The 59,315-nt window shown below is 34.4% G+C and overlaps 1 protein-coding gene and 6 long non-coding RNA genes across 18 annotated transcripts; 3 read left to right on the top strand and 4 right to left on the bottom strand.

The window, feature by feature from the left end:
- The first annotated feature begins 13,004 nt into the window (after positions 1–13,004).
- LOC126928213 (uncharacterized) lies at positions 13,005–14,456 on the top strand. Its single transcript, XR_007716444.1, has 2 exons — positions 13,005–13,950; positions 14,060–14,456. It is a non-coding gene; the product is annotated as an uncharacterized LOC126928213 (long non-coding RNA).
- An 8,071-nt stretch (positions 14,457–22,527) lies between these two features.
- Positions 22,528–54,762, bottom strand: LOC126928212 (uncharacterized). Its single transcript, XR_007716443.1, has 2 exons — positions 54,573–54,762; positions 22,528–22,819 (listed from the first exon to the last, which is right to left on the bottom strand). It is a non-coding gene; the product is annotated as an uncharacterized LOC126928212 (long non-coding RNA).
- Positions 25,814–30,466, bottom strand: LOC126928209 (omega-amidase NIT2-like). Of its 12 annotated transcripts, none has more exons than XR_007716435.1 (7): positions 30,452–30,466; positions 30,079–30,337; positions 29,086–29,808; positions 28,425–28,998; positions 28,091–28,280; positions 27,480–27,648; positions 25,814–27,200 (listed from the first exon to the last, which is right to left on the bottom strand). XR_007716435.1 is itself a non-coding variant. In XM_050744036.1 (5 exons), exons 3-5 carry the CDS (start codon positions 27,565–27,567, stop codon positions 26,724–26,726), a joined length of 414 nt encoding a protein of 137 aa, XP_050599993.1. In that variant the 5' UTR covers positions 27,568–27,648; positions 28,091–28,280; positions 28,852–29,059; the 3' UTR covers positions 25,814–26,723. The 12 variants fall into 12 exon arrangements, 3 of the variants coding, with proteins under 3 accessions (XP_050599993.1, XP_050599995.1, XP_050599994.1); XR_007716434.1 differs by having other exon boundaries at positions 28,501–28,998; XR_007716433.1 differs by having other exon boundaries at positions 28,852–28,998.
- On the bottom strand, positions 32,310–33,157 carry LOC126928215 (uncharacterized). Its single transcript, XR_007716446.1, has 2 exons — positions 33,080–33,157; positions 32,310–32,969 (listed from the first exon to the last, which is right to left on the bottom strand). It is a non-coding gene; the product is annotated as an uncharacterized LOC126928215 (long non-coding RNA).
- Positions 33,195–34,150, top strand: LOC126928211 (uncharacterized). Its single transcript, XR_007716442.1, has 2 exons — positions 33,195–33,343; positions 33,460–34,150. It is a non-coding gene; the product is annotated as an uncharacterized LOC126928211 (long non-coding RNA).
- Positions 44,769–46,220, top strand: LOC126928214 (uncharacterized). The gene is made up of 2 exons (XR_007716445.1): positions 44,769–45,714; positions 45,824–46,220. It is a non-coding gene; the product is annotated as an uncharacterized LOC126928214 (long non-coding RNA).
- A 2,817-nt stretch (positions 54,763–57,579) lies between the features above and the next one.
- On the bottom strand, positions 57,580–59,315 carry LOC126928216 (uncharacterized). Its single transcript, XR_007716447.1, has 2 exons — positions 59,246–59,315; positions 57,580–58,966 (listed from the first exon to the last, which is right to left on the bottom strand). It is a non-coding gene; the product is annotated as an uncharacterized LOC126928216 (long non-coding RNA).

Genomic DNA, 59,315 nt, shown 5'->3' with positions numbered 1-59,315 from the left:
CCAATCATCAAAAAGTTTAGAAGGTGAAACAAATTTCTTTAATAACACCTAGATTAATTTTTATTTGTTAACAATCCCATATATAACCATAGCTTTCGCCCGGCGCATATACGCGCCCATACATGCGTTAATAAGATAAAAGGAAATAAAAGACAGATTAATCGATAAAATACACTAACACATATGTAATACGTGGAGATATTACCACTCAGATTACACATATTATATATTATAAGGGAAGATGTATACCACGTATACATATATGTAGAACGAACATTTCAAACTTGTTTATAACGCGTGCGCACACATACATGCACGCACACGAACAATTTTTCGAACGATAATTATATTAATAATTTATAACCATTTATATTTTTATATTTTTATATTTTTATATTTTTATATTTTTATATGATAAGCATTTATATTTTTTAAAATATGTTCTTATGGCATACATATTTATTCCACGCTTCATATCTATCCACATCCGTAACTGTAGGTGACATTGTTTTTTAACAATTTTGCTATTATTTCATAATTCTTTAATTCATATTTCAAAGTCGTAACAGATGTTTCTTTTTTTTTTTTTTTTTCAAGTTTTTCCCATATTGGACTTATTTCGAGCAGCCATGCTTGCTTACAAAGCAATTTTATATCCACGCAAGAATATTTTTCAGTAGATTTTATTATGTGGTTTACAATATCCATATTCTCTAATAACTGGTTGCTAAGGTATAATTTGAACATACCAAGTCGAGTAACTTCATTTGGTAATGATACGTATATTTTCTTTTCAAGGCATCTGCGTAAAGCTGCATCAATGTCCCTAATAATATATTTACAATAAATATTATTGTTCTGTTATATTAATAATAACAAAGGAATATTCCGCACAACACAATAATTAAGATTAAGATAATGAATAATTATGATATTAAGATATTTTCTACTTAGAAAACATTGAAATAGCGTGATATACATAGCAAGGGCAATTAGTTGCAGCCAAAAGAACTACATTAGAATTTTCGTTAGATACTAATCCATCCAATCTAGAAAGAAGTTCTGATCTGAATCTCTTTGCAGGTTCAGACAATGTACAGTTTACTCCTTTATTTGTGCCTATCCAGTCAATCTCGTCGATAAAAATAATTGTAGGCGAAAAATTATAGGCAAGTTCAAATAAAACCTGTTCAGTTTAACAAATGTATTAATGTAACTATTCTATTTATATATGATTATTATTATATATGATATATTCCAGAATCTCTTCTTCATAGACAAAGGAAATCAACTTACACGGATATACTTCTCGGAATCACCTCTCCATTTGCTCACCAATGAGCTGGCCGTTATGTTAAAAAAGGTGCATTGACATTCCAGGGAGAAAATGGGCCCTTTAAAAAAGATAAGGTACTTGAGGAGATACACAATGGCCTCCTTAATAGCAGATTTACATTCCTCTAGGCCTACGATGTTGTCCCAATATACATTTAATTTTGTCAGTATGATTTCCTACGACAATACAAAGATGAAATGGCGCATAATCTCCGTATTAATTTCCGTAAGTGTTATGTAATTCGTTATTTAAAGCTTTACTGAAATCAGTATTTACAATACGTATATTAATCGAAAATAACTTACGCATGAAATGTCTTCAATAATCTTCCATAATTCCAGATTGTCTATATAAAGCTTCTGAGCCTATTTTGATATCTTTGATTGCGTGGATTGTTCCATTAAGATGTTAAATAGCTCTCCTCTTCTGATGAAGATTCATCGCTTTCATTGGCGAAAATTGATGTCACTGTCATTGCGAGATTAATATCATCCGTAGCATCACCCCTCATCTTCTGTTGTGCATTCCTCCCTTTCACAGACCCAGATACAGACTCACTTCTCGTTTGTTTGCTAACAGATTTGACACGTTTTACTACTTCTTCAAAGATTGAATGATATTGTAATCGATACGTTGAATACGTTGAGAAACGTTGAATAGTGTTAAATAATTTAAATTCTTACACTTTGTTCGCATTTGTCATTTCCCTCGTCTTTATTTCCTTTTCAGTTATTTTCTTGCACAATATAGGATATTTTTGGAATTTCATCTTGTAATAATTTTCATATTCTGTAAGAATAATTTCCAAATCGACGTTGTCGCAGACTCGATATTTCCGAGGTAGACGAGCTTCCCGGATTAATACATCGCTAATGTCTACATATCTAAAAAATATAATTTTTAATTCATTGAACAAATTTTATGCTATGAGTACACACTATACGATAATCATCAATTAACTGTTTTATTTTCTAGGTAAGACAGACAAAAAGAATGTACTGTCTATTTATTATTATATAAATCCTCGGCGATAATTTTTTGCCTTCTGCCTTTTAATTTCTAATTTTTAAAGTTTGAATTTAAATATATTTTCATTTATAACTAGTTAATCTACGTTATCGATTGAGTTACTCTATAACTACTGAGTTTACCGATGTCGATTTTCAAATTTTGGTTCCTTCCCCTCTTTCCGCACTAATTTCTATTTCGATTGGTCGCCGATATTATTCGAAAAAATTGCAACTAAGAAGATATCTAAATATATACACATAATATAAATATATAAACATAATTTTGTTATCTACTATCTTGATACGTGCAAAGATAAATCTTAATGATATATAATACAGCGTAAATGGTTATAAATAATTAATTATTGACAATAATTATAAGAATTATCGAAAGAAAAAATCATAGATACTATGTGCGAGTGTAAAATATCACAAAAAATGAACAACAATTGTGAAAAAACGCAATATGGCAAATCAATGACAAAACACACTCATGACTGTCATGGAAGTTCCAAAGTCTTTTCGCAAATTATGAGATATCTTATTTGTGGTACCTTGCAGCGATAAATCACCGTTCATTGTAATAGTTTTAAATGTGATAATGATATCCTTGTATTGACTATCGTTTTTCGATAGTTACGAGAATTTTCGTTTATTACTTTGAGACAATCCGTCACTTCCTTTCTCTTATAAAGTTTCCCTTCAACTCCGTTGAAAACTGAGCATCAAACAGGAGACGAAACGATTTGTTGTCATGGCAATGTTAGTTCACACGTAAGCAGGGTGCGAATATAATGATGGAATAGTCGAATCCTGTCTACTGTATAGTAAGATGGATGCGACATGGAAATAGAAAGAGAAGGCTGTATATAAGCATTTTCTGTCCTTGTTTAATCAGGCATGCACACTAGTGGACACTGACGGCGCTCGTTTACCGTTGTTACACATTTCCGGTACAAGTACGCGGGCATTAGAGAAGGACGGAACGGTCTCTCTCTTTACCCTATATCGCGTTTTTAGTTCGCTCACGCGCTCTGTACTTATATCTATTACATTTCCACCATAAGCAGCGGCCGTGCAGTGACTTACAAAAGTTTCGAACTCGCGGACGTTTAATCACGTTCCCTACTCCGAAGGGGTAAGTACAAAGTTGCTCGTCTCAGTACTCTTGTTAGAAGTTTTATCATTCTTTTTCATTTCGTGGCTACAAGTTTCCCAGGAAATTCTTATCGTTTTACAAGGGCTGTGGGACACAGTGACGTCAGCTATCGATCATATACGCGAATTTGTTGTAAATTAATTAGGAGAATATCTGGAGTTGTTTATCGTTGCCAGCTGTAAAATATTAGAATTTTTCATTCATAATTGTCATATTTTCGACTCTTCCGTTGCCAAGACCATCTTGAAAGATTTTATGGTATGTTCCATCACCCTTGTTAAAAGTGTGCCCATTGGTTAGCTATATTGATTTTAAAAAACCAATACGTATATCAAGTTTATTATTTAACAGAAACAAAGAAATTCGTTTTATTACGAATTTTCGATGTTTCTTCTCAAATTTCCTTTAGCATCGAACGAAGAACATTATTTGATCAAACGTTTCATCGTTCAGATTATATTTCGTTTAAAAAGATTGAAATTGATATTGAGATAAAATCAAAAAGTATCCGTTGTTCTCGAACATTCTAGTATTCCTTCGCCGCCCGGGAGAAAGACAGGTATGAAGAAAGAGGATATTTTTTTTTATTAACTTTTTAATATTGATATTTCGACAAATATTGACGTGTGCAGTGAGAAAATCGAGTGAAATTTTCAATAATATCGTTTTAATAATTTGTGAAACGAATTAGTTTGGTTTTTTCCATTTTTATTAGTTTCCGTCAGTGCTGATTGACGCGCCACTCCAGTTTTCCATTTCCGTTTCTCGAAATTTCCTACGTCCTTGGTCTTTGGGGACTCTTTGCCCAGGTAACTGCATTGCTTCTGGGTACGTCTCACCGTTCGGGTCTCTCGAGCTTTCGGTGTCAGTTGTTACCGTTGAAGGAAGAGAAGCTAGTGACGGATATTATCGGATAAATCGTTTATTCTGGAAAAGTTCGAGTAAGTTCGTTCTGTTTGAATAAATCAAGACATAGATCAATTTTTATCGTATCATCGTGATTCGCCATGTCGTACGTTTGGTTTCGGGATACCATATGTTTTTAATTTGGTACTTTTAATTTGACATTTTACGCCTATAATCGTGACAGGAAGATACTTTCAGTGAATTATAAATATTTTAAATTATAAATTATAAATATTTGTTATAAATTACAATCATACTACGGGGAAAAGTGAAACATATGTTTTCTTGTGGAACGATTCATGTGATAGTAAATTATCCGAAGCATAATAATGCAATTATTTCTGTGTTATTGCTTTATCGAAGCATAATAAAGCATTAAACATCTATACGGTAACATTTACGGACGAATATTGGGGTATTATTATCGCGTCGCTTTAATCTGGCATTTAATGCTTTGATTGCGGTCTTTGAAATGGCATCACAGATGCTGGTATAATATCACACGAAAAGGAAGGACCACCAAGTGCACCAGTGCGTTGCAGCCATCGGGGGTGGCTTTGACGCCGGTGCCGAGGAGAGGCGCAGAACGTGTTCGATCGACCCGCGAACGCAGCCCGTGCTCGTACTGCGACAGAGTTCGTTTCAGTTAGTCTCAGTCGCTGTTTGCCCGTCGACAGCGTATAGTCGCGCCGGCCAACGATTATTTTTTTTCTTTTTTTGTTTCTCGATAATTCTCTCGCAACGTTCTATACGTACACGTTCTATACGTACACCATCAGTTTATCGCGTGATCATTGTTCCCGCTTCCCCTACCTTTTGTCACGTCCTTCAAAGAAGATTTCCCTTCAGTTTTTTGTTGTTTGGGGAAAATTCATCGCTCGGACACATGGATTTATCGACACGACGGTTTATCGAGGCATCAGCGTGATGTACTTTTCAAGTTTCATATTTTCTCTATGATACTTTCTAAGGAGAATTTAGAATTCGAAAGATATCAATTTCCAGGAAATATAGGTCTTTATGAGACCATCGATAGGTTTGAATTTAATTAACTCTCTTATAATTGGTATTTCAATTTTTTAATTCCTTAAATTTAGCTTTCTTTAGACGATATAACGCGGGCATTTTATGATATATCCAATATATTCGTATATATTTTACTTTATACATTCGATAAATTTCCTTGGTTGGCCGGCCTGCAACCCACATACGGCACTTAATAAAAATTTGTTTCGTTAGAGGTCGGTGTTTGTTCATCTTCGTCATAAAAATGTCATGACGTCATATCATATCACAAGGGTTCTTCTGAAAGCTAGATATTCGATAACAAGATTAATGGTCTTCGGTAGCTTGCAATGTCAAGCTTTGAACTGGCGGGATCGCCTTGCTGTCAAAATCGCCATTCAGCAGCGACCATATTCTTTAACTACGTTCAAGACGTATATCACGCTACAGGAACCATCAAAGGAGGATAATTGCAAGTTAGTTGCCCCTTAGAAACGAGACAGTTGGTTGTTACTTGTTATCCGTAGTTGGTAGTTGTTCTCCTTAGTCGCCACATATTATAAAGACGACATTCATAGTCACCAGTTGCCTTCGCTAATAGTTTCTTGTTGTCTGTAGTTAGTTCTCGTCATCGCTATGTATTCCATCAACCACGTAAAATTTAACATATAGGATTTTATTCTTTTTTATTCTTTCTGTAGGAAGATTCTTTAAGTAATATGAATTTAAGTAACTATTTTATGATACAATAAAGTGGAAAAAAACGATTATTTTACGTAACGTAATGTTTTAAAGAACATTGAATTTAAAGGATTCAGATAGATATCTTAAACGTAATTAAACCCTCCATATCGTAACAAATTAAAAGAAATTGCGCAAGAAAGTACAAATACATTTAATGCATAAAACATATATTTAAAATCCAAATGTAGGCGTTGACGCGTGCGTGCTACATGTTCGAAACGTTCGTTACATCCGCGATAAAATTTGTAACGACGAAGAAGCTTAACATATGGTGTGCTTCAAGACGATAGTAAAAAGTGTTGGCGGATTTTTCGAAATTTCTTCCATTCTTAATAAAAATATATTGTATAAATATAGTAAGATTTTTCAAATTTAAATAGTTATAATGATTTGAAACTTTACAATCGTACGGTTCTGTTTTATCCTTTGAATATACCTGTCATTTTCATATCTCCTTTTAACTAAACTAAATATTTGGAAATCCTATAATTTGTACACTTCTATTTGTGAATAAGATCGATGAAATTAACGCGTAACTATGCTTTCAATAATGGCTTCGATGTATTGCTCACCATTATGGCGGATTAACGTCTCTAAGTGATCGACCTTAATCACTAAATGGCAGCCGCGATTCAGTGGTAGAGCCTTACACATGACGGACATTGCAAGCGCTTGTAAGACGTCTATCGTGAAACGTTTCCAATAGCATCGATTACGACGACGGTGAAATCCGAATAGAAATATATATCGCGTATCGCTTCAGTCTGACATGTCTTAAAATAGAATCACAATTTTTCGTTCTTAAATAAAAAAAAAAAAAAAAAATAAGAAAAAAGAAAAAAAAGTCTATAAAAATTATATGCAAATAAAATAGATAAATGGATAAATGGTTGTACAAATTTATAAAACAGATATTACAAATATACGTAAATAAATTATATATTTATAAGTTGTTTGTTTAAATATCTGTTTGTTTAAATAAATAAAAGGGATATTTACGACTTACAATGAACGTAGTCCTGTTTTTAGTTTTAAACAAAGCAAAAACGGATAACAACTTTTTAAAATGTAAAACTCAACGCAACAGTGGTTTGTTTTAATTAATCAATAACGTTCAAAGTTAATTAATTTAGAGTGGTTTGTACATTTTGTATGCTCGCCGTATTTTAACGTTTGATGTGTAACGTTTGATGTAGTACTTGATGCCCGAAAAATCGAAAAATAATTAAATTTGATCGTTTCGTCGAATTTACAAGTGTGTATATTCGTGTGAAATCCTATGTGCTTGTGTATGCTGATGTGAAAGGCGGTAATATATTTTTCTTTTTTCGATTATTGTTGTCAACTTTTGTGTGGAATAAATCAATTCCGTGAATAGAAGTGCAATCAATACAGCTTACTATGAAATGATAGCACAACAACAGTACATATCGCCATTGACGTCAGCTTCACAAAATTTCTCGAGTATCGAGGTCGTCCATTTGGGTTAAGAATTTATTTCCAAAATGCCACAAGCACGAATATCTTATGGAAATCCACTGTATTTCCACTGTAATTTTTAATAATCAGATTCCATATTGTATGCTACGATTCGAGGAAAATCCGCAGCTAATTATTATCTTTGCTGCCTTTAAATACCATAAATAGTCGTCCGTAAATTTTAAAAGATTTTCTGTGCCATACTTATATTGTGTATTTTAGTCTTAAGGTGCGGGTCGTGTTCAATTAATCGAAAGTGATGAAACTGTAATGGGTCACGATAGTCAAATATTAAAAATGGTCTCGTTGGCTACATTTAAAATCTTTACGAGATATATATGCATAGTACGTTGCTACTAGCAACGGGTAGCGATGAGCAATAGAGAACAGTACCTTCCTTATCTCGTCGTGATTATGTACATACCAGTAATGCACAGTACTCGTACTGAATATCTTACAACATCTACATAGATTTTCAGATTTGTTTCGAATATTACCAGCATAACCATGATAGTAGAATTCTGTTACAGTATTAATTCTATAGTGCCGTTATGCATAATACAGCCCTAAAATGTTTCTACAAATATACGAATATTTTCGTCAGCTACTATATTCCAACCATGGCTTATTATGAAAGGAAATATATAACGAAATTACTTGTTTTTTTAGACTAAATTAGTTTAATTTGAATAATTTTAGTAATTGTGTAGGATCGAACAACAACTTATCATTAGCTTCACTCGAGACTTGATTGCACGTAGCAACGTAATTGCGTTGGAACTGAGGGTAGAAAACAATGTCAACCGTTAGACGCGTCTGTCTGGCGAATGTGTAACGCGTGAATAATAGATGGCGGCAATCACGTGAACCCTACTTATAGCTGTTTCGGCTTATATCGTAGCATTCAACCTAGGGTAAAACGATAGGGATCATTAGAAGTTGAAAGGCCGGCTGATCAGCCTCATTTTGTTCCATTTTTTAATCAAGCGATGAATCGACAAATTGTACAGATTTCGATGGTTATCACAGTTCTCTGGGAATTTTCAAGCGCGGTTCGTCGAATTTAGTCGGATTGGCTACAGACTCTTTTACGAGCAGCTTGAAACTCGATCTAGTTTCGAGAAAATGAAAAATTCGTTTTATCTCTTTGCTTCCCTGTTCCTTCCTTCCTCTTTTTTTTTGCTTTTTACATTGCGTTAAGACCGGCTAAATAATATTGATTGCCATGGACGTTGGCTGGTTCAAAATCACTGACATCGACGATAACAAAAGTAAGTTTGATGATCATTTATCTGAGCCGGTGTTATTCGACTTGAGCTCTGCACATTTGTTAATATTATTCTAGTAGGGATGAGATACTACAAATTTTAAATAACTTCGATTAAAATTATATTATAAAAATTATATTACATTAACGTTTAGAAGTCAATAAAGTGGAAAGAATTACGCGAGATAATGTAAATATAAATTACATTACAAGGAAACAATACGGCTAGGTAATTTGAAACATTCTGGCTAAAATTGCATTCTTTCAAAGTTAGGACGTACAGTATTTACAAAGCAGATTAAGTATCAAATGGGGTACTTAAGAAAATTCATGTTATCATTCTTTAGTAAACATTTTCAGGTTATAGCCTTCTGCAAAAGCTGCTTTTCGTTACGTTAACGTATTCATTATTAATATTAATCATATTGTTCTTATCTCCTAGGGGCATAACAATCCATTTTTATATTGTGTTAAAGCTAAATTTCTATTATATTTTCGCAAAATTTTCTTTCGTTTTATAGAGAAATGATAGATACACAGCATTTTTTGTTTTATGTTATTTTATATTAAATTGGAGAAAGGTGGATCGCACATAATTGAATAAAATAATATAATGCAAAAAATATCGTACATCTATCATTTCTTTATAAACCGAAAGAAACTTTTGGAACAACCTAATATTTCTCTCCAACGACACTTCTACGATGTTAAAATATTTGATAAAAATATTTGATAAAAATATTAAGAAATTCTAATATTGATTTAAACGTATCGATTTATTTACTTTTCGCTGCCAGAAATTGTTAATTATGATTTCCACTTGAAAGCGTATTTCATATTATGAGGATAAATGATCAAATTCATCTCTAATATACACGTTAGAGAGTCATTTATAGCTGCAATCCTGTTTACCGCTCATATTCCTGGAACTCGATAATTCACTAGGCGATTGCTTTAACCGTGCAGAATACATCCATAAATAATTAATCGCCATTAATATTCCATCGACTTTTGAAAATCCCTGATGTGATCTATTTCACGTGATGAGAATACGTGTAAAGTGAGGTTATTGCTTGATTATCTTTAGTCGAATAAATCGAGTGATTCAAATTATAATGCGGAAGAAAGTCAAAACTATGTATATTATTTTTTTCAATTTTTATGTATCATTTGACGGAAGGAAATTTCGTAAGTAAGGTTCACCTTCTTTAATGTCAATGATTTTGACATATGTTATTAAGCTCCAAATTCTAAGCAATCTTCTATATATATATATATATATATATGTAGTATCTTAATGGGTCTTAGAGGAAAGGACAAGTAATGATGTTTTGATTTAATAAATAATGTTCGAAGCAACGAAATGATTACGATGCTGTCGTACGTCTTATTCTCATAGACGGCTTCCGACTTCCCGATTCACACTCTTCCGCTTCTACACTCGCTCGCTCTCGCTTCTCAAGTCACACTCTGCACACCTTTTGCATCCGTCTTCTCCGGCTTCTCAACTAACACTGCCTTTAGCGTCTCTTTGTCTTTTCCCGTCCTATCGGACACGTGTCCCGAAACGCCCGTGGCCAGAGTCACGCAGGCCCTTTCCACGAAACTATCCACTTAAAAAGAACCGACGACACATTGATGTACCCGACGATGCCGCGGCTCTCGCGGCATTGTTTATGGTTCGGCAGATATCTTAGGCCTTTTGTCCACGATACTACATATATAACATACGTATAATAGCCAAAGTTCAACTGCCAAGTATACGCAAAGCTTTTATTTTCAATTTATGCGACACCACTATGTTTCATGAATTTATTTGCTAACGGTATTGAAACAAATAACAAGCAGAGGACGAACTATCCGTGAACTGTTTTGCCAACGAGTACGCTTCCAATATTTTCTGTTTGAGAAAACACACTTGTTGCTGTTGCAACTCCAAATATTTTTACAGCCGACGTTTTTGCCATGAATCATCGGCTAACATATAAAATAGAGAAAAGCCATAGTTGATTGTAATGGAAATTTAGAAAACCTGAAACTCGATATAGAAGGGAAAAATAAAGGAAAGGAAGGGAGAGATAATTGGAAGCTTGGGGCCAGGTTTAATTCACTGAAACCGGGCTGCTTGTGTCATCACGAAACAGAATTGCCAGTACGTCATTTCTGTGCTCCCGTCCTCGTAAAAACGGTTTCACTCGTTAAGAAAAAACGAATAGGCGGTGAAGAGAGAAAAAAGCAGACAGAGAGCGCTTTTAAAAAGCTGACGAAGCGTGCGTTGCCACAACGAGACACACGGTGCTATTTGTCGTTTTAAATTGCGCCGCAACTTGTTTTTCAGATCTTTGCTAGAGACACGTGAAAACACGTTGGAAGTATATTTCTTGTTTTTGTGGAATTTAGCTGGAAAATAAAAAATAACGTAAAACATGTACTTACGACTTACAGAGTAATTGAATGTATACACTATAATAACCAGCGATTTAAGGCTTTAAAAGATCGAAAAAAAAGAAAAGAAAAGAAGAAAGATAATATGTTGTGGCAGTCTAACTCGATCTAAGGAAATAGAGAGGGAGGGGGTTGGGGGGGGGGCAAAGCTTGTTAATCTGGAAAGAATACAAGCATCAATTTCAAGCACTTATAGAGAATCAAGCGGGCTTGTTAAGGTCGTAAGTTGGACAATTATCCCGTGTTAGGTTCAATCAGCTTAGTCCTACACAAAATTGATCGAATCATGTGAAAACAAATGTATTCTGATTTTTGTCGCAGATATTTCTGGTCTACGCACTCCAGTGCCCACAAAGCAGTTATTGAAACAGCTGATTTTCGCCTATTCTAGAGCGACAACATCCCCTGATCTTTTACAACCATGAAGGACCTGTACTCGAAAATACTTGCAATTCTCATCTGCTTGCAGGTTATTTTCGTCACTTTCTTCCCGTCAGGGGCTGGTAAGTTGATACTGATTAATTATACCATCGAAATTCTATATAATGGCTACAAAAAATATTTGCATCATTACCCTCATTTCCTAACGAAGCGCGTTTTTTTACCAAGTTTTATATTTCATTTCATAGTATCAAATCTCTGTAGTTACACGAAAGTATTAAATGATAGGAAACTTGATATACACGAATTTAATTAATTAATAAGTTAGTCGATATACAGCCATTATTATTTCATGTGAAATATTACAACGTCAAAAACTTAACGTTCTTGTACGTACAGTATTAATCACAAATTGTAAGAATGTTTACTGATAAGCAAAATAGATAATATGGAAAACGCAGACCTATGGAAAGAGAATTCCTGACATTAGACAGGAATACGCGATTGCACGAAATATTTTATGGTATGTCTGACATGGAGAATATATGCGGCGAAGTACGAAAAATTCATCCTGAGATATGTATACGACCTACGCGGTACGGGACGTGTTATAAATGGTTTTCGCCACTCAGCCGTATTTGAATTTGTGAACACGATCGAACAAATGACGCGACAATTATTAATTGCCGTCTCTGCCTTAGTAACGATTCGCGTTGGAACGAGGTCGAATCGTTCCGATTCCACGCGCGATTAACAAATAATTACAGTGGACATCAATTACTTGGATGACCTTCGTCATTTCAGCTTAAAACGATTAATTTGATCAAACCAACCAATTATTTCAATTAATACAATCTGCACTTTAAATTCGCACGTCTTGTGTATACACACCGGGCCAGAGAAAAGTTTTCATTCGTTCGAGTAGAACCTTCGTAGTCCTTGAGGACGCGTGTCGCTTCTCGTGCACCTAAAGTTTCGCTCAAATTAACCGATTTATTTGAATTCGAGCGAGTGAAAACCTCTTTGTCACCGTGAGTTTGTTACTTAATTGATACTCTTAGATGCCCTTTGCTTTCAATCTCTTACATCCATTCTTAATTAGTCAAGTCGTTTGACTTTTGACAAGTATTTTGAAACCATTTTACTAACACGAACCTACTTTTTTACTTGAGATTATCCGCTATTTTTATTCAAATGTATATGTACGTATATACACTTTTGAATTTTAAACGAACCTTCTATTATACCTATATCCTTTAAGTGCCGTTTTAAGTTTCAAGAGACTTTAACTCGGATAGCTCGACTTGGAGTTCTAACGTATACTGTAAAGCACACTTGCGAAGTAAAACAGCAAACACGATATAAAAACTTTTTGCCCATGTAAGAAATCGAATAACCTATTTCAACGGTGCTTTAATCTCATCGATGAAGCATCGATGCAACGAAGGAGCATCGTGATAGCCGCAATGCGGATCCGTTGAACAAAAATTTCCTGGTACGGTCGTTTTCGTAATGTTATTAACCGTTTTAGTGTCGGATGTTTCAAGACTCCGTATCGGTTTGTGCTGTGCAGCGCGATAGCGCTTCGTTTATTTATTTGCGAGTAGTACCGATCGACGCGATCGCGCTGCCCTTTTTCATCCTGTTTTTTTCATCGAAATATACCGTTCGACGTGCTCGCGCTTCATTTCATCGGTTATACTGGAAGCGTTACAACAAACACTCAAAAGTTTGCGAAATATTTATGCTCTGCGTTTCGTTTGTGTGATAACATTCTATAATGCAGGATTTGGTTTTCCGATTCAAGAGGTAATTTTTTATATTGGTTTTTTTTTTTATTTGGTTTATGATTATTTGAAAAACGAGTAATTACGAGAGGAAACTCTGATATGACTCGCGACGAGCACGCTTGAGCGCGTTGCGAATTAATGATCGTGACCATACATCGTGGCACAATTTACCACGGTACGCGAATAGAGTGATCACGCTGCGTGGCGTTAAAACGGTTAGCGTAACTGCGCGTACGATTGTCGAGTGACAAAGATATTGACGCTGGTAATCGTTTTCAGTGCATTTAGGAGGAAACTGTACTGATTTCGAAGGACGATCTGTCTTACATGGACAGATGTATGTGCCGGGACCTTGGATTTGCATACACTGCATATGTTACAATTCGAAGTCAACATCTTGCGGGCGTCTCCGCTGTTCAATTCCTGCGGTAAGTATATGCTCATTCTAAGAGCAACCAGCTTAACACAACCATGAGAAACTAAAGTACACCGTTAACGCTTGCATGCTGGTCGTTAAAACACATGCTGCGCGAATAGGGTACACAGCGATTCATTTAACTCGCCTTGAATTAGTTTTAGAAAGACAAACATGGACAGGGATAATTTTTGTCACGAGTCGTTTAATTTATTCGTTCATTAGAACGAATTAATTTACACCTGCTGAGATCGCGATTGATGCGACAAATTCGAAATCTTGTTCCATATAAATATTTTTAAACAAGCACGTCGTAAGCTTTGTATATTTTTTAATCGCAACGAAACTGTTCAGAGAAATGCTGAAATTATTAATTATAAAAGGAGATTTCTACGCATCGTTGTAAAAGTGTCAGGGAAAATATTCGTGAAACAGTTACGTTGTTACAAGTTCTACAAGAAGAAATATCGAAAATCACGTTCCACTTATTCAGTTGCACGTGTAAAAGGTATCTTGCGTTCGCGCAAAAAATCTCTGAAGGATACATGCTTTATAATAATTGGAGTGTCGAAGTTGTTACACGGATCGGCGTACACGTACCTTTTAATGAAACTAGGTTACTCATTCGTTATTCGTTCCTAATTTTCAGCTTCACGATTTTTACGCAATAAAATTTTATACACCTGTTCGGTTTATAAATGATTCAATTCAAATTTAACAGAATTAAAGTTGAAATAATCATTTGTACTTCATTAAAAGGTTCTTTCAGCATCTCGTTTCAATATTTTTATTGGTAATATTTTGTTGATCGTTATATTTAAATGGAGTTTTTCAAAGGAGAGACATTTTAAGGTAGGAAATGGACATACATTTATAATAAGAATTCAGAAGAAAGAATATTTCATACAGAAAGAAATATTCCGTATGTATAAATAACTACGCTATGAATTTTATATGTATCGGATATTCCTTCTGGTTAATGTATCTGATGTTTTTTCACGCGAGATAGCGTATATTTGCATCTATATGTCTCTTCGTTTCTCAGTAGTAAAACTTAGCATTCATGCGGCTGATAAGTAGTTACGCACTGACAACGAGAAACATAAAATGAGTAAGAAGCATGAGACATTCTATAGGAAAAATAAACTTGTTTTTATCTTTCATTGCATATTCGTCAGAATATTGTTAATAAATATTTAAGTTAAGATTTCAGTTGAAATAAATACATAGGATTAGACATTTATTTATATATATATCTATGAACGCATTTGACATAAAATTTTGATAACGACTAAAATTATATATTCTGATATTAAATTAATTTAATGAGAATAAAAAACTAATTTTTTTAAACAAGATTTTGTATAAAGTTATATTTATTAGGAAAAGTTCGTTCATCCCTTTATAATATGATAGGATTAGACTCATAGCTGTGTAAATCATTTCATGGAATAGTATATGTGTGCGTGTGTGTTCTAAGTTTTTACTATAAAAATGCTAAATGTACTAGGAGACGTTTTTAAAAATTCATACATTTTTCTTCATCAAACATATCAATCGTTATATTGAAAAGTTAATTATCTATTATTTGTTTCGAGCTGCACATTGATTGAGACATTCCTGTTGGTTATAATTGCGAATTTAACGCAACGAAGTTGTTTGAATCCCTTGCGAGCATGTAAATATATCGTCGAATTAATAGGTCAATTACTTGAGGTTGGAATTGAAAGAAAGAGAAAGGTGGAGGAGAAGTCTTGCGTTTGAATGCGGGACACTTTTAAAGCCCACAGTTCGCTGAAATTGCCAGAGAATTCAATTAAATGGCAAATTAAACCATTGAACTGAATCTGTTTCCAATCGCGAGCTTAGAAGTTCTATCCTTTGAATTTTTATATCAGTCAACTTTCTTTTTGTACGTACGGTAACGAATACAATTCATGAATTAATGAAGTATGTAATTGGATGAAAGTTCTTCTTCCTGGATTCAGTTTAGACTAAGAAAAATTATATAATAACGAAATTATCAACTTAAAATTGATAGAGTGTATAGTTTTTTTTCTTTTTTTTTTTTTTGCGTGAGGAGGGGAAAATGCTGTTACGCATACCCAGTGATCCGCATCACTGGGTTATGTGGGACTCGGGCGGATGTTGTTGCCATACCCACTAAAAACCCCTCCTCCTTTTTCCTTTGCTTTGAGGACAGACAACCCCGGTAAAACCTGTCGGCAGTCATCAGGGTTGTCCTTTCATGCCCCGTTGTATCTTCTTCGTCGGGCAGCTATTCTGTATATTCAGTATTGCTCTCGTCATCTTCTCAGCTAGTTCAGAATACTGGGCTGATCTCCTTCTGTGGTTCTTTGTTGTCTTGTATCTCTGCCTTCACTGCTCCGCGTAGTTGTTGTTGCTCTCGTTCTCCTCCTTGCCTCCTTCAAGGCCTTCGCTGTCACCCTCCTGTGAGACATGACGGTCTTGCGAAATTGCCTGAATTTATCCCAGCTCTCGTTCTTGGCGGTCACCGTGGCGATCAGATTGTCCACGTCTATCTTCTCGCCAAGAGCGTTCTCCAGCTCAATCCTTCTGTCCGTTCACCTCGGGCACGTGAAGAGGGCGTGCTCTGCATCGTCGTTAGGGTCTCCACAGTCGAGACAGTTGCTGTCGCTGCTCTTGCCAATCCTCTTTCTATAGACACCGAAACTCCTGTAGAGGTGGCCGTGTGTGCGTTATATATTTATTGGACGTGCGTGATAGCTGTGGTAGTTGGGCCTGGTCCGCTGTAATTGTCACTGGGGGCTGTAGATGTCGCTGCCGTCGTCCGACACTAGTTAGTGTCGAGTGCCGCCACACTCCCATGCCCGGTTAACAGCTGCATGCTGTGATGATCGATGTCCATCTTCTTTTTGGTAAATAGCAGCGCACTCGGTATTAATTTCCTTGCGCCTCCAGTTCCCCCTTCAGCTCGTTGCCGTCATCCGCGCCGATCTTGGTCTTATGGATCTTGTTCCACTCGTAAGTCTCTCCGAGCATCTTTATCTTTATGTAGATCGGGAGATTTCCGGTCAACACGCAAAGTGCCGCGTGGGAGACGGTACGATATGCCGTCGTTGTTATGCACAGGGCCGTTCGTTGTGCCCGTTTCAGCTTCTTCCTGTTCTTATCGGTATTCGCTAAGCCAATTCTTCTTTCTGAACCCATACTGCCTCCGATGGAACGGGTCCGTTCCGATGCATCTCTCGATGATCTTCTTAAAGCATTTTTCCCAGATCTTGCTCATGGCTGGGAGTATGCTTATCGGCCGGTACGCGTTAGGGAGACTGGGATCCTTTCCCGGCTTCCTTAGCAGTATTACTCTGGCCGTCTTCCAGCAGTCTGGTTCCAGCTTGCTTCCAGCTCCTGCTTCCAGCAGTCCAGGAGTCTTCCATCGACTCCTGCAGCCTTCTTGGTGTTCATTCTTACGGCGGCATCGACGACATCGCCTTCGCCGATGACGACGCTGAAGCTGATGTCTCCTTCTTCTTCGGTCTCTGCCTCTTCGCGGCCCTCGTAATGGGAGGGTCCGTGTCCCATGGTGAATAGCCTCTGTAGGACTGCTTCCACCATGTCGATCGGCATGTCGTTGGTTGGTTTCTTGCTTTTGCATCTCTTCATGACTGTGCGATAGGGTTTGCCTTCTTGCTTTCCTGTATGGATGGAAACGCGTTCGAAAAGTAGAACGGAGTAATTAGCGATGCACGATCCCAGGCTGGTGAATATTTTTCCATCGGGAAAAGTCAGGTCGAGCGATACAAGATTTATATGCTCGTTATTTCAACGTCTGTTACGCGATAGAAAATGAACATAAATGAATAATAAATGTATTACAGCCATAAAGATTGCTTGATGTACGCCACCGTTTTTCCCCTATTTCTCCGATACAATTTTCCTTTTTTTTTCTTTGCCAAACACTTTACTAATCGGTACGTATTCGAATTATCCTCAATTATTCTCGGTTGTTTCCGTTTCCTTTGGATTTACATAAGTACTCGTTTGATGTACGTGCAGAGTGAGATAATAACTATTAACAGCTATAAAATAAGAAGCGAAAATACGTTGAAACTCGACTTCTAGATTCGCGAGACTTTGCAGAGCTTCGAAACTCTCGTGTTTCAAACCTAATAAAAAGTTGTAGAGGGAGAATTACATTGCGAGATCTGTTAAGGAAAATCGTATCGTTGTAATAGGATTATTTCAGCGAGGGAAATTCCGTGTTGCGTGTAACGCGTTGCAAAGCCATGAGCTTTCTTTCGGGTTAATATACATAATCGCCTTATCGAACTTTCCATCTAAATCGTTGCGCTCACACGTGAATTTTGCATTTCAATCTTCTTACTTGCAGTCCAGTCCAGTTTAGTGTGACTAAGCTAAATGTTTCAGCCCTTCCAGGTAGAATATGTTTTATAGAGAGACGTACAACTCTATGAAGGGGAGATCAATAAATTGGGTTATCTTTAAATCACTGACAATTATTTCATCGACACGATTTCACCGACAGCGAATCCACCGGCAATGTCTATCAAAGTTTATGTACCGATACACCGAGTGAAATCACCCACAATCATTTCACCAATATTCTCCTTTGTCGATAATTATCATGTTTGCCACTACATGTTATCGTTGATTATATGTCTTTATTTACACATTCGTTTACGCGCATAACGAGATAAACGAAGAAACGAAAATGATATGTTGTCATGATGTATTGTTAAATTACTAATTAACACGAGTTATATATCTACCTACATGAAAGCTTCTAAATATCAATTATAATTCATGAAAGCACACAAGCTATTTTGCTATACACAAATGGAATTATAAGGAAATGTTACGTGCTAATGATTTAACGAAATTTATTCTTCTGTACATTTGACATTTCTGTATTATTACTTGTGTACTTTCTGCTCTTGTTTACGTCATCGGAAGTAAAATTACGTTAAGCGAATCAGCTAATCTATTTGAGCGATTCAATGGCTCGGTCTTCTCTTATGCGACTACCAAGTAGAAGATAAGTTCTTGGTTATATAACATTTTATAACATCCAAATTAACTTTTTTTTTCTTTTTCGTTTTCTTTTTCTTTCTCTTTTTCTTTTTTTTTCCTTTTTCTTTTTCTTTTTCTTCCTTTCTCTTTTTCTTTTTTTTTCCTTTTTCTTTTTCTTTTTTTCTTTACGTGGGGGAAATCCGCTCGGACACGAAACCACTTCTTAAGTGGCGTGGTAGTGAACATCGAAATTAACTGGGGCACTAATTAGCTGAATTACATTGGTAATTTTCTATAATTTATTACTCGAATATGGTAATTTTTTCTTAAAAAGTTTGCTTTTTCTACAATTATTTTACTACAAAACCCATCAAAAACATGATGTATGTATATATACCCTCAAATATTATCGGTTTATTCTCAAGCTATAGTTCAATTTCGGAAATTGCCAATTAAAATCATAGAAAAAAAAAAAAAAAAACACAGAAAGTTCGTTAAAATATGCGATTTTCCAATCAAGATATAGAATTTATTCGAGTAATATAGATTACAGTAGCGATGGTGACGGCAACGATGAATGGACTGATTCTTCGTGCGAAAATAAATTGGAAGCGCAGAACGATGCATTGTTTCAGGGAATATCGATTTTCAAGCATGGTTTTAAAGTACGTGTGCGCGTGACTAGGTTTGTTAATTAATGCCGCTCCCAGGTTTTCAATATATAAATGTGACACCTACATATCTTTAAGCTTAAAACAATTGGACTAACAATTTCATTAAATTTAAATGAATATTTATCTTTTTAAACGCAACAATATTTTTAATGACAACTTCACGTGTAAATCAAGTGCATACATATTCGATCGTTCTTGAAAACCTGATTCTCTGCGAAGAGAAAAAATCCTTGAATAAAGATTTGATCTACGTTTTATATGCTACGTTTTACATCCACCTCTTTTCAGATATACCTCTCTATTTAAAATCATAGATCGTCACACTCTATAGGTATTTCCTTGAAAAGGTTAAAGTCGTTCTGTATAAAAGCTAATTCAAAGGGGAAGGAAATTCTGCGAAAAATTCTTTCAGATTTCCCTATGTTTGAGCTCGAATCAAAGCAATCCTGTATAATAGGATAGGATGATAGGATGATTCTGTATTATTCCTTGTGTACTTTCTGTTCCTGTTATTTACAATAGGATGATTATGCGTTTAACTTCTCATAGAATCTCTCTGATTCCGTATGATATCGTCAGTGTTTTTGAAATATGTTATTGATGTCGTAACGTCAACCGTTTCCAGTGCAAATTCAATTTCGAATCGCAATTTCCATGTTTGCGTGGCAAAAGCGTAAAATCGATAACGCACGCAAACATGTCTTCTTTGCTAATGGCGTACTATAAATATAAATATTTGAATAAATATTGCGAATTTCATATTGCTAAAAGATTTATACTATTTGTTCGTAAATAATCGTCGGATCTATATTTAAGTGGAAACTGCTGCATTAGATCTCTTTTCTTACTTAAAATTATTTGGATTGGTAACTTGGATGTAACATGTAATTTATTCTTCTTTTATAAATAGTGTACAGAAGATACCAATTCAGAGAAATGGAAGGAAAGTCTAAAAGCAAAGAAAATCTACAGGAAGATAAAACGTTCGAGCCTTGCCAGGCTATATAAGATGCTAAGTAATCTTCCTAGTCCTGCAGTTCTTTCTATTTCGATCAATAATTATTGGTATATGTTAGGAATGCAATTAGAATTTTTGTCCTCAAGCAAAGTATAATTTCAATTTTGTATGTAAACCAAAATATTAAATATCAAATAACCATCAAATAAAATTATATTGTATGGACTACTGTTTCTTTAAATATTTGAATATTTGGTAAATATTGTTTATTTAAATATTTTAAATTGCATGGAAAAAAAATGATGCAAATAAATCATAGGGCATTTTAACTAAAGAGACCAATATCTATTTAACTGTGATTAAATCGTCACCGTTTAACGCTCTATCTCTTTTATTAACTGTGCCTTGTTAAACTACAGAAGATTACAGAGGATGCGTTTTTTTGATAAACAAACGTTCTGACAAATACGGCAGCAAAATCAGATATATAGATTCTTACAACAGCAGTTATATTCTATGAATTCCGTTTTTCAGAAGCTTTATTTGTGAAACGACAATTCGCCAGAGTACGGATTCACTGTAGTTATAGCTGTAGGATCTCTATCTAGTTGACAGATCTGCTTTACGTAAAGAATTCCTGTCTCTTGTTCTACCTTATCGCGATTCTTTCCTCACCTTATACGCTTTGTCGAGGAAAGTAATATCGCTACATATCTCGGCTCCGGTTACAATAATTAGTTTCCGCCTAAACTGTTAGAACCACGTAGCACGCACTCTACTCTCGTTTTTTAAACATTCAGGCCATCTGATCGCATGCGACGAGTTTTATGTTAATCCCGACCAATTACAATATCTTTCTCTCGTTTACAAGGGACGACGAGACTGGCAGTTGCGTGCTTTCCAAAGCAAAAGCCGCGATATCTGCATGATAACCTAACGTCAACCGATTTTGTTGTACTATTCTTAAGTGGACTTCGTTTGTACCACTTTCGTAACAAAAATAGAATATCTAGAACACAGCATTCCGTTATGCGATATTGTCAATTTCTAACATCTGAAACATCAGAGATAATTTTTTCCCTACAGTTGTAAATTTGTGTGAAAAATTACGAACGTAAAGGTGTTTGGCGCATGTACAGTTCCCCCCTCCCCCTCCCCCCTCCAACCTTCATTTGCGTAGACATGCTAGAAAGATCCACTTTTCGACGGTGAAACCGTTAGTATTAGTATTAGTGTTATAATATATTTGACTAATGGTTCTCAAATACTAGTTTTGCTAAAGCAATGGTGGAATTGGAGCAATTCCTTCTTCTTTCATTCTTTGAATAACCTGAATTTTCAAATAGTCTAGTGACGATTGATCCGTACAATTAATCGATTTCTTTTTATTACAGAAGTGCAAGAAGTTCCGGTATGAACGCAGATGTTGCAACATCGAATGCCTAAACCCCACAGAAGATCCGATCGAATTTAATGTCACTACCGTCGATGACTCACCCAGAAATGGTTCACTTCAGAACCATAGTCCCATATCTGGAAGCGTCAATCACTATGTGTCACATAGTCATATGTGGACGCTGAGCTTATTGATGGTAATTGTAATATTTTAATTTTTTTTATTCTATATTTTGAAATACTTTGAAATTACTTACTTGCGAATTACTTTGAAAAGTAATTCGCAACGTAATATAAAATAATACTACTGATTTGTGTCTCTTTCAGAATTTTTTCTTAATCTCTTGTTTTTTTCCAGTGCAATCCCTTTTATCGGAAGTTACTTGATTGCTTTATTTCCTATTAGGTGGTGACCTGCTGCTTTCTTGGGGTTTAGGCGACTGATTGCTTCTATGATCTCTGCACAAGTGAAGGGTTCAATAGGAGGGGACATTTATGTTACTATCACGGGGGAATGATCAGAGGAGAGATCAGCCGAGGAATCCAGCTATGAATCTATTGCCCAGGGTGTCCAGGAAGTTGTCAAAGTTGTTAATTGTTATCTGTGTTAGCGTAGTGAATAAACACATTGATGTTCGGTGTTTCAATTATCAGAATTATAATCGATGTTAAATGTATAGAGTGTGAAAAAATTATTTGTTATAGCTGTGGAAGATGGAGATCTGTTAGAGAAAATGGATCATGAAATTGATCTTGAGTATAATTTTCAGACAAAATTTTTTATTGCATCATAAAGTACTCATCACGAGAAACGAAAGTTTCAGAAAACCCATTTTTTTTTTCTTTTTTTTTTTTTGGTTCTATGTATCCAAGGTCGAGAATAAACTATGTGCACGTTTCTTGTATTCGTTTCTTGTATTTTTATGAGGAATTCAGTCTTTTTACGCCACAAGAGTCTCAACGTTTTCGTTTTCACGCCTACGTTACGCTCGTTAAACACGTTCCAACAAGACCATGAATAAGGGTAACAGCTTTAATGTTTTCACATGTGTTAATTTATTATTTTAGACCTTAAATATTTTATTTATAAAATCTTTATTTAAACAAGTTACCATTGTCGCTACAATAAATCAATGAATGAAATCAGTTTAAATTTAAAATATCATTTCATAATTTCTCGTCACTTGTATCTAAAAACAACAAAAAAACGGTGTACCCACATCGTGCGTAGACGGGAAATTAAAACAGTGGAGCTTAATTGAAACACTGATCATATTCCGCGATTGTAAAACAATAATAGAAAATCGTGTTTCTTTCGAAGGGTATGAAATTGTCAGGAGATTATGCCATAAATGAAATTGGAAACTGGCTGGTCAAAGGTATTAAACTCAATTAAACTGAACTGTGTTATATTGTACAAAGGCTAGAGAACTGCTACCAAATATCTGCTAGTTTAAAGGTGTCCCTTATAAATTATAATTATATTTCAAATTCAATCTCCTAATAATAAGTAAATTAATATTTTACCTAAAATCTGTGATATAGATAACAAAAATAAATTCTTTACATTATTCGTTAGTTTGCAATATAATTAGAATATTCTTTATTTTTATTTTCTGGTGTCTTTGTTATTCTTAAAAGATAAACTGCTTATTTACAAATTTAACACTGCATATGCTATTAATAGATCATTTTATATTTAATTTTGCAACCTTCAGTCATTGTTAAAACTTGTTGACAATACTGTCGGTTAATAGAAATTTCTAAAATCCCCTTGTTTCTATTCGATTAAAGGGTATATTGCAGAAACTATGTTAGCTACAGTGTTAGCTACAAATCACCTGTGTCACTCCGTTAAACTTATACACAATAGTATTGTTTCTTGTTTTCATTTAAAATAAAATATGTTATTGTAGGAATGAAGCAGAATGTTCAAATAATTGAAACAACTTTTTGTCCTATAACTAGTGCCTTTCATTTTAAAAATTAAAAAATTTTTAATCAACGATATTTGGAAGTTTCGATCTAAAATGACCAGGAATTGAAACAGAAAATATTTTGATGCCAATAAATACATATTCTTCACACATAAAACAAATATGAAAACAAAAATCGATGTATATGAATGAATTTTGAAATGGGGAGGAATTATATGATTATACCCATTCTCTGTTGCGTTTAATTGTTTCAATTGATGTCTCATGAGAATTTTCATCGAATTTTTTAGAGATCCTGGCTGTAAGGTCTTTTTAAAATTATAAGAACAGATTCAAACTATAACATTTGAAAACTTGTGCTTACAAAACTTACTTGTTTCTCATAATTATTTAAATGAATCTATTCGGCATTTTGAGTGACCGTCCCTTTATGGCTCGGACGGCACCTCTCCTTCCTTTGGGAAATTCCGAATTATCTGTCCTCCCCGAGCTGCAAACCTGATGACTTAGACAGTAGGGAAAAACATCAGGGAAAACCTCTGGCTAGAAAAGTACGATAGACGAACAAAATTTAACGGCTGATGGGGAGTATCAACAACATACAAGGACAATCATCAACAAAGTGTCGTACCGTGCGGGTGAAATACTGGAGTTTCAATAAGATCTTATAACCATCGAGTTCAGAACATCAAACTTTGTTTGCATAAAGCAAGTGTAAACAAAGTGTCAAATTACACTAACACTCGATCTATTAAATCCGTTCCACCTTGAGCGTTAATTCATTCGAGGTTCGTGGTATCGATCGATCGGTCGGACGTGCCCGCTGGCTCTTTAGTTGATGATTTGTAACAGAATCCTTGCATTAACACAGATTCTCAGAACACACAACTTCACCCAGCAGATATCGATTACAGTCAGTTGTCACTAACAATGCTTTTATCAACAATTTCTTTACCTGTTGATCCTCTGGAAGTTTTAACTATATTATATTCTCTAGGAACAGTAAGATTTTAATGATATAACTTTACTAATGAGATCTTAATGTCATAAACGGTATCGAAACTTCTTAATTAATGTCGTTATCGAAGAAGAGACTCGTAATCTTCTCAAACGAAGAGCACTTGATGTTTACAAGTAGAACTCGATATCTTAGTTTCTTAAAATGTGTTTCTGTGTTTACTTTCTAAATGTAAACTTTATTCAAAACGAGCCGTTCATTCGTTACAGGCCGTTAATAAAATTGCACTTTGCACAAAGGAATTGCCGTTAATAATTTAAGATTCTCTGCTCGTCGTACAGGGTATATATCGTAATTATTCACGACGATCGTAACGTTTAAGTCCAATTCGAGCTTAAAATCCCACGTGAGCTATACTACCACAATAGCCTGAATTTCTATTTGTTCGTTTACTGCCTGTTCGTACTCGGAGCATCCGTTGTAAATTACAGCAAAATCTTCTAATGTGTTCCAGAATATGTCTTCATGGAATTTTAATAATTTATTAAATCTATAGATAACAAATGTAAAACTTACTAATTTATAATTAATATAAAATAAGAGAGCACGAAACTTCCTATTTTATGGACATATTAAATATTTGTAAAAAATTCTGTATCATTAGTATCACTTTAATTACTTTAAAGGATATAATCCCATAAAGCCGTGACCCCTGAAAGAATCGATGTTCACGCGTGACAAATTGGCGTCGTATGAAAGTTCCGGTATGAACGTTACTAGAGCTGATACCAGCTAGGGGCACAGGTATATGTTCTGGGTTCATTATATATTTATAAAGGGCTGCCGACTCAACGAGTGGTCCGGGTAAATTTAAATTGTAAATAGACAGAGATTTCAAGTAAAAGCCTGGATAAGAGCGGATATGGTATGAGAGTCTGTGGTGGAAAGAGGAACAGGCTGCTTTTATTTGTAAAGTTTGAATTTCCTCGATATCGAAGGTGTTTAAGCCGCAAGTGTGTTTCATGTTAATCGTTCGTGTTAATTCATTCGAGACCGAGATTTTATTGTAATACGATTCCTGGGTGTCAGTACGATCTGAATGTTTTGTTAGAATGATACTGTGCTTTTCTCTCTCTGGAATATTCTTTTCATATTTTAATTTTAAGTCGATGACAATCTTAAATTTTATGCCTCATGTTTTTAAAATATAAAATTATATACTATGTTATACTATAATATATTATGTACAGTTATATATATTATGCCTACTGATTGATATGAATTTCTTTCGGTCTCGAATGCGTTAAAACGGAGCGCAAAGAAGTCGAAATTACTTATTGTAATTGGTAAAACATCGTGAAAGGCAGACAGATACAAGAAAGAAGTTAAACTATAAATTATATTTGCGACATTGTTATGTTTTTGCTTTCTTTAAGCCTTTCATCAAGACAGCCGATCTATAAATATTAATCGACCAATTTCTCTAAGCTTGTAACTTCAAATTAATGTTTATATATATAAAGAGTTACGTATTAATCTATCTAAATATTTAAAAAGATGTTTAATGTTATAAATGATGGATATTAAAGATGTTCAAAAGAACGTAGTCTTCGCGTGTTCTTTATCATATCCCTGATCAAAGACATTCCAATATTATTACAATATCCAATTACATATTGATACACAAGATATACAGATTATTATTTATAACATTTTGGTTTTCTTAATTGAGTTATTCATTTAGTACAAATGATAAGTAATTAGTAATAAGTCATAAAAAAAAAAAAAAAAAAAAAAAACGGTATTGTAGTAGAAATATTATAAGAAAACATTTTCTGTTTCAGTGTAGAGTTACTCCTTTTTATAGACAGTGTCGTACAAATCCGTACGTCTTTGAGAAAATGTAGGTATCTGAGCCCTTACTTCCTCAACAACTTTCAAATCTGAGAGAAAAGAAAAACATACGAAGTAATAAGTAATGCTTGCTAATAAATTCAACAAATACAGAGGGAGCCGGCAAAATCGATGAACCAACGAGACTAAAAGTTAATTACATCATGGATTTCTCGCTTTTAATGTTAAGCTGGAAATTACCGATATCGGTGACCACCATATTTTCCTGAGTTTCCAAATCATAAAGGATTTTCTCCCAGGGATTTGTCAACTGTGTATGTCCCCATGCGACATAACTTGCTGAAGGAACACGAGCCGGTGATATACAGGCGACGTATAATTGATTGTCATTCGCTCTGGAACGCTGAAGTAATGACCAGTGCAGTGGTCCAGTGGTCATATTGAATGCCGCCGGATATATCAGCATTTGGCAACCTAACACAGAGAAATGGGAAATACGAGACCACTGAATTTTAGTTAACTTTGTAGCTGCACAGTCCATATTCCATAATTTATGAATATGCGAGAACAGTCCTCTTGTCGTGCTTCTAATTCTTTTATTTATTTCATTTTCAGCGAATATACTGGTTTTTTAAATTAAGCTCCTTTTTATACAGAGTTACAGATTATATTGATTATATTTTATATAGAATATATTTAAGAAAGATAGTTACTTTCATGCTAGTTAAGTATTGTTCGATTAAGCTACTGTACCTTTGTTCCGATAAATGCGTGCCATTTCCTCGAATCTGATATCATAGCAAATGCCAATACCTATTTTGCAGCCCTTCACATCAAACATTGTTAGGGAATTACCAGGACTGAGTGAATCACTCTCTCGGAAAGTAATCTTGTTGGGAATGTCGATGTCGAATAGATGTACCTAATAACATAAAAATATAGTTGCTAACTCTATTGCTGTAACTTTTGTAATTTAACATCAATGTTACGAACTTCTAAACTTTAATTGTTTTTTATTTAATAACTGACAGCGTTTTTATCACTTTCTTTTATTAAAAAGTTTTATCATTTAATAATATTTGAGAAGGAATATTTTTTAAGAAAAAATAAGTTTTTTCCTATGTGAAAAATTTATATTATAAAACAAATATATTGTACAAAAATTTATATATTATATTACGACAAAAATGTATGTTTCTCGTATCAAAACGTATTTTATAAACCTATAACATATTTTTTAAATTATAGAATTGGTTATAGTACACGTATGTACATATGCATATTCCTAAATTATTCCTAGATAGAGTCACTTTCTCCACCCCAATATTTTCAATTTCAAAGCCACATGGAGGTATATTATTTACCTTCCGGTGTTTTGCTATCAAAGTTCCATCGGGACCCCAAATAGTACAGGTATTGTACAATTTATCGCCCTCTATTTCAGGTATCGTACCACCAACTACATAAATGCTGTTTTCCTTAGCTGCCTTCGATAAAGCAACGCTCGTTTCACCGTTTCATCAGGAATACTCTCGGCGTATTTTGGAAACTATTCTGCATTGCAATATTTCAATTAATGAAAAATAACTGTCCTTTGTTCCAACCATAAATTAGGTTGAAATGTTTGTCAATTTTTTATTTTTTAAATTATTAAAATAACTAAATTTTATATTTAGATTTACTTAAATATATAATTACTTAGATAATAGTACATATAATAAATTGTTTCTACAGGTTCAAGATGAAAAATGAATATTTAGAAATGTTTAATTACAATCATGCTATTTGGGTCAGTACCAGTGACTTGTTACTTAACGACTTTGCTAGTACTTTTTGAAACATAAAGTTAGATTTTAACTAACTTTAATTTTTAACTATTATAGGTGGAATTATAAATACAAAATAATTGATAATACTAGTTTATAAGTATCTAATTATTAGTATCTTAAAAAATATATTTATACAAAAATCACGATAATCATAAAAATGGGGAAATTCTATATTCTCGAGTCAATTCACAATCTTTATGGAAGTATGAACGTTAAGGTAATTTGTCTACTTTTACTTTTTTCTATATAGTTGTTATACATATAATAAATTATTAGAAAAAGAAACAAATTATTACGTATTCCATATGGTGAATTAAAGCATTCAGGAAGAGCGATAATATCAGCATTATGCTCTTTCGCGCTTGAAATGTAGGAAACTGCCCGCTCTACATTTTTGCTTTTTACTTCATTTACTTGAAGTTGTACCAACGCCAAGCGAAATGCTAAAATGTTGGAAAAGTTAAATACACTCGGTTATATATTTCCCATACTTTTTATTTATAAATACTTTATACATAGTGAATACTTACTCGACATCGTTCGCACTACTTGTTTAACCATGTTCGTAAGTATCATAATGTTCTTTGAGGTTATGTATGGTATTACTCGATATCAACATTACGTAAGCAATACGCGGGGATTTTTAATAATTATTGATAAAGTTTAGGACATTAACTTTGATGTAATTGTAAACATTATTACATATTATAATTAAATGTAATTTTCAGTTAAGGGTAAGAAAAGAAATATACTTTTGTAAAAATACACTTTATTATAAAATCTGTATAAATAAAATTGTACAATTTATCTTGAAAGTAAAATGACCGAATACGTTCCTGGAAAATATTACTGCCTACTAAATGATCGAGATCTTGATCTTTCTCGTCGTCTCGTTTTTTACTTGATCTTTCAGACGAGCAATCGTACTTCTTACGTTTCTTTGACTTCTTCAATCTTTTTAATTTATAAGAATCATTACTATTAGAGTTACTTCTTTCTCTCCGTCTCTTCTTTTCAGAATCACTATCGCTGTCATCATTAGATTCGGAGCGCCTTTTTCGTCTTTCTGATTTTTTATCCCCCACTTTATCATACTTGTTCTTATTGTGCATCGTACTTCCGATTTTCTTTCTTTTATTACTACTTTTGTTCTTCACCGTCTTCGGGGTCAGGGGACATTGATCTTTTTCTATCCATCTTTTGCTTGAGTCCCTTGGATTCCTTGTCCTTATATTCCTCATACTTTTTTGTATCTGAAATTAACCCCATAAAATACTGAAATCTAAAACCTCTACATTTATCATATTTTATATAAAGATAGAAGGGACCTTTAAAAAATTGCATGCAACAACACACTTACAGATACTCTTGAATTAGTTTTTCTACATGTCCGATTATGTCTTTATATGTATATGTCAATTCAAATTTATTTTCTTAAATGTCCCTTAATGAAAAACTAACACTTCATATTAACTTTGAACTTTTGAGTTCTTAGAATATTCTGATTTAGTCACTGGCTGTACCATAAATTCATTTACAGATATTATATTTCCACCAAGAGCTAGTTTTATTATGAGCCTTCCTGCATCATCATCGAATCCTTCTATTTGACCATAATTATTACTTTGTTCTCCAGCTATAATTTTCACAAATGTTCCTTTCTCGATTTTAACTTCTTCCTCTTCTTTTTTGAAATCTGTATTTTTCTTCTGCAATGCTACTTTGTCTGCTCCAAGACCCATACCTTTTGGTCGTAATTCTGGTATGACAGCTGCTACTAATCTGTAATAGTTAGAATAAACGATTGTGAAATAAAAAATGATGTTCTCTGTTTACTTTCCAATAAGTGATGTATTAAATACATATAATTAATTTAATCCAGAGTAAAATTCATACTTTTCATTTCAACCAATTCCCTTTCCTGGTTGCCATCCCATTCCCCTTAACATTGCTACACCAAAAGCATCAATAGGAATTTTTTCATAATCTTCTAACGTAGACTGAAAAATACAAAACGATATTTATAATATGCAAATGTAATACATCTGTGCATTGCACATCAATATGTTGATAACGTACCTGTTCTTTGCCTCTTAATGATTCATCTTCTACTAAAGGTAAAGTTAAATCATTTGTTTTAGTTTCATATTTATTCTTTGACTTAAGTTCCCCAATGATTTCTTTAGTCGCTTGCTCTTCTAAAGTAACAACTTTATTTTCACTATCTTCAACTGGCTCTTTCTTTATTGATATTATTGGCGATGTTTTTCCATTAGATAGCTTTGATTTTGCCTCGTTAACACTAGCGTCTCCTACCTTTTCCTTATCTGCCTTCGGAAGGAAAATGTCTGCATCTATTTTATTAAGAATTCTATCATGCCAGGTTTTTGAACCTAGTAATGGAATAATTAGAGGTTCATCTTTTTTTTCTTCCTCATTGAAATAAAAAAATTGTTTTCAAATATATATATTCCGCTATTGGTGATTTTTATAGGTTAGGTTGAGGTTATATGTTTCTTGATTATAAATTTTACTTTTTGAACTCACCCTATTACTTTAATACCTTTCTCATCAAGGCATTCAATGTAATCAACTTTCTTTTTTTCTTGTGGAATAGCATTTTTTAACACAGGTTTCTTAATAGATTTCGCAAAACCGAAGGAAATCTTCTTTCCTTCTTCTGCCATTTATTTGTTATTTTAACACTGACTTATAGATCAATACACATGTATATACTAGACATAAAGATTGATGTCACTTGAATCTACGTACATGAATCTGATATCTTATTATACTTTATTAATCTACTCAAAATTACTTGCACATTACTAAAATTTCATTCCGACAATGTATCAAGCGTCTGAATAAGTGACATTAAAGTAAACATATATCAAAGAGGAAATAAGAAGAACTGACGCCTATGGTTTTCTATGTTACAGAGCTAGTGCTGCATCATACGGCCAAATGCCGAAGGTGGCTTATGCTAGTATATACCTGCCTATACGTTTCAATGAGAAAATCGATATTATGTGTTCATGTGAAAATTCACATTTCCCTAGGAGCTGTATTTTGATAGATTTAAGCTTCTAATGGAGCATTTTAAACGTATAGAGTATACTATGAAGTAGATAGTAGTGCGGATCATTTTATATTCATAGAAAGTTTGAATGTATAGAAATGTACAAAATGCTCATGATATGCAAAAATATGCAAAATATTCAAAGTAAACCAATCATCAAAAAGTTTAGAAGGTGAAACAAATTTCTTTAATAACACCTAGATTAATTTTTATTTGTTAACAATCCCATATATAACCATAGCTTTCGCCCGGCGCATATACGCGCCCATACATGCGTTAATAAGATAAGAGGAAATAAAAGACAGATTATCGATAAAATACACTAACACATATGTAATACGTGGAGATATTACCACTCAGATTACACATATTATATATTATAAGGGAAGATGTATACCACGTATACATATATGTAGAACGAACATTTCAAACTTGTTTATAACGCGTGCGCACACATACATGCACGCACACGAACAATTTTTCGAACGATAATTATATTAATAATTTATAACCATTTATATTTTTATATTTTTATATTTTTATATTTTTATATTTTTATATGATAAGCATTTATATTTTTTAAAATATGTTCTTATGGCATACATATTTATTCCACGCTTCATATCTATCCACATCCGTAACTGTAGGTGACATTGTTTTTTAACAATTTTGCTATTATTTCATAATTCTTTAATTCATATTTCAAAGTCGTAACAGATGTTTCTTTTTTTTTTTTTTTTTTCAAGTTTTTCCCATATTGGACTTATTTCGAGCAGCCATGCTTGCTTACAAAGCAATTTTATATCCACGCAAGAATATTTTTCAGTAGATTTTATTATGTGGTTTACAATATCCATATTCTCTAATAACTGGTTGCTAAGGTATAATTTGAACATACCAAGTCGAGTAACTTCATTTGGTAATGATACGTATATTTTCTTTTCAAGGCATCTGCGTAAAGCTGCATCAATGTCCCTAATAATATATTTACAATAAATATTATTGTTCTGTTATATTAATAATAACAAAGGAATATTCCGCACAACACAATAATTAAGATTAAGATAATGAATAATTATGATATTAAGATATTTTCTACTTAGAAAACATTGAAATAGCGTGATATACATAGCAAGGGCAATTAGTTGCAGCCAAAAGAACTACATTAGAATTTTCGTTAGATACTAATCCATCCAATCTAGAAAGAAGTTCTGATCTGAATCTCTTTGCAGGTTCAGACAATGTACAGTTTACTCCTTTATTTGTGCCTATCCAGTCAATCTCGTCGATAAAAATAATTGTAGGCGAAAAATTATAGGCAAGTTCAAATAAAACCTGTTCAGTTTAACAAATGTATTAATGTAACTATTCTATTTATATATGATTATTATTATATATGATATATTCCAGAATCTCTTCTTCATAGACAAAGGAAATCAACTTACACGGATATACTTCTCGGAATCACCTCTCCATTTGCTCACCAATGAGCTGGCCGTTATGTTAAAAAAGGTGCATTGACATTCCAGGGAGAAAATGGGCCTTTAAAAAAGATAAGGTACTTGAGGAGATACACAATGGCCTCCTTAATAGCAGATTTACATTCCTCTAGGCCTACGATGTTGTCCCAATATACATTTAATTTTGTCAGTATGATTTCCTACGACAATACAAAGATGAAATGGCGCATAATCTCCGTATTAATTTCCGTAAGTGTTATGTAATTCGTTATTTAAAGCTTTACTGAAATCAGTATTTACAATACGTATATTAATCGAAAATAACTTACGCATGAAATGTCTTCAATAATCTTCCATAATTCCAGATTGTCTATATAAAGCTTCTGAGCCTATTTTGATATCTTTGATTGCGTGGATTGTTCCATTAAGATGTTAAATAGCTCTCCTCTTCTGATGAAGATTCATCGCTTTCATTGGCGAAAATTGATGTCACTGTCATTGCGAGATTAATATCATCCGTAGCATCACCCCTCATCTTCTGTTGTGCATTCCTCCCTTTCACAGACCCAGATACAGACTCACTTCTCGTTTGTTTGCTAACAGATTTGACACGTTTTACTACTTCTTCAAAGATTGAATGATATTGTAATCGATACGTTGAATACGTTGAGAACGTTGAATAGTGTTAAATAATTTAAATTCTTACACTTTGTTCGCATTTGTCATTTCCCTCGTCTTTATTTCCTTTTCAGTTATTTTCTTGCACAATATAGGATATTTTTGGAATTTCATCTTGTAATAATTTTCATATTCTGTAAGAATAATTTCCAAATCGACGTTGTCGCAGACTCGATATTTCCGAGGTAGACGAGCTTCCCGGATTAATACATCGCTAATGTCTACATATCTAAAAAATATAATTTTTAATTCATTGAACAAATTTTATGCTATGAGTACACACTATACGATAATCATCAATTAACTGTTTTATTTCTAGGTAAGACAGACAAAAAGAATGTACTGTCTATTTATTATTATATAAATCCTCGGCGATAATTTTTTGCCTTCTGCCTTTTAATTTCTAATTTTTAAAGTTTGAATTTAAATATATTTTCATTTATAACTAGTTAATCTACGTTATCGATTGAGTTACTCTATAACTACTGAGTTACCGATGTCGATTTTCAAATTTTGGTTCCTTCCCCTCTTTCCGCACTAATTTCTATTTCGATTGGTCGCCGATATTATTCGAAAAAATTGCAACTAAGAAGATATCTAAATATATACACATAATATAAATATATAAACATAATTTTGTTATCTACTATCTTGATACGTGCAAAGATAAATCTTAATGATATATAATACAGCGTAAATGGTTATAAATAATTAATTATTGACAATAATTATAAGAATTATCGAAAGAAAAAATCATAGATACTATGTGCGAGTGTAAAATATCACAAAAAATGAACAACAATTGTGAAAAACGCAATATGGCAAATCAATGACAAAACACACTCATGACTGTCATGGAAGTTCCAAAGTCTTTTCGCAAATTATGAGATATCTTATTTGTGGTACCTTGCAGCGATAAATCACCGTTCATTGTAATAGTTTTAAATGTGATAATGATATCCTTGTATTGACTATCGTTTTTCGATAGTTACGAGAATTTTCGTTTATTACTTTGAGACAATCCGTCACTTCCTTTCTCTTATAAAGTTTCCCTTCAACTCCGTTGAAAACTGAGCATCAAACAGGAGACGAACGATTTGTTGTCATGGCAATGTTAGTTCACACGTAAGCAGGGTGCGAATATAATGATGGAATAGTCGAATCCTGTCTACTGTATAGTAAGATGGATGCGACATGGAAATAGAAAGAGAAGGCTGTATATAAGCATTTTCTGTCCTTGTTTAATCAGGCATGCACACTAGTGGACACTGACGGCGCTCGTTTACCGTTGTTACACATTTCCGGTACAAGTACGCGGGCATTAGAGAAGGACGGAACGGTCTCTCTCTTTACCCCTATATCGCGTTTTTAGTTCGCTCACGCGCTCTGTACTTATATCTATTACATTTCCACCATAAGCAGCGGCCGTGCAGTGACTTACAAAAGTTTCGAACTCGCGGACGTTTAATCACGTTCCCTACTCCGAAGGGGTAAGTACAAAGTTGCTCGTCTCAGTACTCTTGTTAGAAGTTTTATCATCTTTTTCATTTCGTGGCTACAAGTTTCCCAGGAAATTCTTATCGTTTTACAAGGGCTGTGGGACACAGTGACGTCAGCTATCGATCATATACGCGAATTTGTTGTAAATTAATTAGGAGAATATCTGGAGTTGTTTATCGTTGCCAGCTGTAAAATATTAGAATTTTTCATTCATAATTGTCATATTTTCGACTCTTCCGTTGCCAAGACCATCTTGAAAGATTTTTGGTATGTTCCATCACCCTTGTTAAAAGTGTGCCCATTGGTTAGCTATATTGATTTTAAAAACCAATACGTATATCAAGTTTATTATTTAACAGAAACAAAGAAATTCGTTTTATTAACGAATTTTCGATGTTTCTTCTCAATTTCCTTTAGCATCGAACGAAGAACATTATTTGATCAAACGTTTCATCGTTCAGATTATATTTCGTTTAAAAAGATTGAAATTGATATTGAGATAAAATCAAAAAGTATCCGTTGTTCTCGAACATTCTAGTATTCCTTCGCCGCCCGGGAGAAAGACAGGTATGAAGAAAGAGGATATTTTTTTTTATTAACTTTTTAATATTGATATTTCGACAAATATTGACGTGTGCAGTGAGAAAATCGAGTGAAATTTTCAATAATATCGTTTTAATAATTTGTGAAACGAATTAGTTTGGTTTTTTCCATTTTTATTAGTTTCCGTCAGTGCTGATTGACGCGCCACTCCAGTTTCCATTTCCGTTTCTCGAAATTTCCTACGTCCTTGGTCTTTGGGACTCTTTGCCCAGGTAACTGCATTGCTTCTGGGTACGTCTCACCGTTCGGGTCTCTCGAGCTTTCGGTGTCAGTTGTTACCGTTGAAGGAAGAGAAGCTAGTGACGGATATTATCGGATAAATCGTTTATTCTGGAAAAGTTCGAGTAAGTTCGTTCTGTTTGAATAAATCAAGACATAGATCAATTTTTATCGTATCATCGTGATTCGCCATGTCGTACGTTTGGTTTCGGGATACCATATGTTTTTAATTTGGTACTTTTAATTTGACATTTTACGCCTATAATCGTGACAGGAAGATACTTTCAGTGAATTATAAATATTTTAAATTATAAATTATAAATATTTGTTATAAATTACAATCATACTACGGGGAAAAGTGAAACATATGTTTTCTTGTGGAACGATTCATGTGATAGTAAATTATTCGAAGCATAATAATGCAATTATTTCTGTGTTATTGCTTTATCGAAGCATAATAAAGCATTAAACATCTATACGGTAACATTTACGGACGAATATTGGGGTAATATTATCGCGTCGCTTTAATCTGGCATTTAATGCTTTGATTGCGGTCTTTGAAATGGCATCACAGATGCTGGTATAATATCACACGAAAAAGGAAGGACCACCAAGTGCACCAGTGCGTTGCAGCCATCGGGGGTGGCTTTGACGCCGGTGCCGAGGAGAGGCGCAGAACGTGTTCGATCGACCCGCGAACGCAGCCCGTGCTCGTACTGCGACAGAGTTCGTTTCAGTTAGTCTCAGTCGCTGTTTGCCCGTCGACAGCGTATAGTCGCGCCGGCCAACGATTATTTTTTTCTTTTTTTGTTTCTCGATAATTCTCTCGCAACGTTCTATACGTACACGTTCTATACGTACACCATCAGTTTATCGCGTGATCATTGTTCCCGCTTCCCCTACCTTTTGTCACGTCCTTCAAAGAAGATTTCCCTTCAGTTTTTTGTTGTTTGGGGAAAATTCATCGCTCGGACACATGGATTTATCGACACGACGGTTTATCGAGGCATCAGCGTGATGTACTTTTCAAGTTTCATATTTTCTCTATGATACTTTCTAAGGAGAATTTAGAATTCGAAAGATATCAATTTCCAGGAAATATAGGTCTTTATGAGACCATCGATAGGTTTGAATTTAATTAACTCTCTTATAATTGGTATTTCAATTTTTTAATTCCTTAAATTTAGCTTTCTTTAGACGATATAACGCGGGCATTTTATGATATATCCAATATATTCGTATATATTTTACTTTATACATTCGATAAATTTCCTTGGTTGGCCGGCCTGCAACCCACATACGGCACTTAATAAAAATTTGTTTCGTTAGAGGTCGGTGTTTGTTCATCTTCGTCATAAAAATGTCATGACGTCATATCATATCACAAGGGTTCTTCTGAAAGCTAGATATTCGATAACAAGATTAATGGTCTTCGGTAGCTTGCAATGTCAAGCTTTGAACTGGCGGGATCGCCTTGCTGTCAAATCGCCATTCAGCAGCGACCATATTCTTTAACTACGTTCAAGACGTATATCACGCTACAGGAACCATCAAAGGAGGATAATTGCAAGTTAGTTGCCCCTTAGAAACGAGACAGTTGGTTGTTACTTGTTATCCGTAGTTGGTAGTTGTTCTCCTTAGTCGCCACATATTATAAAGACGACATTCATAGTCACCAGTTGCCTTCGCTAATAGTTTCTTGTTGTCTGTAGTTAGTTCTCGTCATCGCTATGTATTCCATCAACCACGTAAAATTTAACATATAGGATTTTATTCTTTTTTATTCTTTCTGTAGGAAGATTCTTTAAGTAATATGAATTTAAGTAACTATTTTATGATACAATAAAGTGGAAAAACGATTATTTTACGTAACGTAATGTTTTAAAGAACATTGAATTTAAAGGATTCAGATAGATATCTTAAACGTAATTAAACCCTCCATATCGTAACAAATTAAAAGAAATTGCGCAAGAAAGTACAAATACATTTAATGCATAAAACATATATTTAAAATCCAAATGTAGGCGTTGACGCGTGCGTGCTACATGTTCGAAACGTTCGTTACATCCGCGATAAAATTTGTAACGACGAAGAAGCTTAACATATGGTGTGCTTCAAGACGATAGTAAAAAGTGTTGGCGGATTTTTCGAAATTTCTTCCATTCTTAATAAAAATATATTGTATAAATATAGTAAGATTTTTCAAATTTAAATAGTTATAATGATTTGAAACTTTACAATCGTACGGTTCTGTTTTATCCTTTGAATATACCTGTCATTTTCATATCTCCTTTTAACTAAACTAAATATTTGGAAATCCTATAATTTGTACACTTCTATTTGTGAATAAGATCGATGAAATTAACGCGTAACTATGCTTTCAATAATGGCTTCGATGTATTGCTCACCATTATGGCGGATTAACGTCTCTAAGTGATCGACCTTAATCACTAAATGGCAGCCGCGATTCAGTGGTAGAGCCTTACACATGACGGACATTGCAAGCGCTTGTAAGACGTCTATCGTGAAACGTTTCCAATAGCATCGATTACGACGACGGTGAAATCCGAATAGAAATATATATCGCGTATCGCTTCAGTCTGACATGTCTTAAAATAGAATCACAATTTTTCGTTCTTAAATAAAAAAAAAAAAAAAAAATAAGAAAAAAGAAAAAAAAGTCTATAAAAATTATATGCAAATAAAATAGATAAATGGATAAATGGTTGTACAAATTTATAAAACAGATATTACAAATATACGTAAATAAATTATATATTTATAAGTTGTTTGTTTAAATATCTGTTTGTTTAAATAAATAAAAGGGATATTTACGACTTACAATGAACGTAGTCCTGTTTTTAGTTTTAAACAAAGCAAAAACGGATAACAACTTTTTAAAATGTAAAACTCAACGCAACAGTGGTTTGTTTTAATTAATCAATAACGTTCAAAGTTAATTAATTTAGAGTGGTTTGTACATTTTGTATGCTCGCCGTATTTTAACGTTTGATGTGTAACGTTTGATGTAGTACTTGATGCCCGAAAAATCGAAAAATAATTAAATTTGATCGTTTCGTCGAATTTACAAGTGTGTATATTCGTGTGAAATCCTATGTGCTTGTGTATGCTGATGTGAAAGGCGGTAATATATTTTTCTTTTTTCGATTATTGTTGTCAACTTTTGTGTGGAATAAATCAATTCCGTGAATAGAAGTGCAATCAATACAGCTTACTATGAAATGATAGCACAACAACAGTACATATCGCCATTGACGTCAGCTTCACAAAATTTCTCGAGTATCGAGGTCGTCCATTTGGGTTAAGAATTTATTTCCAAAATGCCACAAGCACGAATATCTTATGGAAATCCACTGTATTTCCACTGTAATTTTTAATAATCAGATTCCATATTGTATGCTACGATTCGAGGAAAATCCGCAGCTAATTATTATCTTTGCTGCCTTTAAATACCATAAATAGTCGTCCGTAAATTTTAAAAGATTTTCTGTGCCATACTTATATTGTGTATTTTAGTCTTAAGGTGCGGGTCGTGTTCAATTAATCGAAAGTGATGAAACTGTAATGGGTCACGATAGTCAAATATTAAAAATGGTCTCGTTGGCTACATTTAAAATCTTTACGAGATATATATGCATAGTACGTTGCTACTAGCAACGGGTAGCGATGAGCAATAGAGAACAGTACCTTCCTTATCTCGTCGTGATTATGTACATACCAGTAATGCACAGTACTCGTACTGAATATCTTACAACATCTACATAGATTTTCAGATTTGTTTCGAATATTACCAGCATAACCATGATAGTAGAATTCTGTTACAGTATTAATTCTATAGTGCCGTTATGCATAATACAGCCCTAAAATGTTTCTACAAATATACGAATATTTTCGTCAGCTACTATATTCCAACCATGGCTTATTATGAAAGGAAATATATAACGAAATTACTTGTTTTTTTAGACTAAATTAGTTTAATTTGAATAATTTTAGTAATTGTGTAGGATCGAACAACAACTTATCATTAGCTTCACTCGAGACTTGATTGCACGTAGCAACGTAATTGCGTTGGAACTGAGGGTAGAAAACAATGTCAACCGTTAGACGCGTCTGTCTGGCGAATGTGTAACGCGTGAATAATAGATGGCGGCAATCACGTGAACCCTACTTATAGCTGTTTCGGCTTATATCGTAGCATTCAACCTAGGGTAAAACGATAGGGATCATTAGAAGTTGAAAGGCCGGCTGATCAGCCTCATTTTGTTCCATTTTTTAATCAAGCGATGAATCGACAAATTGTACAGATTTCGATGGTTATCACAGTTCTCTGGGAATTTTCAAGCGCGGTTCGTCGAATTTAGTCGGATTGGCTACAGACTCTTTTACGAGCAGCTTGAAACTCGATCTAGTTTCGAGAAAATGAAAAATTCGTTTTATCTCTTTGCTTCCCTGTTCCTTCCTTCCTCTTTTTTTTTGCTTTTTACATTGCGTTAAGACCGGCTAAATAATATTGATTGCCATGGACGTTGGCTGGTTCAAAATCACTGACATCGACGATAACAAAAGTAAGTTTGATGATCATTTATCTGAGCCGGTGTTATTCGACTTGAGCTCTGCACATTTGTTAATATTATTCTAGTAGGGATGAGATACTACAAATTTTAAATAACTTCGATTAAAATTATATTATAAAAATTATATTACATTAACGTTTAGAAGTCAATAAAGTGGAAAGAATTACGCGAGATAATGTAAATATAAATTACATTACAAGGAAACAATACGGCTAGGTAATTTGAAACATTCTGGCTAAAATTGCATTCTTTCAAAGTTAGGACGTACAGTATTTACAAAGCAGATTAAGTATCAAATGGGGTACTTAAGAAAATTCATGTTATCATTCTTTAGTAAACATTTTCAGGTTATAGCCTTCTGCAAAAGCTGCTTTTCGTTACGTTAACGTATTCATTATTAATATTAATCATATTGTTCTTATCTCCTAGGGGCATAACAATCCATTTTTATATTGTGTTAAAGCTAAATTTCTATTATATTTTCGCAAAATTTTCTTTCGTTTTATAGAGAAATGATAGATACACAGCATTTTTTGTTTTATGTTATTTTATATTAAATTGGAGAAAGGTGGATCGCACATAATTGAATAAAATAATATAATGCAAAAAATATCGTACATCTATCATTTCTTTATAAACCGAAAGAAACTTTTGGAACAACCTAATATTTCTCTCCAACGACACTTCTACGATGTTAAAATATTTGATAAAAATATTTGATAAAAATATTAAGAAATTCTAATATTGATTTAAACGTATCGATTTATTTACTTTTCGCTGCCAGAAATTGTTAATTATGATTTCCACTTGAAAGCGTATTTCATATTATGAGGATAAATGATCAAATTCATCTCTAATATACACGTTAGAGAGTCATTTATAGCTGCAATCCTGTTTACCGCTCATATTCCTGGAACTCGATAATTCACTAGGCGATTGCTTTAACCGTGCAGAATACATCCATAAATAATTAATCGCCATTAATATTCCATCGACTTTTGAAAATCCCTGATGTGATCTATTTCACGTGATGAGAATACGTGTAAAGTGAGGTTATTGCTTGATTATCTTTAGTCGAATAAATCGAGTGATTCAAATTATAATGCGGAAGAAAGTCAAAACTATGTATATTATTTTTTTCAATTTTTATGTATCATTTGACGGAAGGAAATTTCGTAAGTAAGGTTCACCTTCTTTAATGTCAATGATTTTGACATATGTTATTAAGCTCCAAATTCTAAGCAATCTTCTATATATATATATATATATATATGTAGTATCTTAATGGGTCTTAGAGGAAAGGACAAGTAATGATGTTTTGATTTAATAAATAATGTTCGAAGCAACGAAATGATTACGATGCTGTCGTACGTCTTATTCTCATAGACGGCTTCCGACTTCCCGATTCACACTCTTCCGCTTCTACACTCGCTCGCTCTCGCTTCTCAAGTCACACTCTGCACACCTTTTGCATCCGTCTTCTCCGGCTTCTCAACTAACACTGCCTTTAGCGTCTCTTTGTCTTTTCCCGTCCTATCGGACACGTGTCCCGAAACGCCCGTGGCCAGAGTCACGCAGGCCCTTTCCACGAAACTATCCACTTAAAAAGAACCGACGACACATTGATGTACCCGACGATGCCGCGGCTCTCGCGGCATTGTTTATGGTTCGGCAGATATCTTAGGCCTTTTGTCCACGATACTACATATATAACATACGTATAATAGCCAAAGTTCAACTGCCAAGTATACGCAAAGCTTTTATTTTCAATTTATGCGACACCACTATGTTTCATGAATTTATTTGCTAACGGTATTGAAACAAATAACAAGCAGAGGACGAACTATCCGTGAACTGTTTTGCCAACGAGTACGCTTCCAATATTTTCTGTTTGAGAAAACACACTTGTTGCTGTTGCAACTCCAAATATTTTTACAGCCGACGTTTTTGCCATGAATCATCGGCTAACATATAAAATAGAGAAAAGCCATAGTTGATTGTAATGGAAATTTAGAAAACCTGAAACTCGATATAGAAGGGAAAAATAAAGGAAAGGAAGGGAGAGATAATTGGAAGCTTGGGGCCAGGTTTAATTCACTGAAACCGGGCTGCTTGTGTCATCACGAAACAGAATTGCCAGTACGTCATTTCTGTGCTCCCGTCCTCGTAAAAACGGTTTCACTCGTTAAGAAAAAACGAATAGGCGGTGAAGAGAGAAAAAAGCAGACAGAGAGCGCTTTTAAAAAGCTGACGAAGCGTGCGTTGCCACAACGAGACACACGGTGCTATTTGTCGTTTTAAATTGCGCCGCAACTTGTTTTTCAGATCTTTGCTAGAGACACGTGAAAACACGTTGGAAGTATATTTCTTGTTTTTGTGGAATTTAGCTGGAAAATAAAAAATAACGTAAAACATGTACTTACGACTTACAGAGTAATTGAATGTATACACTATAATAACCAGCGATTTAAGGCTTTAAAAGATCGAAAAAAAAGAAAAGAAAAGAAGAAAGATAATATGTTGTGGCAGTCTAACTCGATCTAAGGAAATAGAGGGGGTTGGGGGGGGGGCAAAGCTTGTTAATCTGGAAAGAATACAAGCATCAATTTCAAGCACTTATAGAGAATCAAGCGGGCTTGTTAAGGTCGTAAGTTGGACAATTATCCCGTGTTAGGTTCAATCAGCTTAGTCCTACACAAAATTGATCGAATCATGTGAAAACAAATGTATTCTGATTTTTGTCGCAGATATTTCTGGTCTACGCACTCCAGTGCCCACAAAGCAGTTATTGAAACAGCTGATTTTCGCCTATTCTAGAGCGACAACATCCCCTGATCTTTTACAACCATGAAGGACCTGTACTCGAAAATACTTGCAATTCTCATCTGCTTGCAGGTTATTTTCGTCACTTTCTTCCCGTCAGGGGCTGGTAAGTTGATACTGATTAATTATACCATCGAAATTCTATATAATGGCTACAAAAAATATTTGCATCATTACCCTCATTTCCTAACGAAGCGCGTTTTTTTACCAAGTTTTATATTTCATTTCATAGTATCAAATCTCTGTAGTTACACGAAAGTATTAAATGATAGGAAACTTGATATACACGAATTTAATTAATTAATAAGTTAGTCGATATACAGCCATTATTATTTCATGTGAAATATTACAACGTCAAAAACTTAACGTTCTTGTACGTACAGTATTAATCACAAATTGTAAGAATGTTTACTGATAAGCAAAATAGATAATATGGAAAACGCAGACCTATGGAAAGAGAATTCCTGACATTAGACAGGAATACGCGATTGCACGAAATATTTTATGGTATGTCTGACATGGAGAATATATGCGGCGAAGTACGAAAAATTCATCCTGAGATATGTATACGACCTACGCGGTACGGGACGTGTTATAAATGGTTTTCGCCACTCAGCCGTATTTGAATTTGTGAACACGATCGAACAAATGACGCGACAATTATTAATTGCCGTCTCTGCCTTAGTAACGATTCGCGTTGGAACGAGGTCGAATCGTTCCGATTCCACGCGCGATTAACAAATAATTACAGTGGACATCAATTACTTGGATGACCTTCGTCATTTCAGCTTAAAACGATTAATTTGATCAAACCAACCAATTATTTCAATTAATACAATCTGCACTTTAAATTCGCACGTCTTGTGTATACACACCGGGCCAGAGAAAAGTTTTCATTCGTTCGAGTAGAACCTTCGTAGTCCTTGAGGACGCGTGTCGCTTCTCGTGCACCTAAAGTTTCGCTCAAATTAACCGATTTATTTGAATTCGAGCGAGTGAAAACCTCTTTGTCACCGTGAGTTTGTTACTTAATTGATACTCTTAGATGCCCTTTGCTTTCAATCTCTTACATCCATTCTTAATTAGTCAAGTCGTTTGACTTTTGACAAGTATTTTGAAACCATTTTACTAACACGAACCTACTTTTTTACTTGAGATTATCCGCTATTTTTATTCAAATGTATATGTACGTATATACACTTTTGAATTTTAAACGAACCTTCTATTATACCTATATCCTTTAAGTGCCGTTTTAAGTTTCAAGAGACTTTAACTCGGATAGCTCGACTTGGAGTTCTAACGTATACTGTAAAGCACACTTGCGAAGTAAAACAGCAAACACGATATAAAAACTTTTTGCCCATGTAAGAAATCGAATAACCTATTTCAACGGTGCTTTAATCTCATCGATGAAGCATCGATGCAACGAAGGAGCATCGTGATAGCCGCAATGCGGATCCGTTGAACAAAAATTTCCTGGTACGGTCGTTTTCGTAATGTTATTAACCGTTTTAGTGTCGGATGTTTCAAGACTCCGTATCGGTTTGTGCTGTGCAGCGCGATAGCGCTTCGTTTATTTATTTGCGAGTAGTACCGATCGACGCGATCGCGCTGCCCTTTTTCATCCTGTTTTTTTCATCGAAATATACCGTTCGACGTGCTCGCGCTTCATTTCATCGGTTATACTGGAAGCGTTACAACAAACACTCAAAAGTTTGCGAAATATTTATGCTCTGCGTTTCGTTTGTGTGATAACATTCTATAATGCAGGATTTGGTTTTCCGATTCAAGAGGTAATTTTTTATATTGGTTTTTTTTTTTATTTGGTTTATGATTATTTGAAAAACGAGTAATTACGAGAGGAAACTCTGATATGACTCGCGACGAGCACGCTTGAGCGCGTTGCGAATTAATGATCGTGACCATACATCGTGGCACAATTTACCACGGTACGCGAATAGAGTGATCACGCTGCGTGGCGTTAAAACGGTTAGCGTAACTGCGCGTACGATTGTCGAGTGACAAAGATATTGACGCTGGTAATCGTTTTCAGTGCATTTAGGAGGAAACTGTACTGATTTCGAAGGACGATCTGTCTTACATGGACAGATGTATGTGCCGGGACCTTGGATTTGCATACACTGCATATGTTACAATTCGAAGTCAACATCTTGCGGGCGTCTCCGCTGTTCAATTCCTGCGGTAAGTATATGCTCATTCTAAGAGCAACCAGCTTAACACAACCATGAGAAACTAAAGTACACCGTTAACGCTTGCATGCTGGTCGTTAAAACACATGCTGCGCGAATAGGGTACACAGCGATTCATTTAACTCGCCTTGAATTAGTTTTAGAAAGACAAACATGGACAGGGATAATTTTTGTCACGAGTCGTTTAATTTATTCGTTCATTAGAACGAATTAATTTACACCTGCTGAGATCGCGATTAATGCGACAAATTCGAAATCTTGTTCCATATAAATATTTTTAAACAAGCACGTCGTAAGCTTTGTATATTTTTTAATCGCAACGAAACTGTTCAGAGAAATGCTGAAATTATTAATTATAAAAGGAGATTTCTACGCATCGTTGTAAAAGTGTCAGGGAAAATATTCGTGAAACAGTTACGTTGTTACAAGTTCTACAAGAAGAAATATCGAAAATCACGTTCCACTTATTCAGTTGCACGTGTAAAAGGTATCTTGCGTTCGCGCAAAAAATCTCTGAAGGATACATGCTTTATAATAATTGGAGTGTCGAAGTTGTTACACGGATCGGCGTACACGTACCTTTTAATGAAACTAGGTTACTCATTCGTTATTCGTTCCTAATTTTCAGCTTCACGATTTTTACGCAATAAAATTTTATACACCTGTTCGGTTTATAAATGATTCAATTCAAATTTAACAGAATTAAAGTTGAAATAATCATTTGTACTTCATTAAAAGGTTCTTTCAGCATCTCGTTTCAATATTTTTATTGGTAATATTTTGTTGATCGTTATATTTAAATGGAGTTTTTCAAAGGAGAGACATTTTAAGGTAGGAAATGGACATACATTTATAATAAGAATTCAGAAGAAAGAATATTTCATACAGAAAGAAATATTCCGTATGTATAAATAACTACGCTATGAATTTTATATGTATCGGATATTCCTTCTGGTTAATGTATCTGATGTTTTTTCACGCGAGATAGCGTATATTTGCATCTATATGTCTCTTCGTTTCTCAGTAGTAAAACTTAGCATTCATGCGGCTGATAAGTAGTTACGCACTGACAACGAGAAACATAAAATGAGTAAGAAGCATGAGACATTCTATAGGAAAAATAAACTTGTTTTTATCTTTCATTGCATATTCGTCAGAATATTGTTAATAAATATTTAAGTTAAGATTTCAGTTGAAATAAATACATAGGATTAGACATTTATTTATATATATATCTATGAACGCATTTGACATAAAATTTTGATAACGACTAAAATTATATATTCTGATATTAAATTAATTTAGTGAGAATAAAAAACTAATTTTTTTAAACAAGATTTTGTATAAAGTTATATTTATTAGGAAAAGTTCGTTCATCCCTTTATAATATGATAGGATTAGACTCATAGCTGTGTAAATCATTTCATGGAATAGTATATGTGTGCGTGTGTGTTCTAAGTTTTTACTATAAAAATGCTAAATGTACTAGGAGACGTTTTTAAAAATTCATACATTTTTCTTCATCAAACATATCAATCGTTATATTGAAAAGTTAATTATCTATTATTTGTTTCGAGCTGCACATTGATTGAGACATTCCTGTTGGTTATAATTGCGAATTTAACGCAACGAAGTTGTTTGAATCCCTTGTGAGCATGTAAATATATCGTCGAATTAATAGGTCAATTACTTGAGGTTGGAATTGAAAGAAAGAGAAAGGTGGAGGAGAAGTCTTGCGTTTGAATGCGGGACACTTTTAAAGCCCACAGTTCGCTGAAATTGCCAGAGAATTCAATTAAATGGCAAATTAAACCATTGAACTGAATCTGTTTCCAATCGCGAGCTTAGAAGTTCTATCCTTTGAATTTTTATATCAGTCAACTTTCTTTTTGTACGTACGGTAACGAATACAATTCATGAATTAATGAAGTATGTAATTGGATGAAAGTTCTTCTTCCTGGATTCAGTTTAGACTAAGAAAAATTATATAATAACGAAATTATCAACTTAAAATTGATAGAGTGTATAGTTTTTTTTCTTTTTTTTTTTTTTTGCGTGAGGAGGGGAAAATGCTGTTACGCATACCCAGTGATCCGCATCACTGGGTTATGTGGGACTCGGGCGGATGTTGTTGCCATACCCACTAAAAACCCCTCCTCCTTTTTCCTTTGCTTTGAGGACAGACAACCCCGGTAAAACCTGTCGGCAGTCATCAGGGTTGTCCTTTCATGCCCCGTTGTATCTTCTTCGTCGGGCAGCTATTCTGTATATTCAGTATTGCTCTCGTCATCTTCTCAGCTAGTTCAGAATACTGGGCTGATCTCCTTCTGTGGTTCTTTGTTGTCTTGTATCTCTGCCTTCACTGCTCCGCGTAGTTGTTGTTGCTCTCGTTCTCCTCCTTGCCTCCTTCAAGGCCTTCGCTGTCACCCTCCTGTGAGACATGACGGTCTTGCGAAATTGCCTGAATTTATCCCAGCTCTCGTTCTTGGCGGTCACCGTGGCGATCAGATTGTCCACGTCTATCTTCTCGCCAAGAGCGTTCTCCAGCTCAATCCTTCTGTCCGTTCACCTCGGGCACGTGAAGAGGGCGTGCTCTGCATCGTCGTTAGGGTCTCCACAGTCGAGACAGTTGCTGTCGCTGTTCTTGCCAATCCTCTTTCTATAGACACCGAAACTCCTGTAGAGGTGGCCGTGTGTGCGTTATATATTTATTGGACGTGCGTGATAGCTGTGGTAGTTGGGCCTGGTCCGCTGTAATTGTCACTGGGGGCTGTAGATGTCGCTGCCGTCGTCCGACACTAGTTAGTGTCGAGTGCCGCCACACTCCCATGCCCGGTTAACAGCTGCATGCTGTGATGATCGATGTCCATCTTCTTTTTGGTAAATAGCAGCGCACTCGGTATTAATTTCCTTGCGCCTCCAGTTCCCCCTTCAGCTCGTTGCCGTCATCCGCGCCGATCTTGGTCTTATGGATCTTGTTCCACTCGTAAGTCTCTCCGAGCATCTTTATCTTTATGTAGATCGGGAGATTTCCGGTCAACACGCAAAGTGCCGCGTGGGAGACGGTACGATATGCCGTCGTTGTTATGCACAGGGCCGTTCGTTGTGCCCGTTTCAGCTTCTTCCTGTTCTTATCGGTATTCGCTAAGCTAATTCTTCTTTCTGAACCCATACTGCCTCCGATGGAACGGGTCCGTTCCGATGCATCTCTCGATGATCTTCTTAAAGCATTTTTCCCAGATCTTGCTCATGGCTGGGAGTATGCTTATCGGCCGGTACGCGTTAGGGAGACTGGGATCCTTTCCCGGCTTCCTTAGCAGTATTACTCTGGCCGTCTTCCAGCAGTCTGGTTCCAGCTTGCTTCCAGCTCCTGCTTCCAGCAGTCCAGGAGTCTTCCATCGACTCCTGCAGCCTTCTTGGTGTTCATTCTTCCGGCGGCATCGACGACATCGCCTTCGCCGATGACGACGCTGAAGCTGATGTCTCCTTCTTCTTCGGTCTCTGCCTCTTCGCGGCCCTCGTAATGGGAGGGTCCGTGTCCCATGGTGAATAGCCTCTGTAGGACTGCTTCCACCATGTCGATCGGCATGTCGTTGGTTGGTTTCTTGCTTTTGCATCTCTTCATGACTGTGCGATAGGGTTTGCCTTCTTGCTTTCCTGTATGGATGGAAACGCGTTCGAAAAGTAGAACGGAGTAATTAGCGATGCACGATCCCAGGCTGGTGAATATTTTTCCATCGGGAAAAGTCAGGTCGAGCGATACAAGATTTATATGCTCGTTATTTCAACGTCTGTTACGCGATAGAAAATGAACATAAATGAATAATAAATATATTACAGCCATAAAGATTGCTTGATGTACGCCACCGTTTTTCCCCTATTTCTCCGATACAATTTTCCTTTTTTTTTCTTTGCCAAACACTTTACTAATCGGTACGTATTCGAATTATCCTCAATTATTCTCGGTTGTTTCCGTTTCCTTTGGATTTACATAAGTACTCGTTTGATGTACGTGCAGAGTGAGATAATAACTATTAACAGCTATAAAATAAGAAGCGAAAATACGTTGAAACTCGACTTCTAGATTCGCGAGACTTTGCAGAGCTTCGAAACTCTCGTGTTTCAAACCTAATAAAAAGTTGTAGAGGGAGAATTACATTGCGAGATCTGTTAAGGAAAATCGTATCGTTGTAATAGGATTATTTCAGCGAGGGAAATTCCGTGTTGCGTGTAACGCGTTGCAAAGCCATGAGCTTTCTTTCGGGTTAATATACATAATCGCCTTATCGAACTTTCCATCTAAATCGTTGCGCTCACACGTGAATTTTGCATTTCAATCTTCTTACTTGCAGTCCAGTCCAGTTTAGTGTGACTAAGCTAAATGTTTCAGCCCTTCCAGGTAGAATATGTTTTATAGAGAGACGTACAACTCTATGAAGGGGAGATCAATAAATTGGGTTATCTTTAAATCACTGACAATTATTTCATCGACACGATTTCACCGACAGCGAATCCACCGGCAATGTCTATCAAAGTTTATGTACCGATACACCGAGTGAAATCACCCACAATCATTTCACCAATATTCTCCTTTGTCGATAATTATCATGTTTGCCACTACATGTTATCGTTGATTATATGTCTTTATTTACACATTCGTTTACGCGCATAACGAGATAAACGAAGAAACGAAAATGATATGTTGTCATGATGTATTGTTAAATTACTAATTAACACGAGTTATATATCTACCTACATGAAAGCTTCTAAATATCAATTATAATTCATGAAAGCACACAAGCTATTTTGCTATACACAAATGGAATTATAAGGAAATGTTACGTGCTAATGATTTAACGAAATTTATTCTTCTGTACATTTGACATTTCTGTATTATTACTTGTGTACTTTCTGCTCTTGTTTACGTCATCGGAAGTAAAATTACGTTAAGCGAATCAGCTAATCTATTTGAGCGATTCAATGGCTCGGTCTTCTCTTATGCGACTACCAAGTAGAAGATAAGTTCTTGGTTATATAACATTTTATAACATCCAAATTAACTTTTTTTTTCTTTTTCGTTTTCTTTTTCTTTCTCTTTTTCTTTTTTTTTCCTTTTTCTTTTTCTTTTTCTTCCTTTCTCTTTTTCTTTTTTTTTTCCTTTTTCTTTTTCTTTTTTTCTTTACGTGGGGGAAATCCGCTCGGACACGAAACCACTTCTTAAGTGGCGTGGTAGTGAACATCGAAATTAACTGGGGCACTAATTAGCTGAATTACATTGGTAATTTTCTATAATTTATTACTCGAATATGGTAATTTTTTCTTAAAAAGTTTGCTTTTTCTACAATTATTTTACTACAAAACCCATCAAAAACATGATGTATGTATATATACCCTCAAATATTATCGGTTTATTCTCAAGCTATAGTTCAATTTCGGAAATTGCCAATTAAAATCATAGAAAAAAAAAAAAAAAAACACAGAAAGTTCGTTAAAATATGCGATTTTCCAATCAAGATATAGAATTTATTCGAGTAATATAGATTACAGTAGCGATGGTGACGGCAACGATGAATGGACTGATTCTTCGTGCGAAAATAAATTGGAAGCGCAGAACGATGCATTGTTTCAGGGAATATCGATTTTCAAGCATGGTTTTAAAGTACGTGTGCGCGTGACTAGGTTTGTTAATTAATGCCGCTCCCAGGTTTTCAATATATAAATGTGACACCTACATATCTTTAAGCTTAAAACAATTGGACTAACAATTTCATTAAATTTAAATGAATATTTATCTTTTTAAACGCAACAATATTTTTAATGACAACTTCACGTGTAAATCAAGTGCATACATATTCGATCGTTCTTGAAAACCTGATTCTCTGCGAAGAGAAAAAATCCTTGAATAAAGATTTGATCTACGTTTTATATGCTACGTTTTACATCCACCTCTTTTCAGATATACCTCTCTATTTAAAATCATAGATCGTCACACTCTATAGGTATTTCCTTGAAAAGGTTAAAGTCGTTCTGTATAAAAGCTAATTCAAAGGGGAAGGAAATTCTGCGAAAAATTCTTTCAGATTTCCCTATGTTTGAGCTCGAATCAAAGCAATCCTGTATAATAGGATAGGATGATAGGATGATTCTGTATTATTCCTTGTGTACTTTCTGTTCCTGTTATTTACAATAGGATGATTATGCGTTTAACTTCTCATAGAATCTCTCTGATTCCGTATGATATCGTCAGTGTTTTTGAAATATGTTATTGATGTCGTAACGTCAACCGTTTCCAGTGCAAATTCAATTTCGAATCGCAATTTCCATGTTTGCGTGGCAAAAGCGTAAAATCGATAACGCACGCAAACATGTCTTCTTTGCTAATGGCGTACTATAAATATAAATATTTGAATAAATATTGCGAATTTCATATTGCTAAAAGATTTATACTATTTGTTCGTAAATAATCGTCGGATCTATATTTAAGTGGAAACTGCTGCATTAGATCTCTTTTCTTACTTAAAATTATTTGGATTGGTAACTTGGATGTAACATGTAATTTATTCTTCTTTTATAAATAGTGTACAGAAGATACCAATTCAGAGAAATGGAAGGAAAGTCTAAAAGCAAAGAAAATCTACAGGAAGATAAAACGTTCGAGCCTTGCCAGGCTATATAAGATGCTAAGTAATCTTCCTAGTCCTGCAGTTCTTTCTATTTCGATCAATAATTATTGGTATATGTTAGGAATGCAATTAGAATTTTTGTCCTCAAGCAAAGTATAATTTCAATTTTGTATGTAAACCAAAATATTAAATATCAAATAACCATCAAATAAAATTATATTGTATGGACTACTGTTTCTTTAAATATTTGAATATTTGGTAAATATTGTTTATTTAAATATTTTAAATTGCATGGAAAAAAAATGATGCAAATAAATCATAGGGCATTTTAACTAAAGAGACCAATATCTATTTAACTGTGATTAAATCGTCACCGTTTAACGCTCTATCTCTTTTATTAACTGTGCCTTGTTAAACTACAGAAGATTACAGAGGATGCGTTTTTTTGATAAACAAACGTTCTGACAAATACGGCAGCAAAATCAGATATATAGATTCTTACAACAGCAGTTATATTCTATGAATTCCGTTTTTCAGAAGCTTTATTTGTGAAACGACAATTCGCCAGAGTACGGATTCACTGTAGTTATAGCTGTAGGATCTCTATCTAGTTGACAGATCTGCTTTACGTAAAGAATTCCTGTCTCTTGTTCTACCTTATCGCGATTCTTTCCTCACCTTATACGCTTTGTCGAGGAAAGTAATATCGCTACATATCTCGGCTCCGGTTACAATAATTAGTTTCCGCCTAAACTGTTAGAACCACGTAGCACGCACTCTACTCTCGTTTTTTAAACATTCAGGCCATCTGATCGCATGCGACGAGTTTTATGTTAATCCCGACCAATTACAATATCTTTCTCTCGTTTACAAGGGACGACGAGACTGGCAGTTGCGTGCTTTCCAAAGCAAAAGCCGCGATATCTGCATGATAACCTAACGTCAACCGATTTTGTTGTACTATTCTTAAGTGGACTTCGTTTGTACCACTTTCGTAACAAAAATAGAATATCTAGAACACAGCATTCCGTTATGCGATATTGTCAATTTCTAACATCTGAAACATCAGAGATAATTTTTTCCCTACAGTTGTAAATTTGTGTGAAAAATTACGAACGTAAAGGTGTTTGGCGCATGTACAGTTCCCCCCTCCCCCTCCCCCCTCCAACCTTCATTTGCGTAGACATGCTAGAAAGATCCACTTTTCGACGGTGAAACCGTTAGTATTAGTATTAGTGTTATAATATATTTGACTAATGGTTCTCAAATACTAGTTTTGCTAAAGCAATGGTGGAATTGGAGCAATTCCTTCTTCTTTCATTCTTTGAATAACCTGAATTTTCAAATAGTCTAGTGACGATTGATCCGTACAATTAATCGATTTCTTTTTATTACAGAAGTGCAAGAAGTTCCGGTATGAACGCAGATGTTGCAACATCGAATGCCTAAACCCCACAGAAGATCCGATCGAATTTAATGTCACTACCGTCGATGACTCACCCAGAAATGGTTCACTTCAGAACCATAGTCCCATATCTGGAAGCGTCAATCACTATGTGTCACATAGTCATATGTGGACGCTGAGCTTATTGATGGTAATTGTAATATTTTAATTTTTTTTATTCTATATTTTGAAATACTTTGAAATTACTTACTTGCGAATTACTTTGAAAAGTAATTCGCAACGTAATATAAAATAATACTACTGATTTGTGTCTCTTTCAGAATTTTTTCTTAATCTCTTGTTTTTTTCCAGTGCAATCCCTTTTATCGGAAGTTACTTGATTGCTTTATTTCCTATTAGGTGGTGACCTGCTGCTTTCTTGGGGTTTAGGCGACTGATTGCTTCTATGATCTCTGCACAAGTGAAGGGTTCAATAGGAGGGGACATTTATGTTACTATCACGGGGGAATGATCAGAGGAGAGATCAGCCGAGGAATCCAGCTATGAATCTATTGCCCAGGGTGTCCAGGAAGTTGTCAAAGTTGTTAATTGTTATCTGTGTTAGCGTAGTGAATAAACACATTGATGTTCGGTGTTTCAATTATCAGAATTATAATCGATGTTAAATGTATAGAGTGTGAAAAAATTATTTGTTATAGCTGTGGAAGATGGAGATCTGTTAGAGAAAATGGATCATGAAATTGATCTTGAGTATAATTTTCAGACAAAATTTTTTATTGCATCATAAAGTACTCATCACGAGAAACGAAAGTTTCAGAAAACCCATTTTTTTTTTCTTTTTTTTTTTTTGGTTCTATGTATCCAAGGTCGAGAATAAACTATGTGCACGTTTCTTGTATTCGTTTCTTGTATTTTTATGAGGAATTCAGTCTTTTTACGCCACAAGAGTCTCAACGTTTTCGTTTTCACGCCTACGTTACGCTCGTTAAACACGTTCCAACAAGACCATGAATAAGGGTAACAGCTTTAATGTTTTCACATGTGTTAATTTATTATTTTAGACCTTAAATATTTTATTTATAAAATCTTTATTTAAACAAGTTACCATTGTCGCTACAATAAATCAATGAATGAAATCAGTTTAAATTTAAAATATCATTTCATAATTTCTCGTCACTTGTATCTAAAAACAACAAAAAAACGGTGTACCCACATCGTGCGTAGACGGGAAATTAAAACAGTGGAGCTTAATTGAAACACTGATCATATTCCGCGATTGTAAAACAATAATAGAAAATCGTGTTTCTTTCGAAGGGTATGAAATTGTCAGGAGATTATGCCATAAATGAAATTGGAAACTGGCTGGTCAAAGGTATTAAACTCAATTAAACTGAACTGTGTTATATTGTACAAAGGCTAGAGAACTGCTACCAAATATCTGCTAGTTTAAAGGTGTCCCTTATAAATTATAATTATATTTCAAATTCAATCTCCTAATAATAAGTAAATTAATATTTTACCTAAAATCTGTGATATAGATAACAAAAATAAATTCTTTACATTATTCGTTAGTTTGCAATATAATTAGAATATTCTTTATTTTTATTTTCTGGTGTCTTTGTTATTCTTAAAAGATAAACTGCTTATTTACAAATTTAACACTGCATATGCTATTAATAGATCATTTTATATTTAATTTTGCAACCTTCAGTCATTGTTAAAACTTGTTGACAATACTGTCGGTTAATAGAAATTTCTAAAATCCCCTTGTTTCTATTCGATTAAAGGGTATATTGCAGAAACTATGTTAGCTACAGTGTTAGCTACAAATCACCTGTGTCACTCCGTTAAACTTATACACAATAGTATTGTTTCTTGTTTTCATTTAAAATAAAATATGTTATTGTAGGAATGAAGCAGAATGTTCAAATAATTGAAACAACTTTTTGTCCTATAACTAGTGCCTTTCATTTTAAAAATTAAAAAATTTTTAATCAACGATATTTGGAAGTTTCGATCTAAAATGACCAGGAATTGAAACAGAAAATATTTTGATGCCAATAAATACATATTCTTCACACATAAAACAAATATGAAAACAAAAATCGATGTATATGAATGAATTTTGAAATGGGGAGGAATTATATGATTATACCCATTCTCTGTTGCGTTTAATTGTTTCAATTGATGTCTCATGAGAATTTTCATCGAATTTTTTAGAGATCCTGGCTGTAAGGTCTTTTTAAAATTATAAGAACAGATTCAAACTATAACATTTGAAAACTTGTGCTTACAAAACTTACTTGTTTCTCATAATTATTTAAATGAATCTATTCGGCATTTTGAGTGACCGTCCCTTTATGGCTCGGACGGCACCTCTCCTTCCTTTGGGAAATTCCGAATTATCTGTCCTCCCCGAGCTGCAAACCTGATGACTTAGACAGTAGGGAAAAACATCAGGGAAAACCTCTGGCTAGAAAAGTACGATAGACGAACAAAATTTAACGGCTGATGGGGAGTATCAACAACATACAAGGACAATCATCAACAAAGTGTCGTACCGTGCGGGTGAAATACTGGAGTTTCAATAAGATCTTATAACCATCGAGTTCAGAACATCAAACTTTGTTTGCATAAAGCAAGTGTAAACAAAGTGTCAAATTACACTAACACTCGATCTATTAAATCCGTTCCACCTTGAGCGTTAATTCATTCGAGGTTCGTGGTATCGATCGATCGGTCGGACGTGCCCGCTGGCTCTTTAGTTGATGATTTGTAACAGAATCCTTGCATTAACACAGATTCTCAGAACACACAACTTCACCCAGCAGATATCGATTACAGTCAGTTGTCACTAACAATGCTTTTATCAACAATTTCTTTACCTGTTGATCCTCTGGAAGTTTTAACTATATTATATTCTCTAGGAACAGTAAGATTTTAATGATATAACTTTACTAATGAGATCTTAATGTCATAAACGGTATCGAAACTTCTTAATTAATGTCGTTATCGAAGAAGAGACTCGTAATCTTCTCAAACGAAGAGCACTTGATGTTTACAAGTAGAACTCGATATCTTAGTTTCTTAAAATGTGTTTCTGTGTTTACTTTCTAAATGTAAACTTTATTCAAAACGAGCCGTTCATTCGTTACAGGCCGTTAATAAAATTGCACTTTGCACAAAGGAATTGCCGTTAATAATTTAAGATTCTCTGCTCGTCGTACAGGGTATATATCGTAATTATTCACGACGATCGTAACGTTTAAGTCCAATTCGAGCTTAAAATCCCACGTGAGCTATACTACCACAATAGCCTGAATTTCTATTTGTTCGTTTACTGCCTGTTCGTACTCGGAGCATCCGTTGTAAATTACAGCAAAATCTTCTAATGTGTTCCAGAATATGTCTTCATGGAATTTTAATAATTTATTAAATCTATAGATAACAAATGTAAAACTTACTAATTTATAATTAATATAAAATAAGAGAGCACGAAACTTCCTATTTTATGGACATATTAAATATTTGTAAAAAATTCTGTATCATTAGTATCACTTTAATTACTTTAAAGGATATAATCCCATAAAGCCGTGACCCCTGAAAGAATCGATGTTCACGCGTGACAAATTGGCGTCGTATGAAAGTTCCGGTATGAACGTTACTAGAGCTGATACCAGCTAGGGGCACAGGTATATGTTCTGGGTTCATTATATATTTATAAAGGGCTGCCGACTCAACGAGTGGTCCGGGTAAATTTAAATTGTAAATAGACAGAGATTTCAAGTAAAAGCCTGGATAAGAGCGGATATGGTATGAGAGTCTGTGGTGGAAAGAGGAACAGGCTGCTTTTATTTGTAAAGTTTGAATTTCCTCGATATCGAAGGTGTTTAAGCCGCAAGTGTGTTTCATGTTAATCGTTCGTGTTAATTCATTCGAGACCGAGATTTTATTGTAATACGATTCCTGGGTGTCAGTACGATCTGAATGTTTTGTTAGAATGATACTGTGCTTTTCTCTCTCTGGAATATTCTTTTCATATTTTAATTTTAAGTCGATGACAATCTTAAATTTTATGCCTCATGTTTTTAAAATATAAAATTATATACTATGTTATACTATAATATATTATGTACAGTTATATATATTATGCCTACTGATTGATATGAATTTCTTTCGGTCTCGAATGCGTTAAAACGGAGCGCAAAGAAGTCGAAATTACTTATTGTAATTGGTAAAACATCGTGAAAGGCAGACAGATACAAGAAAGAAGTTAAACTATAAATTATATTTGCGACATTGTTATGTTTTTGCTTTCTTTAAGCCTTTCATCAAGACAGCCGATCTATAAATATTAATCGACCAATTTCTCTAAGCTTGTAACTTCAAATTAATGTTTATATATATAAAGAGTTACGTATTAATCTATCTAAATATTTAAAAAGATGTTTAATGTTATAAATGATGGATATTAAAGATGTTCAAAAGAACGTAGTCTTCGCGTGTTCTTTATCATATCCCTGATCAAAGACATTCCAATATTATTACAATATCCAATTACATATTGATACACAAGATATACAGATTATTATTTATAACATTTTGGTTTTCTTAATTGAGTTATTCATTTAGTACAAATGATAAGTAATTAGTAATAAGTCATAAAAAAAAAAAAAAAAAAAAAAACGGTATTGTAGTAGAAATATTATAAGAAAACATTTTCTGTTTCAGTGTAGAGTTACTCCTTTTTATAGACAGTGTCGTACAAATCCGTACGTCTTTGAGAAAATGTAGGTATCTGAGCCCTTACTTCCTCAACAACTTTCAAATCTGAGAGAAAAGAAAAACATACGAAGTAATAAGTAATGCTTGCTAATAAATTCAACAAATACAGAGGGAGCCGGCAAAATCGATGAACCAACGAGACTAAAAGTTAATTACATCATGGATTTCTCGCTTTTAATGTTAAGCTGGAAATTACCGATATCGGTGACCACCATATTTTCCTGAGTTTCACAAATCATAAAGGATTTTCTCCCAGGGATTTGTCAACTGTGTATGTCCCCATGCGACATAACTTGCTGAAGGAACACGAGCCGGTGATATACAGGCGACGTATAATTGATTGTCATTCGCTCTGGAACGCTGAAGTAATGACCAGTGCAGTGGTCCAGTGGTCATATTGAATGCCGCCGGATATATCAGCATTTGGCAACCTAACACAGAGAAATGGGAAATACGAGACCACTGAATTTTAGTTAACTTTGTAGCTGCACAGTCCATATTCCATAATTTATGAATATGCGAGAACAGTCCTCTTGTCGTGCTTCTAATTCTTTTATTTATTTCATTTTCAGCGAATATACTGGTTTTTTAAATTAAGCTCCTTTTTATACAGAGTTACAGATTATATTGATTATATTTTATATAGAATATATTTAAGAAAGATAGTTACTTTCATGCTAGTTAAGTATTGTTCGATTAAGCTACTGTACCTTTGTTCCGATAAATGCGTGCCATTTCCTCGAATCTGATATCATAGCAAATGCCAATACCTATTTTGCA

The sequence above is a fragment of the Bombus affinis genome, unplaced genomic scaffold (genome assembly GCF_024516045.1).
Source record: "Bombus affinis isolate iyBomAffi1 unplaced genomic scaffold, iyBomAffi1.2 ctg00000679.1, whole genome shotgun sequence".
In the NCBI taxonomy this organism is placed as follows: Eukaryota; Metazoa; Arthropoda; class Insecta; order Hymenoptera; family Apidae; genus Bombus; species Bombus affinis.
Note: the sequence above shows the minus strand (reverse complement) of the source record. Positions and strands in the feature narration are given on the sequence as shown.

What these genes read in the sequence shown, in the direction of transcription:
- LOC126928209 (XM_050744036.1), bottom strand. Translation starts at nt 27,567, where the DNA reads ATGTTTGATGTGAAGGGCTGCAAAATAGGTATTGGCATTTGCTATGAT. An exon ending in ACGCATTTATCGGAACAAAG is followed by an intron (nt 27,201 to 27,479) that starts GTACAGTAGCTT and finishes TCTCTGTGTTAG; the next exon opens with GTTGCCAAATGCTGATATAT. An exon ending in TATGGTGGTCACCGATATCG is followed by an intron (nt 26,816 to 26,966) that starts GTAATTTCCAGC and finishes CTTTTCTCTCAG; the next exon opens with ATTTGAAAGTTGTTGAGGAA.